The sequence below is a fragment of the Prionailurus viverrinus genome, chromosome B1, assembly GCF_022837055.1.
Source record: "Prionailurus viverrinus isolate Anna chromosome B1, UM_Priviv_1.0, whole genome shotgun sequence".
Lineage (NCBI taxonomy): Eukaryota > Metazoa > Chordata > Mammalia > Carnivora > Felidae > Prionailurus > Prionailurus viverrinus.
This window is the reverse complement of record NC_062564.1, coordinates 186251835-186323531: the sequence shown is the minus strand read 5'-3', so window position 1 is coordinate 186323531 and position 71697 is coordinate 186251835. Positions and strand designations below refer to the sequence as shown.

Below are 71697 nucleotides of genomic sequence, written 5' to 3'. Positions count from 1 at the left end.
ACCAGAAACTAGGGAGAGACAAGGAAGGATTCTTCCTTGGAGCCTTCCGAATGGGCACCGTCCTGCCAAAGCCTCCATTTCAGACTTGTGTTTTTTAAGCCACCTCGGTCGGTGGTAATCCATCATGGCAGCTCTGGAAAACCAATGCACTGGTGGTGCTATTCTAGAAGAAAGGGGAAAAGGCCATTTGAGGATCACTCTTCTAGAAAAAAAACAGGGAACGTGTCAAGTACCTTTCCACAGGAAAATACAGGATTTGAGTGATAAAATATTTTTGAGAAAAGGGAAGTACGAACATGTTTTTTTGTTTGTTTGTTTTTCTTTTGTGTTCTGTACCACATGTGCTATTGGGGGGTTGTGCCAAAGCATCTCCTGCCGCTTTTAGGGAATTGCCACTTGAATGGTCATTCCGGGAGACTTTACTCTGAAGTCGGACCCTGTCTGTCCCTGACCGAATACAGGCTGAAGTGGGCACGAGCCCGTGCTTGGCCAATTACCTTCTCTTCTTGGACTGCGGATTGTAAGCAAGAGGTGTAGACACACACACAGAGCACCCACTCTTCCCGGCACAGTGACCAAACCCCCTACGAGGCGGGTGTCAGGGCTTGGTTGTCAGTCCCGCTCCCCAGCCGGCTCTCCAGCCTCCTAGAGCTCCTGTGAGTCCCCAGTATCCTTCCCATAAATCCTCTTTGTTAAATTATCAAGTCAGTTGCCGTTGCTTGCAACCAAAGACCCGAAACGAATACGGAGTATCTGTTGTCTTTTTTGCTTCACTTTTTCTATCATTCCAACCTAACATTTTTTCTATTGAAACATCTTGGTTCTCCCCACCCCCCTCCAGTGTCAAAAGTAACGCAAATGTTGCAAAAAAGACAGAGTGCTTTCTGAAGTTTGGTTTTTTTTCATCTTTCTGCGTGGCTTTCCATTGGTTAAAATGTCATCGTATATCCTTTAATAGACAATGAGAGGATAGAATATCGCCTAGCTGATGGGCTTTCCCCTACGGAGGGAACACATATATTAAATGTCTGTCTAAAAAGACCACAGCACTGTAAATATGCACTCACTTTATCCCAGTAAGGGGTGGGAGAGCTTCCAGTCTGTTGTTTTACTGAGCAAGTTAATATGAACTCCAGCTTCGTCATTACCTAAAGGTTTGTCTTAAAAATCTCATTAGGGGCACCTGGGTGGCTCAGTCGGATAAGCGCCCGACTTCGGCTCAGGTCATGATCTCACGGTTTGTGAGTTCGAGCCCCGCGTCGGGCTCCGTGCTGACAGCTCGGAGCCCAGAGCCTGCTTCGGACTCTGTGTCTCCCTCTCTCTCTGCCCCTCCCCCGCTCAAGCTCTGTCTCTGCCTCAAAAATAAAGAAACATTAAAAAATTTTTGAATCTCATTAAAAAATCTCATGTATGTCAACTCCAGGTGCCCTCTTAGAGTACGGGACTTGGGTTTTTAATGCAGAAATATTTGTGGTGTCTGAGTATTCATCTGCACTCATAGCCTGTCCTCCCCGAACTGTGAATTGTTTCCTCTTTGTGATATCATCTGCTTCCTCCACCTAAGCCATCTTGTAAGCCTCTTCTAAAGTTGGCTTCCATAGCTCTGACCTGGAAATATCTATTTTTGCAACCGTCGGATACATTTAGTGCATCGAAATAACTCCAGCCAGGTTTTCACGCCTGCCCTTTGCTTAAACTCCGTTGCCCTGACCTGCACTAAACCACAGGTGTCCCAATCCAACTGGACTGCCCCGAGCCGTCCCCAAACCCATCCTTTCCTCCCCAGAAATCCAAGCCAAGCTTTTCCAAATCTCCCCAGCAACCTTTCTACAGCACAAAAAACATTCAGAATTTGCCATCACCCATCTTGTGTGTTTTATATAACACATACAAAATGCTACGTCTTAAAAATTAAAACTCCAGTAGTGCACCTTCCAAGGTTCAATTCGAGTTTAGAAAATTCATTATAATGAAAAGAGAAGAAGGGGGATTTTTTTTTTTTTTTTATTGCTGATAGTTAGTGGCATTGATAGATCATGGCAGAACCATCCGCAATATGGCCAAATAATTTCACTGGAGAGGATTTTATATAGCTACAGCTAAAATTCAATGAACTGATTCAGAAGACTCGGTATAAAATATAACAGTGACTTCGAGTGCCAAATCAATTTGGGGGCTTGAAGGGATGGGGAGAGTTCTTCCTTCCCTCCCCCTTCACGGACGTGACTTTAACTGGAACTGTAAATTCAGAGGCCTCGGAGTGGCCAGGCAGTGGGTTACAGTGGGTGATTTAAGGGGCCTCTCATGAAAAATCAGCAAGTGCTTGGGAACACCAATGCTTAAAGGAGTGTATGTCTCTGAAGTATGACCACAAGAAAAAGTTAGAAGGATATTCCTGAGGACAAATCAGGGATTTGTACTCAGTTGACTAGGGTTTGAGGTTTGCAAGTTTGGATCAGTTCAAGACACTATTTTCCACCTCTGTTTCCTCACTTGTGAAATCCTGGGATTGGACCAGAGGAACGGTTTCCAAAGTTTTGCTTTGTTTTCTCTTGAAAAAAAAATTTTTTTTAATGTTTATTTTTGAGACAAAGAAAGACAAGAGGGCAAGCAGGGAAGGAGCCAAAGAGAGACACAGAATTTGAAGCAGCGTCCAGGCAGGCTCTGAGCTGTCAGCACAGAGCCCGAGGAGGGGCTGGAATTCATGAGCTGTGAGATCATGGTCATGACCGGAGCCGAAGTCGGACGCTTAACCAGCTGGGCCACCCAGGTGGCCCTGTTTTGTCTTTTCAATGATAGAAGGCTTTTTTAAGTAATGAATTTATCTTACTGTGCTGAATGTCTGGTTTGCCCCTCCAGCCCCACATTCCCGCCACCATAACTGTAACGTGCACCCCCCCCCCAAGGCTCACATGTTGAATCTACTCCCCAGTGTGATGGTGTTAGGAGGTGACGTCTTTGGGAGGTGAGAACGTCGTGAGGGTTGAGCCCGCAGGAATGGGGTCAGCGTCCTGATAAAGAAACCCTTGTTCCTCTCCTACGATGGGAGGACACAGCGAGAAGATGGCCATCTGAGAGCCAAGAATCGGGCTCTCACCAGATACCGAATCTGCCAGCCCCCCTGATCTTGGACTCACCAGCCTCCCGAACCACGAACAATAAATATTTGCCGTTTAAGCCACCTGTCTGTAGATATTTTAGTTTAGCAGCCTGTATGGATTACAACGCCAGCCTTCCTCACCCTGCCCTGAGCTCCAGGAGGCTGAGGAGACCCGCTTGCTTCCACTGGGGTTCAGCCAGTAGGAGGAGCCACCCCCGGGGCTGGTGGTAGGGAAAAGGAATCCAGGTGTTTATTTCCCCGGATTATTTCCCTCACTGCTGGGCCGCAGGACTCTCGCCTGGTGTCTCTCCCTTTTAACTTCCTCTCCCTCTGGGTTCCAGAACCATCCTCTGACCTTACCCTTTCCGATGTGGGTCGCAACCGCTGTTGTTCAAGTCAAGTCCTTAATCATCCCTCACGGGCGGGCTTCCTTTAACCCCCACCCACACTTTTGTAAATCATCTCTTGATTAAATTCTCCTCAATTGACCGTGGGAACGTGGCATCTCTTCCCTGCCGGGGCGATGCTGGCATGGCCCTGACACTCCTCAGACCCACCAGGCGTCAGAGGGAAAAAACAAGAATATTCAGGAACACGTGCCCCTCTATCGCAATCGACAGCACAAAGCTCGTGAGCATGAACTCAGGAACCAACGTGTCCAGCCTGGAATCTAGTCTTTCCCACTTGCAGGCATCGATATATCCGTCTTCGTTGTCCTCGCGTGTAAAGGCAGGTTCTCACCTTACTTCATAGGAGGGTTGTGAAGATTTAGTTAATTAATACACACAAAGCGCTTAGAACGGTGCCTGGTGCGGAGTAAGTGCTATGTAAGCGTTAAGTTATTATTATCTACGTCACTTGACTACTTTCATACACTGGCGGCCAAGCCGTAAAAAACCTTCAAGATGGTCCCCAAACCGAGTGGACTTAGAGGCGGGAATTCGGCTGACGGGCATGAGCACAAAGTCAGAGGAGGAGAAGAATCTCAGGCTCTGGAATGAGACAACGATTCGAATCTTAGCTCTGTCACGAGCCAGCTCCGTGATCTTGGCAAGGGCTTACCTTCTCTGATCCGTAGTTTTCTCATCTATAGGATGGGGATAATGATAGTGTCTACCTCTTAGGGTTGTGCTGGGGCTTAACACGAATCATCTCTGTATCCTTCACTTACTCGTTCATTCATTTACTCAGTAAACAGCTTTTGTTCCACCGAGCAAGCTGAGTGCATTAAGGGAGCAAACTTGTTTCCCGGCTTGGGGGTGTGTGTGTGTGGGGGTGCTCTAAGGCACACGCACTGGTCCTTCAAGGCCTCTGAAGGCAGGCCCAGGCCCAAAAGAGGTGAGCTGACGTAAGTCTCACTTCTAAGTTGGATGCTGACCAGGCTCGACAAATTCAGCCTTCAGATTCCCTCGACACCCCGGCTCAGCATCTGTGCACCCTTGGGGAACCCCTTCTGGAGGAAAAGGGGCTGTTCCCCTGCTGGGGAGGTGGGAGGGGGCCGAGGGTAGGAGTGTGCGGGAAAATGGCTGCCCTCGGTGGGTGCCCCCGCACGTGTGGGGACCGCTTGCACCTGGGCTGTTCCCAGGACTGTGGACAGCAAGTGGCAGATGAGACACACGCCTGCTCATTTCGATGCGCCCCATGCTCCAGATGCGCCTGTTCCCACAGAGGTTTCGGGGCAAGCTGTTCCGGACGTTTCCATTCAGAAGGACGCGGCCCCACTCATTTTTGGAAGCTTTTAAACTTCAGGGTAGACAGCGTGGCCCTTGGGGATGTGCTTTCATGCATTAGGAGTTGATTTTAAACAGCAAATATGCCACCGTCAGTCATAGAGGGAAATAATAATACCACTTCAAAAGAGCAGAGCCCAAAAGAAAGGGTATTATTAATGGGAAAAAATTTTAAAGTCATATTAAAGAGCCTCAAGTCTAGTGGAAAAAGCCAGGAAATGGGAACAAAATTAGCATTATTATAGCTTTTCATGGTAACTTACTCTGGGTTTTTATGGTGGCTTAAAAAGGGAGAAAACTAGGGAAAGCCTAGCTGATAACAATTTATCCGACCAAATACATTTCCCATCCAAAATGCACCTGCGATAGTGACTGTGTTTAAAATGTTTTCTTTTTATATCGGTTTTGTGGCCATTTATCCCTCACAGTGTTACTGGAGAAAGCAGCATTTTGTGTGGAACAGTAAATAGTAAAGCTCTTTGAGATCTTTCAGGAAGAGGTGCCGATAAGGGGCCCAGGAATTATGATTATTAATTTGCATCTTAATAATCCACATCTTCACAAAAGCCCACACTGCAGATGCGTCCTCCAAAACTGCACAGAGGGTCAGCGCTATACGTGAATGTGGCTCCTCTGCTCCTAGAGGACAAGAAGCTTCCATGAAGAGCAAGGCCTCTCCTCTCTCCCTTTGTAATTGGCTTCTGGTGGGTTCTCATTTCCCTCTGTTCCAGTCGCCCCAGCTCAACTAGAGCTCACCCTCCCTTCTCTCAGGGCCTCCGCCTTCCTTTTTGTTTTTAAATGTTTATTTTTGAGAGACAGAGAGAGAGAGAGAGAGAGCAGGCTCTGTGCTGACAGCGGAGAGCTGTGGGGCTCGAACTCACCAACCGTGAGATCATGACCCAAGCCGAAGTCGGACATTCAACCGACTGAGCCACCCAGGAGCTCCAGGGCCTCCTTCTTCTCTCTTGGAAATAGGAGCACAGATTTCCGGTGCCCCAAACAATTTTTCTCCATTTGGCTTTGGGACGCTCAGAACACCCGTCTCCTGAAAGTATTACGCAGCCTGAGTATACACATTCACGTGTGGAACGTGTAAACGGACATGCCTTGAACACCCGGCCTTGTTTATACATATGCGTGTTCTATTGTTAACCCTTTGGGGCCACCTGGGTTTGCAGTAGGTGAGGATTCAATGACTTCTAAAGATATCTTTTATTCTGTAGAAAACCATATTCACTGACACCTGTCAGTCTACGTCTGTCCAGAAGCACAGAGTGCACACCACCAATTGTGAACACGATGTGATCCGTGCCCTTGGGGCGATCATGATGTGTCCGGGGAAGTTCATCGGTCGTAACCAAGGTACCACTCTGCTGGGGGTGGGTACAGTGCGGGGAGGCTGTGCGTGGAAAAACACATAACTTAAAAGTTACCATCCTGGGGCACCCGGGGGGCTCAGTTGGTTAAGCATCCGACTCTTAGATTTCAGCTCAGGTCATAATCTCACGGTCACGAGATCGAGCCCACCAGGAGGCTCTGGGCTGACAGCGTGGAACCTGCTTGGGATCCCCTCTCTCCCTCTCTCTCTGCCCCTCTCCCACGTGTGCTCCTTCTTTCTCAAAATAAATAAATAAACTGAAAGGAAATCTTTCACTGTGACCATTCAAACTTAAAACAAAACATTTACCATCTTAACCATCTTTAAGAGCTCAGTAGTCTTAAGCATATCGATACACTGTCATGAAACGGATCTCCAGAACTCTTAAGACTTTTTTACAGAGAGAGACAGAGCGTGAACAGGGGAGGGGCAGAGAGAGAGGGAGACACAGAATCGGAAACAGGCTCCGGGCTCTGAGCTGTCAGCACGGAGCCCGACGGGGGGCTCGAACCCACAGACCGCGAGATCATGACCTGAGCCGAAGTCGGACGCTTAACCGACTGCACCACCCAGGCGCCCCAAGACTTTATTTTTTAAACCACTTTCAGGTTCACAGTAAAAGTCAGGGGCTGACACAGAGATTTCCACGTACCCCCGCCCTTGCACACGCACACCTCCCCCACTCATCCACACCCCCCAGCAGAGTGGTACCTTGGTTACAACTGACGAACTTCCCCTGACACATCATAATGGCCCCAAGGGCACAGATCACACCGTGCTCACAATTGGTGGTGCACACTCTGTGGGTCTGGACAGACGTAGAATGACGTGTATCCATTAATGTGGTTTTCTGCAGAATGTTCTCACCGCCCCCAATCCCTGTTTGTTTCACCTCTTCATTCCCCCCCCCACCCCACCCCCTCCGGCGCTGTTCATCTTGTAAAACTGAAACTCTACATCCCTCCCCACCTCCCCTCCCCCCAACCCCAGCAACCACCGTTGTTCTTTCTTTCTACGAATCTGACTTTTTTGGATCCCTCATATACGTGGAATCATGGAGTGTTTGTCTTTCTGGAAATAACTTTTTATCAGAAGTTTGGATTTGAGAATTTCCGCTGTGCTGCTCTGTGAGAGCCACCTGCCCCTCCGGGAAAAGACTCAGTGACAGAAGTCATGCTCTTTCCCATTGTCGCCCATTGTCCACCGTCTGTTTGGTCTGGAAGGGACTGGCTAGTGGGTGATGGCTGGGGAAGGGACAAAGAGCCCTTCATAGGGTCTGGTGGGGAGCAGAGCGGATGCTGTGGGGCACGGCTCACTCCAGCGTCCTCTCCCGCTGTCTGGATTCCTAAAGGCACCGACCCAGTTATCAGCAGCCTTGGAAGGCCCCAGGGCTCCGCGGTGGCCAGGGCAAGTCCCTCCAGGCCCGAGAGGCCATGAGACCGACTTCCTCGGGTGGGAAGAAAAGGAGTGGCATACCTAGGTTTCATTTGAAAGCAACTTTTTGAAGAAACAAAGATAAAATTCTTCTGGAACTTCAGTCAAACACCCCCTCCACACACCTTCCCTCCACCTCCCCACAAAACAGAGGAAAACAATCTTTGCTTTAATCTTCCCCCAAGAAGGTGGCAGGAAGCTTAATATACACTCCAGAGGTGGTTCTGAAAAGATTTTAGCACAACTGTCAGACTATTAAGAGGCAAAAACACAAACCTCAGGGTTTTCATGTAGCTCCTAGCAAATTAATTGGATGTACGCTGAGTCATTTCTCCCTTTGCTGAGGTAGAAGCTGAAATAGTTCTGGGGAGATGACGGAAAACCTAGTTAACCTAACTCGACCCCATAACAAGGATTTCTCTGAACTTGCCCCAGGCCTGATGGTCCCAACGCACCCTCTTGGTGACCCTCTATTAACATATGTAAAGACTTTCAAAGTGACTTCTAAAGCTGTCCTGTTTTGTTTAAAGTCTGCAGACAGCCTCCTGACTCCATTCTCCAGCCCGAACTTGCGGATTTACAGCACTGCCAGCCTGTGAGGACTGAGTCAGATCTAGGCAATCTCAGGCTATTAGTGTGAATTATTTGAGCGACCCGTTGCCTCAGTTACGCCAGGCCTTCACCTCCACTGTTTGGCCCACAGAACATCGTGTTTCTAGGGGCGAGATGGATGCACAGCCAATAAGGGTGTTGTTTAGTATGTGTGATCAAAGACCAAGGTCAGCTGCCTTGGTGGAAAGTCATGATCCTTTGCCCAGTTTCCGGACCAGAGCCGCATCTCAGACCCAGAACCTCACTGACTGAACGAGCAGCCAAGTGCTCGTGAAGACAGAGCCTACAATCAGAGTAGATGTCAGTCCTTCCTGAAAGCATCTATGTCGGTTAATGCAGGTAACTTGGGGAAAGGCGAACCCAGAGATTTCAAGGGCTTTTGGGCACAAGGTCTAGATTGACCCTGATACCCAGAGTCATAAATCAACACTATTAGAGAAGACATATGACGTCGGTAATAAACGGAATCTCGGGGCAGGTCGGTTCCACAGTGGGTCCACTGGGCAATTTCTCTGGTCAAATGTACGTAATGTGAATGGACGTACTTAGCAATTGTCAGAGACTTCACATTGGCTTCTTGATCTATAAACACCAAGTGGAAGCTCCTGAAATTTCAGCAACCCCTCTCTCCTGCCACGACATCATGGTAAAGAATATATACATATTTGGCATAAATTTTTATAAACATAAATATCAACCTATTTGCCTGTCTGTCTGTCTAATCTTGTGAGAGGGGAATGGCTAAGATTAGTGCCATCTTCAAAGGCCTAGGTGTAGGTGATGTAGGTGACGGTCCCTATCATCCCTCAGTTCACTTCCCCAGTCTAGCCCCTGCAACAATCAGACGGATCTAGGTGGATGAAAAGGGACCATCGCAAACTTGACAAGGTAATAGCCTCAATTTCAGCTAATATACCATATATGATATATTTACTAGAGCAAACTTACATGACCTTGGGAATATGGTAGGTGGCTGTTATTACGGTGGATGTGGTTTTTTCCACACCCATCAAGATGGACGGTCAGAAGCGGTGTGCTTTTGCACAAGATGGACGATGGCATAGTCACAATTTTGCTCTGGAATTATACTCACGGTTTGCCCCCAGACTATCCTGCTTTCTGTCCTCATATAGTCCGAAGGGACCTGGGCTATGAGGACGACCTCAAGAACAACCCATTGGTTTGTTGCATCAGTGATATCATACAAATTGGGCCCAATGAACAAGAAGAATGCTACCGGGAATGGGAGATAAGACCCATAAAGGATCTGGGGTCTGTCACATTGGCGAACTTTACAGACGTTCAGTGGTTTGAGGCAGGATGGGGACCTCCTACCGCTAAGAAGGAAACGCAAACTTGTTAGGCGTTTGGGTCCCGGAGGCAGCGCGTTTCACACTTGAGAAAAGTGATGCGATCCAATTCATCAGGTGCGCTGGAAAGCTTCTAGCTTTGAGCGGGGCCCAGAGGACGGAAGGGTTCTGAAGAAGGACTACGCCATAGCCTAAGCATCCTTGTTGTTCATGCTATGTGACCAAGAAGTCCCATGTCACTAGAGGTATTTGTGCAAGAGAAAGATCTTTGTGGAATCGCTCGTCCTGATAGTAGGGACACGACACAAACCCCTAGAGTTTAGGAAGGAGGCCATGAAGGCAACCACAGAGAACTATAGGCCATTCAAAACACAGCCGCTGGCATATAACTGGGCTTTGGTGGAAACTGAGTTGTGACCACGGGACATCAAGGGACTATATGACTGGAACTGCCTGTCCTAACTGGGAGGTGTCAACCAAGCGATAAAATGAGCAGACCTAGTGACCACCCATGGCAAGACAGCAACGGACCTTGGGGGTCAGACACAAGTGAGGTCAGAGGGTACACGCTTCACAAACGAGTAGCCCAGATCTCAACTCACCTACCAGTGTTTCATCGATTCTTCTCCTGCGGCGCCCAGCTCGAACCTCGTGGGAAGTTACCTACAGCTCTCTGAAAGAGGAGGAATTAGCCCAAGCCCAGGCCACTGCTTCTCTGACTTGATATGCACACGCGGGCCTAAAACGGACGCCTGCTGCAAGACAGGTCCACTTGGCAGTGGCCCTGAAAATGGCGAGAGGAAATCTTCCTTCGGGCAACGTAGCCACTCATCCACTTTTGCACGGAACAGTTAAGAGAGGGAGTCCAGGGAATGCATCTTTTCTTTTCTTTTTTTTTTAAATTTTTTTTATGTGTATTTCTGAGACAGAGAGAGACAGAGCATGAGGAGGGGGAGGGACAGAGAGAGAGGGAGACACAGAATCTGGAGGGGCTCCAGGCTCCGAGCTGTCAGCACAGAGCCCGACGCGGGGCTCGAACTCACGAACCACAAGATCATGACCTGAGCCGAAGTCGAAGTCGGACGCTCAAATGACTGAGCCACCCAGGCGCCCCAAAGAGGGAGTCAAGGGAATGCATCCTTTCATGGGCAATGGTGAGTGCCTTAGATCACGGCTGGCCAACTCTGGCACGGGTTGGGGGGTGGGGGCACCAAACCCAGCCCCGTGCCTGTTTTATAACAAAGTTTTATTGGAACACGGCCACACCCATTCATTTTCATATTGTTTGTTAGCACCTCTGTACTACAAGGGTAGAGTTGAGTGCGACAGAGACCATATGTATGGCCTGCAAAGTCTAAAATACATACTCTCTGGCCCTTTAGAGAAAAGGTCGGCTGACTCCCGACTTAGGCAGTTGAGAAGAGCATTGGAAGGAGCAGGATTGGAAGGCAGGGAACAGGAGGGTCTGGGGAAGAAGCATGTGAATGGAGCCCGGAGAGCGGACATAAAGTGCAGTATCTTTGAACAGTTCCTTAAATGTACGGTGGACATTAAACAGCCCCGGGGACCAATGGCTCAGCCATCAGACTGCCAAACTCTGTCCTTGGTCAGACTTCTAGGGATATTGTAATACCTTCAACAGCCCCTTAAAAAAATCCTATAAGAAGATTCAAGTCGAATCAAGTACGTGCTCTGACCACAGTGGAGACAATTTGAAATCAACAGCAGAAGTATCTCTGGAAAATTCCCAAACGTTTGAAACTAAATTACACACTTCTAAATAGCATGGGTCAGAGAAGAAATTAACAATTACGTCAGAGAAGATTCCGAAGGGAAGGGAACTGAAAACACAACACAGGATTTGTGACGTGTGACTAAAGCAGCTCTCGGGAAGAGATTTCTAGCACTAAGCACAGACGTCAGACAGAAGACAGGGCTCAGATCAACGGTATCAATTTCTACCTTAGGGAACTTGAGAAGCAGGAGCCGATTAAACTCGGAGTAACCCAGGACTCCTCCTTCCCCCAAGGGATACATACTGTGTGATTCCATTTATAGAAAACTCTAGAATAGGCAAACTCATCTGAAGTGACAAAAAGCAGATCAGTAGTGACTTGGGGGTGGGGAAAAAGGAAGACGAAGGGGAAATCACGAAGGGGCACAAGGAAACTTTTGGGGGCCGTAGATCTACTTGCTACCTTGATTGTGGTGCTTGGTTTCATGGGTGTGCGTACCTGTGAAAATTTATCAAATTGTGCACTGTAAATATTTGCAGTTTATGCACATGAACTATGCCTCAACAAAACTGTTGAAAAAATTATCAGAGAAAAAAAGCCCTCTTTTGGTTGAGCTTGGAGCTGTGAATATGTAAGCCTGAGCCTACTGGCAGCCCGAGGGGACATCTTGCTTGAGAGTGAAACCAACCCCGAAGAGAGTAGAACTGAAAGAAGGCCAGAGAAAGATGGATTCCGGTGATCTGTTGAGCACCTGGATCCAGCTGCACCTGAAGCTACCCCTGGAATCTTTGTTCATTGAGACAGTACGTGTGTGTGTGTGCACGTGTGTGTGTGTGTGTGAGACTAACTCAGTCTGAGCTGAATTTACTCTTTTGCAACTGACGAGTCCGCACAAAACGGTCCACAGTCAGCCAGAGAGGCCCTTCCTAATGGACACACATCTTAGGAGGGATTTGTCTGGGGTTTGGGAGTGACCGGTGCTGCCTGTCTTAAGGCTGGAAGGCCTCACCCGTCCTCCTGCGGTCCCTGAACCCAGAGGCCCTGGGAGAGGCTTCCATGCCTGTTCGCTGGGCTGTTTCACGGAGAGTCACGGTCAGTTGTGCCTCTGCTCCGGAGGAGTATTTTTAGCGACAAATAGAGTGGTTTGCAAATAAACAAACGCCTGGAACAAATCCTGAAGAGGACAGCGACTGTGTGCAGCCCACTGCCAAACTAGGTCAGCCTCAGGCACAACTACTTCTGACAGTCTGTTCCCGAAGGTGACCCCCAGGTGCCGGCTCCTTGGCCCACCAGTCAGCCATCTGTGGTTTGCGACTCGGACCTGGGAGAGGCCTGGGACGCCGTCCATGGCGGGGGGTGTACTCCCAGCCACCCCAGAACCCAGGGGGATGAAAATCCCTTGAATTCCACCAAGGGTCCCCACGCTGCTTTGCTCTGTCAGCAATTCCAGCAGGTGTCATGTGTTTTTAAGTGGCAGATGTGTGGGGTCCAGAGGGCCGAGCGACCACTTTGGAGCCAGGCAGACCCGAGAAGACCTCCCCGCTCCTTGGCTACACCGGGAGATGAGTGGCGTCTCTACCTCTTCCTGGCTGACTCATCCTAAGGACTCAGTGCCGTAATTCCCCAGGACTTAGGACGCGCTCGAGCACTGTGACTTTCCCTTTCCTCCTCACTAGATTCTGAGCGTCTCTTGTGTGTGTGAGGGGGGATCATGTCCAGCTCGTTGTAGGCCACCACACCGATGCCTGCACACAGCAAGTGCTCAATAAATGCGTGCTGAATGAGTGTATGACTGAATCACATCTTCTCGTATCGGCCGCATGGCCTCCAGCGGTGCAGTTCTGTGGGGCTCAGGGCCTCCCTGATCCTGAGGGTGTCTACGTCAGCGGTTCCACCCAAAGCTGCCGCGAAGCTTCTCTGAGTCTATGGGGACCTCCATTTGTGTTCCCTGCACCGAGGCCTCCTTGGGGTCAGAGCTGATACCTCAAAACAGAGACATCGGGGATACCTCGGGAGGTAGGTGTACTCTGATCACAGCACTCCCCTGCTTGGAACCTTCCAGTAGCTTTCCCTGGCACTTAGAAGAAACTTCAGACTCCTCAGCAGGATCTTCAGAGCCCTCGTGACCGGACCTCATCTCGCAAATGCCACCGCCTTCAGCGCTGCCTGCCTCAGCGTGTCTCAGATACAGTTCTGTCTCCTGCTCTTTCCTCAGTCTAGAATGTTCTGCCGCTGGCTTTGTGTGAAGCTGGCTCCTGCTCTCACTCAGGGCTCAGCTCAGCTACCGCCTCCTCAGAGAGGCCTCCCTGGTGCCCACTGCCCAAGGGGGACCCTCCCTCCATCTCTGACCTCATTAAATATGCCACCCTCTGAAATTATCTTGTTCCCTTTTGTGTACTTCTTCTTTTTTTAATGTTTATTTTTGAGAGAGACAGAGAGAGACAGAGCGTGAGTGGGGGAGGGGCAGAGAGAGAGGGAGACACAGAATCCGAGGCAGGCTCCAGGCTCCGAGCCATCAGCACAGAGCCCGATGCGGGGCTCCAACACAGGAACCGTGAGATCATGACCTGAGCCAAAGTCGCACCCTTAACCGTGGGCCACCCGGGCGCCCTTCCTGTTGTGCCCTTCTTGCCTGTCCCTCTCTCCCAAACACAAATGCTTGTCCGTTTTACGAGGGGAGGGAAGAGATCCAGTGACAATCCCCCGAGCCCTCTCTGTTCAGCCGGGGCTTCCCTTGGGCTTTTCAGTTATACGAGCAATCAATTACCTTTTCCCTAAAGTCATTTTCGGGTTTTGCAACAGTACCTAGTACGCGAAGGGATCCTGACGGACATGTCTGGGCCCCTCGGGGTCAGGCCAGGGCTCACTGAGCCATCAAAGCAACACGGGGAGTGGGGTGCAGCCACCTGGCTGGGGCGGTCTGCTGGGCCTGTGTGGAGAGACCTGCGTGTGGAAGATGTGAGTCTAAGAAGGGGGAGGGGAAGGCTGGGGGAGGGGGGTCATCAGGACACAGTTACCCAAACTGTGCCATCATCTGGCCCACGCTGGTCCTGTGTCCCGCCCAAAAGGATGTCACCAGAAGCATCCCCAACTGTGCTACGCGATTCCCCTGGGCGCTGGGCCGCGGGGGGATTGGGAAGTGATGCCTCATTGTGGGGACATCTGGCCTCCGAAGAAATATCTTCGGATCACCCCCGAGCAGAGGCCCTGCGCTTCCGGTGACTGCTTTGCAGGCTTCAGTTGACTGAGGACGCTGACCAGAAAAATCTCATTCTTGATCACAGAAACCTCAAGATAGGCACGCAAGGTCCACGGGACAGTTATCTGTGCCTTCTGCCTGCAGAGCATTCATTATTTCCTTGGTCTTTGGGGGAACTCCTGTGCTCCTGTCTTGCTCTCATGATGCCAGGGGTAGACACGTGACTTAGTACCTGTACGTAGAGATACCGGGTCAACGATGTGCATCGGCCCACACCAGACTGAGGCCATCCCTCTGCACAAGACTTTTGGCATAACTACCAGGAAAGAGGTAGACCTTCTTCTTCCACCGAGAAGGTCCAGCTGGCAGGACAGTGATCCTCTTTGCCATCTTGTGGGGAGATCCTGCCTGCGAATGATACCGAGCATAGACGAAAGCGGAGTGATGAGATGGAAAACATCAGTTTTTACACTCTGATCCAACCATTCCTGAAACCACACGCGTTCATTTCATAAACCGAAACTCTCTCCCCTCCCCCACTCTCTCTCTCTCTCTCTGCATTTAAGCCCATTTGCATTGAGTTTCTGCCATTTGTGGCCAAATAAATTCTGAACGGTATCATCCATTAGTCAAAAAACATCTGTAGCGACTACTTGATATTGAAGAAGATAAAAAAAGATGATATGAACCCAGATGAAATACTTGTGTGTGTTGAAAGGGCACACAACACTGGAGTGTGGCTCATGTGCCAGTCTCATCATCCCCAAGGGGTAGAAAATAGCTGAACCACTCCTGATAATACCTGTCCCTAAGGTATCATCGACCTGGGGAGGACTCTTAGGGAGGGTCTGCCGCTCAGCAATATTGACCAAGTGGTAATATGCATACGAAAGCCTTTTGGAATGTTAAGCCCAATGCAAACACAGCAACAAATTATGTTCTAAATCGGTTCTGTCCAACACAGTAGCCACTAGCCACATGAAGCTATCACGCGCTCAAAAGAGGGCGAGTTTAGATTGAAATGTGCCAGAAGTGTAAAATGCACACCAGCTTTCGAAGGCTCAGTATTTTTTTAAATAACGTGGCTCTCACATCAGCAATTTCTGTAATGATTTCCTGCTGAAAGGATGATATTTGTGATATATTGGGTTAAATATAATACATTACCAAAATTAATTTTACCTATTATTTTCCCCTTATTTCAAGTCGATACTAGAAAAATTTGAATCGCACATACGACTCGAATTTGGGCTCATGCCATACATTCATTGGGCACCACTAGTCTACATTGTGAGGGTTGGCAGGTTGGTGTGGGAGGTCAGTGAGGTCTAGAGCAGTCAGGAAAATCAGACAAACCTCACATCAGGCGATTGGGTTGGGGGTGGGATGCCATTTTGAAATGACCTTTTTTGGTTGCCTCGAATTTGCCCTGTGAATAAAATGGACCGTCTCCCCGTTTCCCATCACGCATGCCCCCCACTCTCCACCCACTGCCCTCCACTGGCTAAACGGGTTCAGCCTTCTATGCGCTGTTCACCATGGAAATACTGGCAATCTTTCTGTAAGGTTCTGTTCTCACTGTTTCCTTCCCTGAAATGCCCCACATCCTGAACCATGGAAATACTGGCAATCTTTCTGTAAGGTTCTGTTCTCACTGTTTCCTTCCCTGAAATGCCCCACATCCTGAAGGGAGGTCCCCTGGCTTCTCCGACGTAGGCATGTCTTCAGGATTTCTCGATAGGGTGACTTTTGTGGTCTCCTGGCCCAACATCCATGCTCCTCCTTCCGAAAATCGTGAGTTTTGTCCTTAGCCTGGGTTACCCCCCCAAAAAAGATCCTGAGACAAGGATTTGGGTGCAGGTGATTTGGGGGAAAAGGGATGCCAAAAAGCACCGTGTGGGAGTAGGGGAGGAGATAAAGAAAAGATGGGTGCCCCTAAAGGATAGATTGATAAGACCACTGTAGGCAACAGGGCTCAGTCCCTTGGGGGACACTTGGAGAAAGGGTGTGGAGCACATCTCAATAGTTCCACTGGGGGTGAGTGAGCCGGGATATTTAGTCATTAACTTTTATTTCTTGAAGATGAGGATCAGTCTTGAGAAACTAACTCTCTGGTGTGTCCAGCTTGTCGATTACACTACTGAGGACGGAGAATGTCCTCAGGCAGAAAGCTACAAGGAAACTTAAGGAGAGTATACAGGAAACGTCTGCCAGTGACCTTCAGGAAAGGCTGAAACGAGCAAAATGGGCAGAGCGCAGAAGGTGGGTGCGACAAAGAAGACAGAGATGAGAGATGGAAGGAAGGGAGGTCTTAGGTGATATTTCTGATCTGCTGGATCAAGACTTACCTGAAGCCTATCTCTAGACTTCTTATTTACCTGTACCTAGAAATTTCACATACCGTTTAATCTGGTTTGAGTTTTCTGTTATTTATAACATAATTATTCCTAACTCATTTCTTTCCTGGCTTTGTTCCTATAACTGGGAATACTGCCTGTGGCTTCAAAACCAAGAAACAGTGCTGACGGGTAAGTCACGCTATCTCGTCCTTCCTGAAACAAGAATGCAATGCTAAGAGAATGAGAGTTACATGAGTTGGTGGCCAAGTTCTTTTTGCGATCCACTGGCCATTCCAGTGAAGGGGATCTTACAAGGGAACACGTCCAGCTCTCTCTAAACACAGCCCCTGTTCCAAACCACGTTCTATGTCCAATGCATTGATGTTTATTCCAGAAAACTAAATTCGTACCAAAAATCTTCCCATGGAAACACAAAGGTTTACATTTTTCTTTGACACGCCACAGATACTTACAGAGCAATAAATAAAAAATAAGGAAGTTATTTTTCTATGCAGTATAAGATAATTATTTCCACAAATAATTTATGAAAAACAACCAAGGAGAAAAGAAAGGAAGAAATTTCTCCTGACATTCACATCATTTCACAAAGCTTCATGGATTTGGGAGGACACCCAGGCTCCAGGTAGATTCAGTGTAATATCTGACACACCCCCAAAGCCTGCCTCTCTAGTATCCACTTTCAGACCCACCAGCTTGGGTCATTTGGGACAGCTCTGTTTTGCATTTGGGGGTGAGAGGGGAGGCGGGCAGAGATACGTACACTTCCATACCTGACATGGCCACAAGAGGGAGCTCCCAGTGGTTGGCTGTACCTGAAAAGGAACTGTAGTCCAGGCCATGGAAACTGACAAAGAAAACTTGATTTAAAAGGTGTCTTGTGATAAACCTCAGCATTTTCTTGCTAACATGCCAAGAACAATCACCGAACACTTTCAGTCTGTTCTATCCATCCTCCTGGGATCTGAGCGGCACTGTCCTATTAAATCTAGGTCATTTGATTTCGGGCATCCTTTTATCTTGGGAGCTGCTCCTACATTTTACAAGGTGAATTTTGGAGCAACAATATTAAAGATTCAGAAAGTGGGTAAGGTTAACACGGAGCCCTTGGGCCTGGTAAATTGACAATCGAGCCAGAATAACTATTTACCATTCTAAAGCTCGGATCTTCACTTCACAATTGTTTCTGAAGAATGCCACTATCACCTCCCTTCCCCACACTCGTCTGCGTCTTTTCAACTCCTATCTGAATTGATTCTCTCTCTTTCCCTCGTTCTCTCTCTCTTTTTTATTATTACCATTTTGCCAGGGACTTTGGATCATTACAAGATTGCGGGTAATGACAGAGTATAATTAAGCTTAAAACAGATTTTTCTTTTAGGAGGAGAGAAGAATCCGCTCGAGCTGAGACTCCAGATTGCCTCGGCTGTAATTTGCGTTGCTGTCACAAAGGGGTCCTTTTTCCGCGTGGTGCACCGTGATGATGAGCGAGGAGCCCAAGTTGAGGGGTGGGTGCCTCTCCCGGCACTCTCTCTGGAGCCGGCAGAATGGACGCCTAAATAGCTGAGTATAGCTCCAGGCTGATTACAGGCCACATCCTGCTATTGTGCCTCATCAGTTGTCATTGTGGAGGCTGCAGTTGCGCTGGGATATTTCTCTTTGTCGCCTGCTCCACGCTCATTTCTAGGACAGGAGTGAGCCCGAGGCCCAAGGTGGGGAGAATTGTTCTGCCCGGGGTGTCAGTGCCTCGCCCCGGGTAGGGCCGGGCAGATCTTTGGAAATGGAAAACGCACTGGCCCAGGCCACATGCCTGGAGTCTTGGCATCGGTACGACTCCCAGGCTAACGGACAACCTTGAACGAAGAAGGCTGAAGTCACACTCACTGGCTGTGCAAACTTAAGCAACCAGCTTAACTTCTCTGGCCTCAGTTTTCTCATCTGTACAATGGGACTAATGCTTACCTATTCCCAAGGCAGAGTTGAGGACCAATGAAATGAAATATGAAGAGCCTGGAGATAGTTACACATATACACATACATGTATATTGACACACATATGTATACACACATCTATATATACATACCCATGTGTAATACAGTAGCTTATGTGTGTGTATAGTTTCTTATAAGCCAGGAGATAACACCTGGACTTGACCGTTACTAAATAACAATAAACTTGCATCCAGTGCTCACTATGGGCCAGGCACTGTTCTGAGCACGTTGTGGGTGTTAAAGCAGTGACGGTCCATAGTGGCCCTACCAGCATTCGGCAGAACAGCTCTTCACCCTCTTTGGGACTGTCCCGACCTCGAATGATCATCAAGGGACTTGCAGGGCCCCCAGCATCTCTACTCACGGAGCACAGCCAGTGCACCCTCACTTAGGACTTTGGACTCTCCTGCACTTTTAAAAACGCCCAGCTGGGAACCAGGTGGGTGGTGTGGACAGAAGCTGGCCACATTGTGGCCGTGGAGTGCTTGGAACGAAGCTCGTCCAAACTGAGACGTGCCATAGGTTTCATAATAACACCCACCGGACCCTGAAGCCTCGGCATGAAAGAAAACCCTGAAGCATCTCATGAACGTTTTTAAGTATTGATTACACGATGAAGTGATGACACCTTGAATACATTGTGTTAACGAAGATCTTTAAATTCATTTCACCTGTTTCTTTTTTTTTTTTTTTTTTGAGAGAGAGCATGCACGAGTGGGGGGGGGGTGGAGAGAGAGAGGGAGAGAGAGAGAATCCCAAGCAGGCTCCACCTCCAGCGCAGAGCTCGATGCAGGGGTCCATCTCGCCACCGCGAGATCACGACCTGAGGCGAAATCAAGAGTCGGATGCTTAACTGACTGAGCCACACCAGGCGCCCCACTTTTTACTTTCTGTAACGTGGCTATGGGAAAATGTCAAAGTCCACCTGAAGCTTGCATCTGTGGTTTCTGTTATATTCCTCTCTGGACGGTGCTGGTGGACAGTGGGGTATTGTCGGAGAGTTTGAAGCCTACTGGTGTTGGAGCTGCTGTGGCCAACACAGCTAGACCTGCCCCGCTGATACCTGTGTCTGTTCCTTCCATACTAACAAAACCCTGACTTGTGTTTTGAACGGCCTTGTGTTAGCACGCCTTTTCCTTGGCTTCCCACGGAAGCCAGTTCTTGCCAAAAGGGTACACGTGGGAGTCTACTGGATGGGCCCTCTGGGAAAGCCATCGTTAATGTGAGAAAAAATGGGGACTTGGCTGGCATGTGCCTATTGGCCGTGGCTCTTCCCCCACTTTTTGTACCTGGAATGCAGACACAATGTCTGGAGATAGAGCAACCTCCTTGGGACCGGAAGGGCTTACAGCCACGCTCTCCGGATGGCTGGGTGGAGGAAAGAGACTGTTGCTCGAGCAGTGTCACCAGCCCGCCCTGCCCACCCGCCGACTCCCCAGGAGTGAGCAGAAGGAACACCCCTTTGGGCTCAGGTCCCCGCGGTTGGGTTTCTGTTACGTGAGTTGAATATGGGCCCGACTGGTCATCATCATTACATTTTGGAGTCAGTGCAGTGGATATTTAGTGCCCTTTCAGTCTGTCCCAGACACGGGAGCATCCTTGCTGTGTTGGGGGAAATGCCAACAGTGAGAGTTGGGCCTCCCCAGCGCAAAACTCAGAAAACACCAATGCCGGGGCCCTCCCAGCACGAGGCTCTGCCGATCCGACTGACGGAAGGGAGAGTTCACTTCGGAGAAACCCGAGAAGGGGATCATGTGGGGCACCCAACAGCCTTTTAATGCGCACCTCGTCTCGTTGGCCAGCCCACGTCGGCGGTGTCCGTGGCCTGTGACCCACAGGACTGAAGCGTGAGCCTGCGACTTGGTGACCGTCCCGTGACTCCACTGTCTCCTGTTAAATTCCAGTCCCCAAGGAAAGACCCTGGGCCTGTAGCTCCTCAGCAGGAGGGGCCCATCTGAGATTAGGCACATCCTTACATTAAGCCCCCGTGACCCGGGCAAAATGCAAGAGAGCCCCTGTGCTCTCCACCCATCTCATTTTCAGAGGCCACCCCGGGGCTGGGCTTTGGGGGTTGAAATTACCGATGAGGAAAGTAGACAGAGACCAGACCTCTGCAGGGAAACATAACGAGTGAGGGGTTGCTCAAATGTGAGTTTCCCGACTCAGACGAAGTATGCTTTCCAGCTCAGCCGTCGGCCTCAGCCTGAGGCCATGCACGTAGAGTCAGAGAGCCCGGATTCAAATCACTGTCCCAACACTTCCTCGCTTAGGCAGGTCACCTAACCTCTGAGACCTTTGGTTTCCTCCTCAGGGCTGGCTTCGTGCTCATGAGACCGGTGTGGTCACATAGGATCCCCCCTGACTTAGAGGGTCCTGGGACTTAGTTTCATGCTTTACTGTTGCCATTTGGAAATTCTCAACTTTTGACCAAGGGGCCCTGCACGTGCCCCTTGAAAACTCACTCTGCCCCGGGCCTCGCACTTTATGTAGCCAGTCCCGCTCCTCTATAAAATGGGACTAATATTTACCCCAGGGGTTTGTGGCGAGAATTAACTGAGAAAACGGCTCTTACGAGCTTAGCCCAGTGTCTGGAAATAGTATGTTCCCAGCAAATGACAGCTGTTATCTCTCAGTGCAGGTGCATTCTCTGGCGCGTCTTCCCCGGCAGGCTAAGCTTCCTCTGCCTCACTCACCTCCACACCTTCGGAGCCCGTGTGGGGACAAATCTGACACCCACTGCGGCATCGAGGTGGTTGGAAATCTTAGGCACCAAGGACTCCCAGAAGTGGGATTTTGTTTCCACTCTTTCCAAATATAAAGGCACATTGAACTTCTCTATGACTTTGACGCTGCAGACGGAATTTCCTAGAGGACTTGATGGTGACGAATCCAGGCCATGTGATCAGCCAGAAATACCACGGGCTCACAGAAGCCCTGGGCTGCCTGCCCCTGCTGAGTGACTGACACCTGCCTGCACCGGACAGCACTGAGGTTTGGAGATCAGACAGAGCTCTCCTGAACGCCCCTTAAGGGCCCCAGGGCCTCACCTCTTAGCCCAGCTGCTTCCTTGCAGACCCTGAACAGCTTCACACGTGTGCGACCGGGCACTTTGGGATTCGCCCCGCACCTCCGTCCTCCTGTGTTGGGGGCGGGGGGGCAGACATCCTGATGCCATCCTACAGGATGCCCCCCAGAGGCTATGCAACCCAGACGTGGGCAGCAGTGAATGCCTGCAAGGCCACCCTTGGCTAATGAGGCATGAGAGTCAAAGCATAAATGCTTGCCTTTCATCCCCTTGACGGGCGGCTCTGAAATACACTTCATGGGGCCACTTGGAAGGACCTGGTGGGACGGGGCACAGCCCCCCGCGCATCAGCAAACTTGTTTCCTCCCCCTGTTCCTCACTCCTGCCCCGATAGCAACCCCATGCAAGGAAGGTTTTGTCTGAGGCCCTGGGAAGCCAAGGGAGCCCAGACTGAGACAGTACCCCCTGACCCTCCTGAAATTCATTTATTCATAACAACCTACCTCTACATGTAGTGAGAGCAATCTAATGCTCTAACTGTATTAAAAAAATTTTTTTTAATGTTTATTCATTTTGAGAGAGACAGAGAGAGACAGAGACAGAGAGAGAGCATGAGCAGGGGAGGGGCAGAGAGAGAGAGGGAGACACAGAATCCAAAGCAGGCTCCAGGCTCTGAGCTGTCAGCACAGAGCCCGACGCGGGGCTCGAACCCACCAACCATGAGATCACGACCTGAGACAAAGTCGGACGCTTAACCAGCCGTGCCACCCAGGCGCCCCTGCCCTAATTGTATTTTAATGGCGAAATTAAAGGAAGCGATCCATATAAAAAATTAAGTATCTTTCACTTTGTATACGTTCAGGCAAAGTCTTACCAGAAGACCCAGGGGGCGGTGTAGATACGGCACCTTTATGTAGATTCACCATGACTGGGACCTGGCACTGAAAACCCGTAGAAGCAGGGTCAGGGGACTTGGCTCTCTGAGTCAGCCCTGCCATTAACCTCCCGTGTCACTCGGGTCCTTTTCTCTGGGCGGCTGTTGTCTCAAGGATAAAATGTGTCATTGAACTGTAGGCTCAGTAAGGACCCGTCCTGCTCTATTTCTCTACGGTTTTCTGATCTGACCTTTTCTGGACACTTGTCTTCTTGTTCTGGCCGCCCCCCACCCCCTTCCCAGCTGTTAGACCGGCCATCGGCAGCTGAAATAGTAAACTTGGCATTGAGCATCCGTGCCTGCCAGGCACTGACGGAAAGGACAAGGTCTTGTCATTATGGAGTGCACATCCGGGGAGGAGGTGGGGGAGGGGAAGAGACAGCAAGGAGACAACTGAACGTAGCGTGTGCCAGACCAGTAAGAGCAATGGAGAGGTGTGGAACAGGCACGGGGTTGAGAAATATGGGTGGTAGGAAGCTGGGGAGGGTTGCTAAATAAACACATTCCTTCTGACCTGCATCGGGTAGCACCATCTATAAAGGGCAGCGCTTTCGGAACTGGCTCCCGCTTGGAATGCCTGCTGCTTCGGTTGTTCAAGGGCTCGTGGCAGGAAACAGTTATTTTATCATCCTGCATTGTTTCTGCCGGCCAGGAGTTTGGGGAAGGGCTCCGCCAGGTGGTTTTGACTTGGCATCTCTCCAGCAGTACAGCCAGACAGGGTCTGGAACCGCAGGAGTTGGAGGCTGGGGCGGCTGGGGGCCGCGGGGCCTCTCTCTCTCTCGACTGTAGGCTCAGGGTTTCTCCGGGGGGTTTCTGTCCGTGGGAGACTCTGAGATCCCTCACGGCACAGAAGCCTCAGTGCGGTCAGACCGCTAACACACAGACACCGAGCTGCAGGTGAGTGTCCCCAAGCAAACCAGATCGAAGTGGAGACACCTTTTGTTTTGTTTTTAACCTTTATTTATTTTTGAGAGAGAGACAGAGACAGAGAGCGAGTGGAGGAGGAACAGAGAGAGAGGGAGACCCAGAATCCGAAGCAGGCTCCAGGCTCCGAGCTGTCAGCACAGAGCCGGACGTGGGGCCAGAACTCAGGAACCGTGAGATCACGACCTGAGCCAAAGTCGGAAGTTTAACCGACTGAGCCGCCCAGGCTCCCCATGGAGACACCTTTTGTGATGCTCCTTCCCTAGGGAGGCCCCCCAGTTCTTGTCTCCTGACGTTTACACCCTGAGGAATCCCCCCCGCCCCAACCCCCGACTCGAGGTTGGCAAGAGCTGTGATCGGATTCCAACCAACAGAATATGACAAGACAAGGGGCCGTCATTCCCATGATTATGTTAACACTGTATGGCAGAGTGTAGGACATTTTCAGATGCGGTGAAGGTCCTTAACCACTTGCCTTTGAGTTAATCCAAAGGGAGGTGATCCTGAACGGCCCTGACCAAACCATGTGAATCACTTAAGAGAAGGCCTAGACCTTCCCTGATGTGAGAGACCCTGAGACACAGAGACGCTCTGTCCATTGCTTGCCGTTACGGGCTGAGCTGTGTCCCCTACTGATACAAATTCACGTGTTGGAGTCCTAACCCCTAATACCTCAGAATGTCACTGTTTGGAGACAGGGCCTTTAAAGAGACAATTTATGACAAAAGGAGACCATCAGAGTGGTCCCTAAATCTATTTAACCGTTGGTCTTATAAAAAGAGGAAATAAGGACACCCAGCGAGACGCCAGGAGCACCTGTGCGGCGAGAGGACCGTCGGGGGACACACGGCAAGGGAAAGAGAATGGCCAAACCTCAGAAGAAACCAAAGCTATCAACACCTCGATCTCAGCTTCCCAGCTTTGAAGACTGTGGGAAAATGCATTTCTGTCGGATACGCTACCTGGTGTGTGGTGTTTTGTTACGGCAGCCTTAGCAGATGCAAATACTTGCCTTGGAGAAGCCGGCTGCCGTAAACGCTACCGGCGCAAGGAAATGAATTCTGCCGAGAACCTGAGGAGGCGTGGAAGTGCCTCCTTCCCTAGCTGAGCCTCCGGATGAGACCGCCACCCAGCCGTCACCCTGATTCCATTCCGGAGGGACCCTGAGCCGAGAATTCTGCCGGGCTGTGCGCCCGGACTTCTGATCCACAAAACCTGTGAGGTAGTAATAAGTGTTGTGGGAAGCCACTAAGTCTGTGGTCATCCATTAGGCAACATGGCATCCAAACCCACCTTTTATGATCCAGCCTTGAAAGTCACAGCACACTCTCTGTTGTCTTTTAGTTGGGTGCCAGGGAGCCATAAGCCCACCCGGGTTCAAATACTGGGACTGGGGGTATGGCTTGCTGTGGCCAAGTTTGGAAAATACACCCTGTGGCACCTGCGTAATTGAATTTTAATTCATGGCTCATGCGTTGAAACCGTAGCTTGCTTTCTGCATCTCTGCCATCTTACTTTACACTACACGTCTTCTCCAGTGGGTCCTCACAGGGGCTTCTACTGAGGCTGCTTGAACCCCGCTGAATGATGTCTGTCTGTCCCTTCAAGGAGACACGACACCAACTGGTATCGGAATACCTGTGTATATCGTACAACGGGCTTTTCCAAACACGCTGCCCGCGCTTGATGACTTGATGACATTTTCTCGTGATGCTTGATAGATAGAAGCAGTTTCTCATCTGTGTAGATTTTCCTTCACTCCACCTTGGCTGCTCCTAGCGGCTGGATCCATTGGCACAGCCCGGGAAAGCTCGAGCAGAGCGAGCAGACTGGAAGGGTGCGCCCCGGCACCGAGTGCGGTGGTCTCCAGAGTAGGCTTTCCATGAGCTAGCGCCCCGTCTCAGGTGCTCCCGGTGAGAAAGGGCCTTGGAGGACATTCAGGCCAACCAGACATCTGGGGCTCAGTTCCCTTCTACAACATCCCCACCTAGTGGACCTGCCAGGGTGCTTCTCCAGTGGGGATAATAATAACTTCCAGTTGCCCCAGGGAAGGAAAGGGCAGGTTCTAGCCCCAAGAAAGAGGCCATTCATCAGCTTGAGCCTCTAAGCTGCTTTCCTTGACCTCTTTAGCAAGACAATAGCCTGGACAGCCAGACGCGGTCAGAAGAAAAGGATTCTCTAAGTTCCTCCGGTGTCATTATGATGTTAGAGTTTGGCTGACTAGATCCTAGAGTGTCATCTACAGACAGAGGAGAAAGAAGCCATGGTCTGAGTCCCGGGCGATGAGAAATCCATTCCTTGTACTTTGGGAGATTATGGGAGGAAGAGGAGAGAGGCAGGGGAAGTGGAGGAGCTGGCCAAGGTCCTGGGGGCTGGGGTGTGCTGCGGAGGTCAAAGGGAGGGCCAGGGACTCCGCAGAGCCATGATACATTGCCCCATGCATCCAAGCAGAGGCTGACAGGATCTAGGAGAAGCCCACCCAGTGGCCTCTTCCAAAATGGCGCCAGGTGCCAGACAGTGAGTCTGACAGAGCAGTACTTCCAGCCCCAGGAGGTCTCAGTGTTTATGTGCCCTAGTGAGGACACCAGGGGACGCTGAGAGGGCTGGCAGAGTGGCCTGCGGGGGGTGGGGTGGGGGGAAGAGGCCACTGCAGGTAGGCACCCGCGACTGGGGCAAATGGCCAAGACCCAGTGACGGGCCTGGCCAACACCATCTGATGTATACCGACCGCTCAGTGAATGTGAGGCTTTACTCTGAGCCCTTTCTGTTTGTTATCTCATTTAATCTTTGAATTCGTCTCGTGAGGTAGGTACTGTTGTGATCTGAATTTTGCCGATGAGGAAACCACTCAGCAAGATTAGATAGACTCGGTCAGAACTTAGTAGTCCCAAGGCCAGGGAGCAAACCAGGGCAGGGCAGAGGCTGGGGAGTATCTAGAAAATTCTGCATGCATGTGAGGACCCTTCCTGAACCCAACTCCCACTGTCACAAAGACCCTAAAAGTTTTCCTGAAGGGGAAGCCAAGAGGGAAGAAATCTGGAACACTGCGTTTTACTTGCCACAGCCTGAGTGATCTAACGAGACTATTTGAATTGTTGGATTACACTGAAGTTACGGGATTGGCCTACATTTAGTTCACTCATTACCCACCCAGTGGGGTGCGGTCCATAAAAAAATATTAGGTCAATTAGAGACAAACTGCAGAAGCTTAATGTTTTGCATGTTTGAGTGGAATGCAAGTGAATGTATGACTTGAATTCATTTCTTAGCCTGGATTATATCTAAGGACCTATTTAGTCCGAACTTAAGGGTCAGAAAGTCCTGGGTTTAAATTCCAGCTGAGCTACTCACTTGCTGTTTGACTCTGAACAACCTAACCCTCTAGGGCTTCGTCTTCACATGTAAAATGATGACCACAAACATATATGGTTTAAAGCAAAGACCAGGAAACATTTTCTATTAAGAGGCCAGAGAATGACTTTGCAGGTCATAGAATGTCTATGGCAACTATTCACTTCTGCTCCTAACGCACAAAAGCAGCCACAGACAATACATAAGTGGGTAAGCATGGCTGTGTTCCAATAAAACTGTATTTACAAAAACAGAGTGCCAGATTTGACCCAAGAGGCTTGGTGTACTGACCCCTGGGTTAGAGTATAGGCTGCACGATAGCAAGCAGATCCCCAAATACAGTGTCTTCGTTGGGACAAAAGCTTTTTTCTCACCTCTGTCAGCCGTCTGGAGGTGAGCCACCTTCGGGATCCGGGTGCTTTCCATCCTTTGCTCCTCCCATACCTAAGGAATATTTCAGGAGTGGCAAGGACAAGGCTGGAGGGGCTGGAGCTGAGCAAGCGAGGGGAATAGGGTAGGCGACGAAGTCGGAGAGGTTGTGTGTGTAGGTGTGTGAGAGAGAGACACAGACAGACGGGGCGGCGAGAGTAGCTTAGGGTCTTGTAGGCTGCTACTGGGGCGTGATGATGGCATCCCGGACTTTTCCTGGAGCCACCTGATCTGAGCTACATTTTAACAGGATCCCTTCAGCACTTTGTGGAGAACAGACTGGGGGTAGTCAAGGAGGCAGTAGGAGACCAGTGAGGTCTTTGAATTATTGAGGCAAGAGACAACGGTGACAAGGAATGGTTACATTCTGAACATATTTTTTTTTTTTCATGTTTATTTTTTTTTTAAGAGAGAGAGAGAGAGTGCAAGCAGGGCAGGGGCAGAGAGAGGGGGAGACACAGAATTGAAGCAGGCTCCAGCCTCTGAGCTGTCAGCACAGAGTCCAACGTGGGGCTCCAACTCACGAAGGGTGAGATCATGACCTGAGCCGAAGTCGGACGCTTAACCGACTGAGCCACCTAGGCGCCCTCTGAACATATTTTTTAAATGGAAATGTGCTTCTTTTTTCCCCTCTGGGAAGATTCATTTGTTTATTCAGCTTATCCAAAAGACTCAGACTAGAATTTGGACCACTGGCTTTCCTGATTCTCCCCAGATCTTTGGATTACGGACCTGGGGAGTCCTCAGCCTCCATAATTGCATGAACCAATTTCCTATAATAAATCTATCATCTCTCTCTCTCTCTCTCTCTCTCTCTCTCTTTTTCCAATTGCTTCCGTTTCTCTGGAGAACCATGGCTAATACATATGCCATTTCTGGAACGTGGCTTCCCACCTAAAACACAGTGATGTTAGAAGAGGCCTCTAAAGGATTTCGGGCCCACAGGCACCATGTGTCTGGACCCAGGCCTGGTCTCATGTGTCCTGGACAGAAAGTGAGTAGCTGGCTGGTGGTGGGGGACAAGGGGTCCCGATCGGCGGCTACTGATGGATAAGCAACATAGAGAACATGGAGGCCAAAAAACCCACCAGGTCTGGGGAGCCCTCACTGCAGTGAATCACGGAGGACCTGTCCAGCCTCTCATAGTACCTGCCCAGCAAAACAGACGGCCTCGCCCCTCTTGTGTTTGCACGCCTGTACTACATACATATGCTTCACCTTGAATTACGGAAAAAACATGGGCTTGGGAGTCAAACACGTCAGGATCAGCACCTGGCACCTACAAAGCTGTGTTGTGTTGTGTTGTTTTGTTTTGTTTTTGCGTTTGTGAATTAGAGAGGGAGAGCAGCGCAGCGGGTGAGCATACACTCTCCAGTGCGAGACTGTCCCAGGTTTGAAGCCAGGCTCTTCCACCTACTGGCTGTGTGACTCCAGACGAGTTCCTTAACCTCTCTGTGCCTCTGTTGCTTCATCTGTGAAAGAGGGATAACGATCGGACCTACCTCGCAGAATCGGAGAGGATAAGATGAAAACGAACCAAATAGGCATAAAACCCTCAGAAAGTACCCGGCACTCAGCAAGTGCCGCCTGAAGGTTAGATATGATTAGTATTTTCGGTGTAACCTTGGCCAAGTCACGTGAGCTGAGTCCCAGCTTCTTCATCTGTAAGAGGATGATAACATTGGCCCTGCCCATTGGTCATGAGGGTAAGATGTAACAATGCATAAGTGATGTAACCTATGCAGGCATAGAAACTAAAGTGACAATGGGGGTCATTCTCCCCAACCGCACTTTGTGCGGACAGTACAGTTCAGTGGTTAAAAGTGTGGGTTCTGGGTTGGGGTGGCCAGATTTGGCCAATAAAAATACAGGATGCTCTGTTAAATTTGAATTTCAGGAAAACAAAGGGTAAGTTTTTTTAGCATATGTTCCACGCAATATTTGAAACATTCTTCTTTTTTTTTTAATTTTTTTTTAACGTTTATTTATTTTTGAGATAGAGAGAGACAGAGCATGAACAGGGGAGGAGCAGAGAGAGAGGGAGACACAGAATCGGAAACAGGCTCCAGGCTCTGAGCTGTCAGCACAGAGCCCGACGCGGGGCTCGAACTCACGGACCGTGAGATCATGACCTGAGCTGAAGTCGGACGCTTAACCGACCGCGCCACCCAGGCGCCCCAATATTTGCAACATTCTTATACTTAAAAAAAATGCTTGTTGTTTATCTGAAATTCTAATTTAACTGGGCAGCCTGCATTTGGAACCCCATTCTGAAGGCAAACTTCATTGTGTTTCTATCCCAAGTCTTATTTGCTGTATAAAGTTGAGCAAGTGCCCTACCCGCTCTCGACCATAGTTTCCTGACTTTGCCGGTCTTTAGCTGTGCCTCCCAGGGAAGCCCTCAGCCTCTCTGTGCCTCCATTTTTTCATCTGTAAAATTGGGAGATGAATGTGCCTGCCTCATAGAAGAATAACGAGAGGAGGGAGTTAAGCCATATGACACTGCCCAGCATGCAACAGATGCTGGCCATCGCGCCATCAGTATTATTTCAGTGAAAACGAATTGAGAACTCTTTTAGGGTAGGCGACACGCTGGGTGTTGGGGAAATAGTGGTGACCCGCACAGACCCAGTCTCTAAATTGAAGGCTTTCTCCTGCCATGGCCTCCACGACTTTAATGGTTATAGAAATTTCCTATCTTGGGGCGCCTGGGTGGCTCAGTCGGTTAAGCCGCTGACTTCGGCTCACGTCGTGATCTCGCACTCCGTGAGGTCGAGCCCTACATCGGGCTCTGTGCTGACAGCTCGGAGCCTGGAGCCCGCTTCGGATTCTGTGTCTCCTTCTCTCTCTGCCCCTCTGCCTCTCATGCTCTCTCTCTGTCTCTCTCAAAAATAAATAAACATTCAAAAAAAATCTAAAAAAAAAATTTTTCCTATCTTTAATTTCCTAACAGCCACCAAGCGTTGGTTTGAATTCACTTGTGATTCCCTTGCAAATGTCCACTTTTCCATTCCCCTGGGCCATCACGACTATAAATCATTGTCTTGTGATTCCATGCTTAGAAAGAGCCAGGGCTAGAACCTGCTCGTTGGAGGGTTTTACTGGGTTATTTATTGTGACAGAAAATGCAAATGGGTTGGCAGTAAACATAAGGGGAAAAAAGCCACCTCAGCAGTACAGGCAGAACGTAAATGCAGATGGAAACGGTGGGGAGACAGTGGCATTTTTAGTAAGTAGAGCAGATACTCCACTTTGCTGAAGATATGAAATGCCAGAAAATTCTCCTGACTGCCTACGTTACTGAAAGACACTTCAAGTTGACCTGCTTCTTCTTTCGGGACCCCAGAATGACATTACGTTTCGCTGTATTTGGTGCAAAACAGGCTGATGGCAAAAAGGCCGATGGAGTGGCAAATCACACCCTAGAAGGGGATCGTAGGGGAGAACAGAGCTTTGCTGAACTCCATCAACTTCCAGCACCCGCAGACGGGATCCTCTCTTGGGGCTGACAAGTTTCCCTCCTCTACTGGTCTATCTCATACCAGAAAGATCTTTTCCAAGTGGCTGGAAATACATTCCCCTGGTCTCTATGGACGACTTACAAAGAGAGTAAGAAAACAGGGAGCCCTTGTCACCCAGCTCGGCTCATGAATACAGACACATCGCCACGTCCCGAGTTGTCGATGTTAGCAGGGAGAAGACTTCTTTCCTACTCCGGATGTTTCCTGCCACGGAGAGGGAGCCCCAGGAACACAATCATTCTGGCACCAACTCGCACGTTTCCTTCTCTCCGCCCGAGACCAGGCGGGATGTCCTAATGGGACTGGTGAGCCAGAAGGAGAGACGCGCGTGCTGAAGTGAACCTCATCCTCTCCCTCCTGCTCAGCCTGCAAAGAGCAAACGTGTCCCTTGCTCCTCCATTCCATGCACCTGTGGCCAGGTATGTGTGTCTGTTGCAGGGTTCAGTGTTAGCAAATCCACCTGCGTGCACAGAACGAGTCCCCGTCTCCGACGTAAACCTCATCGACACTAAAGGCGCTATTCTGGCATTTTATGATTTTTCAATGGGGACAGTTTCCAGACAGAGAAGAGGTCTATTCGAGCTGATGTAACAGAATACCAGAGACTGGGTGGCTTAACAATATTTATTGCTCATGGTTCTGGAGGCTGGGAGTCCAAGATCAAGGTGCTGGCAGGTTCGGTGTCTGGTGGGACCTTCGTCCTAGCTCGCAGGTGGGCACCTACTCCTACGTTCTCACATGGCTGAGAACCAAGAAGGAGGCCCTATGTCTCCCCCTCTTTTACAGGGGCTCCTAATCTCATTCATGAGGGCTTCAGCCTCATAACCTAATCACCTCCCAAACGCTCCACCTCCAGATACCCCCACGCTGGGGATTAGGCTGCAACATAGGAATTCTGGGAGAAACAAACATTCAGCCCACAGCAGCTAGGGACAGAGTCATGTCCGATCCTGGGAGTTCACAAAGCTATCTCTGAGGTATCGTGAATGGTCTTCAGTCATCAACATCCTTCTCTAGGTCGGCCACGACCCACAAAACACAGGCCAAAGCCTCACTGTCACGAAGAAAACTTCCTGGGAGTGGTTAAGGACAATTACATTCCTCTTCCGTATTCCATTCCTAGTCAAGACTCTGCTCAGATGCCTTCCACCTAGAAGGCCGTAGAAATGGCACCTGCCCCTTAAACAGTGTGTGAAGGGGGAGAAATGGTGTTGTGTGTGTGTGGTAGGGGGCTATGGTGGGGATGTGTGTGGGGAGGTGTGTGGGGGGGGAAGAGAGTGCACTGGGGTATGGTGTAGTGTGGGGTATGTGTTTATAGCAAGGGGTGCATTGGGGGGTGCGTTGTGTGTGGGGGTACGGGGGTGTGTGTGTGGTGTGTGTATACGTGTATGTGTAGCTTGTGCTTATGATGTGAGTCATGGGGGGCGGTGGTATTTGTGTATGTTGGTTCCTAAACTTTCTCAGATCAAGGGCTCATCAGCAATCGTGGGGCTACAAGCCATTAAAAATGGGGTACGGGTCATCAACCACCCAACAAATTATTCCCAAACTAAGCAGCTTAAAGCAACAAACACTCGTGATCTCAGCCTCTACGGGTCGGGAATCCGTGAGGGCCTTAGCGGCACAGGGTTTCTCATGAAGATGTAGTCAGGACGGTGGCCGGGTCTGCAGTCATCTGAAGGCCTGACTGGGGTTGACGTATCTACCTCCACGGTGGTTTGCTCATGTGGTGCTGGCTGCTGGCAAGAGGCCTCAGGTCCTTCCGTGTAGGCCTCTTAACAGGCTTCTTGAACGTCCTCACAACATGATGCTGGCCTCCCATGGGGAGCTAAGAGAGAGCGAGAAGGAAGCTTCACTGCCTTCTAAGACCTATTCTTGGGAGTTACACACCGACACTTCTGCCACATTCTATTCCTTGGAAACAAGTCCGGAAGTACGGCGTGCGTTCATGGGAGGGAAGTCAGTCTCCACCTCCCAAAGGGGGGGGGGCACCAAAGAATTTGTGAACCTGGGTAACACGGTGCAGAAAAAGAGAAGCAAAGGCAGAAGAATCTTAAAATCTATTGGATGCACTATGGCCAGAATAAAATATATTAATGTTTGAGCATTTAGACCTTTTTTCCCTCCACCCTCTTCCTGGGAAAACCCATGTGGAGAGATGAGACGGAGGCCAGGCAGCGGATGGAGTGGTGGCATATGGGAGGGGTTTTGGAAGACTGGAGAATCAGGAGGGGCCGCCGTGGAATGTGAGCTGCTAGAAAACATCTCCACTGGGGGAGACCGGCCTGAAGCAGCAGCATGGGGAGGGTGATGACCAGGCTTTCCTCTTCGTTCAGGGAAACGAGGAGAGACCAGAACTACTTGTAATAATTATTCCCTGGTTTGGGGGTTGCTTCATTAAATTCTACATTGCGGTGAGACTGGACCACCTGGGTCTTCTTACTTTCTCAAGCTACATTCACATTCCCCGAGCATTTCCACCGCTACTGTAAAAGGGTGAGGAAGCACGATGTTTAGAGCTGCTTAAGTGCTTCTGCATCTTTCTTAAGACGTTTGTATTCTCGGGACCTAGCACAGCACTGTTCACATAAGTGTCAGGACTCCAATTTTCTCTAACCTTCCTTTCACATGCCCTTCGGCACACAGCACCCTTGAAAGCAAACAGGGAGATGATAGAACTAACTGGGTTGGCGACACAAACTGGCGACCATTGGCGATGCCAATCGGGGCTCTGGGTCAGTTCTGGGGATGATGCATGGGCTGGGGTGGGGCATGGAGAACCGGGCAGGCTTCTTGCAAGATGAAAGAACCTGGCTGTATTTTTTCTCTTGGTTTCTAGTAGACATCTGGGGACATACACAGGAGAATGCTCTTCAGGGCTCACCTACAGATTTCCGAAAGTGCTGGGAATTTCGGGGTAGCACTTAAATTACTGTACGCCTCTTCCTGTGTTGCCTTGGCTTGTCGTCTGGCTGAAGGCAGAAGCTGAGATTTAGCAAAACGCCGCCTGGAGCAGAGGCCAAGAGGTGGGGCTCACCTAAGGCCCTTAGTCTCGCCTCTGCTACCCAATTTGCTGGAAAAAGTCATTTGTGCCAATTAGGCCCTGGTTAGTAAGGGGTTGTCCTGTCTGGGAGGCAGGTAGAGAAGCCAATTGTAAGAACAGGTGATCAATGAAAGTGACACATTGCTCACGCCTCCAATTCTTCTTAGACAGTTAGTCCTCAATTAGCTCTCTGAGAAATAGAGAAAGTGAGTGTACTTGCCTTGCTAATGACTGCATGGTCAGGACTGAGCAATTTACACAGCATTTTAGTTCCAAGATTAAATGCACTGAAATATTGGGATTAATGAGCTTCTGACTTGCAGGTTTGGAAAAATTCAGTTCTTTTCTGTACTTCTCCACAAACACAAAACAATGATTCAGTGGTCAAGCAATAGTGAAAAGGCCATTCTCCTCTCTATCCTGGTCAGGGGTACTTGCTCCGGCCTGAAGCAGCCCTTCCTCCTATGAATTTATTATCTGTATTCACAGTACATATTTCACTGGAATGCACTGGGCCTAGGTCAATGGCTTTTTATGGTTAGATACCTATCAGGTAGATACCTGATCACCTGGGTATCCATTTTCTTTGGTTGGTGCTTGTGATGGACACACTCTAAGGTGACCCCCAACCCCATGAGTCCTTTATAATCTCCTTCCTTTGAGGAGTGACTGCAGGACCTATGAACTGCTTCCAACTAATAGAATAGGGCAAAGGTGATGGGATCTCACACCTATTGCTCCTGATGACCTTACAGAAGCTCACAGTTATGTCATGAGAGGATCTATGGGGAAGACCACTGGCATGGAGCTGTGTGTGACTCCCTAGGAGTTGAAAGAGGTCCCCAAGTCGAGAGCCTGAAAAAATATGGGGTCCAGAGACCCGAATGAGCCTGAAACGAGATGCTTCCCCGGTTGAGCCTCCAGATGAGACCACAGTCTGCCTGACACCTTGATGGCAGCCTCCCGAGACCTGAGCAGGGCATCGAGTTCAGCTGTGCCAGGACTCCTGACCCATGGGGACTGTAAGCTAATGACCATGTTCTGTTTTAAGCCACTATATTTGTGGTCATTTGTTGCATAGCAATAGAAAATTAATGCAACCCACATGCCATACCAGTAGTTAAATAATTGGTAATCACTACTAACTGTTTCTTTCATTGCACAATTAGCCACACACTGCTTTGTGATGCAGAAACACTAGCCCCGGTGTTGTCACTATAGCTTCCCATGATGATCACTTTTCCTCTTAACTAGCTTTAAGCTCCCTGAGGGCAAGAACTCTGCCCTTGTACTTTTTAAAAAGCCCCACAGTGTATCAAAGTAATTGACCCACAATAAGTACACAGTCATACGTGATTCGAGGTTTTGACCCTTCATTTGTCCAATGAAACCAAATGGGTCTAAAGACACAGACACGTGAGGCAAACTTTCGCTGCTCACTTGCTGTGTACCGGGTTAGAGCCCAGACATGCAGAGAACAAGACAAAAGTCTTGCCCTCAATTTGTTCATGGTTCCACCCAATCAATGGGATCCCATCTTGTCACCATGCAGAATCAGAGGATGCCCAAAGATCCCCAGAGTGCTTTGTCAATCCGTCAAGATTATGATCGTGCAGATCAGGTAGAGGTGTAGCTGTGAAGTCCTTCAGTGACTTTGTAGTGACTTTTTAGTTTGCAAGTAGAAGCAAAAGTCCCCCTGCAGTACCCATCTTCCATTTAAACAGGGAGTAAGCCACAAAGATAAATGGGCATACTCCGCCCTTCCACAATAGCCCATCATGCCCTCAAATCTGTGACTCAAGTGGGCATATCCATATTCAAGCAGACCAGAGATCAAAGCCATATTAGGCATGAGCTACTTTTTATTCATAGACTTGCAGAATATATCGATTTAGGAGGCATGTTGTTTGTTAACTGTATTTACCGAAAAGAGTTAAATATATATTTAGCCTTAAAATGCATCCATTGTAGCTTGCATACTGCAAAATATGCTTTCATATACATATAAACTATTCTTATTTTACCTAAGTTATGCATCTAAGATACATAAAAATGGTACCGAATGGCATATTGGCTTATTTTATCAACAGTTCTTATACATTCCTGATAGTCAAAGGGATTGATTGGGAATGCATAGTCTCCTACCGGAAAAAAAGGTAGATTCTGAAACAAGTAATGGAATAATGTAAGGATAAGAGTGCCTCGCTAGGTTTAGATCTCAGTAGCTTTACAATTCAATTCTTATTTCGATTAGCATTACAACTGGCTCTCTTCATTAAAAATTGGCTGTTACTTTGCCTGGTAGTCCCACCCTCTACTTGCCTGGCTGAGGCAAAGAAAACCGTGATGACCTTTTTCCTTCCATCTTATTTCTACTTTCCCCAAAGAGTTTCCTCCACAGACATCAGCCCTGCTTTTCTGCCCATTCCCTTTAGATTGTCCCAAGTCCGGACCACCTTACTCACTGCGTCAACAATTAGACTTCCGCACTCCACTCCAGGGCTCTCTCTTTAACGGAATCTTTGGCCAGTGCCTAATGAAAGAACTCTCTTCCAAAACTACGAGTGAGAGGCTGATACCTCTGTAGAAGAATCAGGAAGCCTGCTAAAGGCATATGCAAATAGACTCCCCTCCTGCAGACCTTCATCTCTCTTTCATTCTACCCCCGGTCAGAGAAATTTCCATCGTGAGTGTTCCTGGCAACCAAACCTCCAGCATCCCACGCTGATTTCTTTCCTAAAAATACACAGCCTCTCACTCCACGGGGAAGAAAAATGCAACACCGGCATTTCCAGCATGCTCCCCGAAGGCTGATTATGACCCGGAGCAATTCATCATCACTCGTGCCTTTGAGTTTTTAGTTTTTCCCTCATAGAATTCTTCTTGTGTATCTTGTGGACATTGTGACAAGAACCAAATGTGTCTCGACCTCAACATCCCCACCGGAGCCGTGGAGGGAGGGGAAGAGAGGGTAGAGAAGCAGCCGTGCCAGCTAGAAACCCTCTTGAGAAGGGACAATTATCGGAAACTTCTGGAAGACTTTCAAGAGTGGGGCCTTGCATGTAATAGCAGTTCCGTAGCGTTGAATTGTTAAATGGACCAGTTGATTAAATGGTGTCTATTCAGCATTATTCTCCTTCTGGCTGTGCATATTTTGCTATATTTTTAAAATGTTATCTCAAGGTGCTGCTATATTCTGAATCACGATAAAAAGTCTTTATTTGGAAGGCATGTCAGACTGTCACAAAGAAAACACAAAGCCTGCTGTTGAGGGGGGAACCTCCGCCTCGGCCACTCACTACTGGATAACCTTGAGCAGGCAACTGACTTTGATTTTTGCACCTACTTCCTTCCCTCTGAAATGAGCATCCTGCCCGCCAATGAGCTGAAGAACTATTTATTAAACAAATGAGCTGGACACAGATGCACACTGAAAACATATAAAGCTTTGCTGAAATGCAGGGCGGTCTTATTATCCTCTGCCCGAGGACACAGAGCCATTCGCACCTAAGGCTTGTTTTTAGTCTTCATGAGAGATCTGTTCCTGATCCCATGCTTTAAGGCTGTGTGGCGTGGTCACTTGGCCACCTGGAGGGACTCAGCCTAGCCACAGAGACTGTAAAGAAGAAACAAGCTGACAAGATGGGAACCAATGGGGGATGGGAAGGCATGGACAAGAACAGCCCCGCCTAGAACGATCTTCACAGGGGACGGTCCCACGTATCTCTCTGCTTTGGGTTTCTGGTGTTGTTGGTTTGTTTTTCTCGTCTTACGTTATTACTGAGGGAAAAAAAAGCTTCTTGCAGAAATTGTTTAAAACTCAAGGGATGCCTGAGAGGGAGCAGTGGGATTAATGAAGCAAAGCTTCCACCGACTTGCACCAAGAACATCTATGCTCCTTCAGCAAGTCGGCCAGAACAAATAGCTGCTCCCTCAGCACGGAGACTCTTGTAGGCTGCAGACTCTGATCTGGTCTCATTTTGTCAGAAGGAAAAGAGAAGAGAAGCTGGTTGTGGCTGCGGGGATTGCCCACCCTCTCGCCTTCACCCAGCCCCCAGTTCCCTCAACCTGCCTTCCACCCGCCAGCGTCTCACCTGGACTCAGCAAGAGCCCCTCTCCCCGCCCCGTAGCTGGGAAGCTGGTGCCTTGCTCGGGAGAGGCAGCCCTGGGAAGAGGTGTCCCGACTGCCTTCTCCACAAGCGGCGGCAATCGGGAGCGTCATCTCGACCTGGCACAAACGCGGGGACCGTCTGTCTGAATGTCCCCTACGTTGTTTGCCAAGTGCCTGTGTTTCCGCCTGGGCTTGTCGGAAGGTTCCATGTGCCAGAAAGAATTGTTTGCCCCTCCTCACCGCCGGAGAAATGCCAGAGCTGCCCCACTTTCGGCCTCCGATGTGGGGATCGGGGCATCTGTAGTCAATTCGAGTAAACCAGGAAGGCAAAAGAACGCATGCGGAAGAGTGACTTTGCACTTAAAAAGAATGAAAACAAACCACTTTTCTCCTGTGGGGTTGGTGCTTAGTAGGAAAGTTTCAAGCAGCAATCTGCCGTGTGCGGCTGACCTCCTTCATTAAAACCCCCGGTGTCCTAGGCTGAAAGCCCTCAGCCTGCAGTCCCAGAATGGACCCAGGAGTGCTGTTGCAACACCGATGCTATTTATTGCCTTCATCTGCATTGCTTAAACACCAGAAACAACAACGCATTCACATTTGTAGCAAAACATCTACCTACTCGTGACTTGGCAAACAATCGTGAAAAAATAACACTGCAGTACAGTATGATTGTGCTGACTTCAGGGCGACAAGAGACGTGGTCGAGTTGCTCTTTCAGAGCCACTCCCCAAATCCACTTCACATCCTCTGAAGAGAACCAAGCTAATCGGGCAGCGCATGCTCTGGGAACCTTCCACAAAACCAGGGCCCATGGGCTTCCCAGTAATCCACACCAGAGAAGCCCATTTTGACATAGGTGCTCCGGCCCCCTGGGTGCAGACCTGGTGTGTGGGGCTCCGTGTGTCTGGCTGCAAAGCCGGTCCCTGCTGATCGGCCTGAGACCCTCAGCCTACTGGGGATGAGCCCCTGCCAGTACATGGCCCCATGTCAGCGTCTGAGCCCCAGGGGGCTTTCCTGTGCTACGCTCCCGGGACAGGAAGGGGCATTAGCGTCATGAGCACCCTGGGTGCTGCCATCTGGTGCCTCAGCCTCTCTGGGAGGGCTGTACTTGCAGCAGCAACATTAGCAAATCAACAAAGCGGGACATCGTATGAGTAGGGAGGTGGGCAGCTGGCAGGTTGGTACTCAGTGATTTCTAAGAGTAAGTTGCCCAGAGGGCAAAGCCAGGCACAGATCAAAGGGCCACCTCTAGGTTTTCAAAGTCCATCGAGACTTGTGAAAAGTCCTCTTTTGATTCCATAAAATCTTGCTTCAGAAATTCTACCAAATGCTCATCAGGCGGAAATACCTGTTCTATTGCTTTGAAGGATGGGATGAAAAGCACCATTCAGTCTTTGGCCTGTCTGCTGGTTACCCACAAACTCAAAAGAATGGGTTCAGGGAAGCAGCTGGGTCACGGAGAGCATCTAACAAGCGGTATTGCTCTGGCCGCCCCGGGGGCCGGCTTTGAACCACAAGGAAGAGGGGAAATGCCTTTGTCTCACTCACGGGCCTACAGCCCGCGCTGGGCCTAGATATGCATCAGCAGAGTATTCTCTTTGTGGTAAAGGAAGCAACGTCCAACATTATTTTGTTAACACACCCATGATGTGCGTCTACGCGAGCCAATGAAATAGCCAACGTTCTGCTATTAAGGGGGATTCAGGAAACTGAAATGGCTCAAAATAGCATTGCTGAGTGTTACCAGATTTTTAAACGAATCATCAGCAAATCTTTTCAGCTGACTTTGCCTTTAAGAGTTCTTACCAAAAGGATTGCTAAAATGGAATGAGAAGGGCCCATAGTTTGGTCTTTGTTTGTTTGTTTGTTTATTTCGTTATAAGAGCTATCCCATCTTATCCATTAATCCTTCCTCATTAAAAAAAAAAAAAAAAAAAAGCACATTACTGTCCTAGATGGTTAAGAGCTAATGCTGTACTGTTTTCTCAGTGACAACAGGCTTTAAGATGTCTTTTTAAATGGGAGAACGGACACGTCATGCAATTAGCCAATAAACGCAATCCCTGATTAAAATGTGAGTTCTAAAATTTTGAAAACTTCTAACTATTCCCCCAGTGCGGTTTTAATTTCAGAGCTCTGAACTTGGCTTCTTTTTGTATTTGCTTCTTGGTCGCTCTCCTGTGAGAGCCAGGGCTACGTGTCTTTCAAATTCGCCAATCACACCTTCACAAACTTAAGTCAACGACTATATGTTCAAAAATCTTTGTTTTCCCTTTGAAACTGGATGCAAAAAAGAAATCTCTCCTGTCGGTGGAGACAGCCGTGAAGGAACGAGGCGCTTGCACATAAATCTCCTTAAATTTTGTGAATAGCTGCTTTTCCTTATCCCACTGGTATATCTGGGAGAACGTATAGTCACTCCCCAGGGCCAGGTAGTGGTTATCTTTAAAAGAAAAGGGCTGCAGGGTCATGGCCCCCCGGGATGGAAGAGCCTGGATCTCCACAAACCGCTTACTATTCCACTTCATGACCCTGGAGTCCCCGATGAAGCGGGTGAGGGAAAGGTAGAGGGCATTCTGCATTCTAAAGCTTTTCACGGCCAGTACGTCCTCCATGTTGGGGATATCACTGTGGGGGACAAACTTCTTAGAGCTTTTATTCCACTGGAGGATGATGGGGACCTGGGAGCGGCTGGACAGAATCAGATGCGATTTCCCGTCTATGTCCACAAACTCCGCATCCGTGTCCCTGAACCACTCGTGCAGAGACTGGTAGGAGTAGAATCCTTTGCTGTTCCATTTATACACTGTGGACAGCCCAGCTTTCGAGCTGTCTGCGATGACGAAGAACGTCTCGTCCTCGATCTGAAACAACTCGATGTCGTTGGGCTTGGAAATGCGGGAGACTTCGATGTCTTGGAATTTGACAAACTTGGTCCAGCTCTCGTCGTATTTGTAAATGTGGGAGCCGCCGAAGAGCTGGGCCACCACCACGAAAACCTGGTCGTCAATGAGGATGGCCTTGCAGCCCACAATGGACTGACCTGTGCCCCGAGAGAAACGAGAGGGGATTAGGGCAGCGCGGTTAAAAACGCTCCTCCGCAGCGAAAATGGGGCCCTTGTGAACTGCAAAATGGGGGGAGAGATGTAAAGAAATGGAAGGAACGGAAAACCGGACAGCCGACGTGGAGAACGGTGTGGCGGTTTCTCAAAACACTGAACACAGAATTACCATGGGACCCAGCAATTTCACTTCTGGGTCCAGAGCGAGGTCCCTAAGAGATTTGCACAACCGTGTTCATAGCCGCGTTATTCACAACAGCCAAAAGCCAGAAGCAACCCAAGCGTCCACTGATGGATGAATGGATAACCAAATTGTAGTACGTACACACAATAGAACACTGTTCCACCTTAAAAAGGAAGGAAATTCTGACACACGACACATGACAATATGGATGACTGTTGAGGGCATTATCCTAAGTGAAATAAAGACAGTCACAAAAAGATAAATAACCTATGATTCTACTTATATGAGATCCCTAAAGTAGTCAGACTCCTAGAGACAGAAAATAGGACGGTGGCGGCCAGGGGCTGAGAAAGAGGGGAGAGAGGGGGGTTAGTGTTTAATGGACACAGAGTTTTAGTTTTTTCAAGATGGAAAGAGTTCCAGAGATTGTCTAACCAGCATGGTGAGCGGCACTTAATGCTACTGAACGATACACGTAAAAGTGGTTAAGATGGTCAGTTTTATGTTAATGCATATTTTCCCACAGTTAAAAAAATTAAAAAAAAAATTTTTTTAACGTTTATTTATTTTTGAGACAGAGAGAGAGACAGAGCATGAACGGGGGAGGGTCAGAGAGAGAGGGAGACACAGATCTGAAACAGGCTCCAGGCTCTGAGCTGTCAGCACAGAGCCCGACGCGGGGCTCGAACTCACGACCGCAAAATCATGACCTGAGCCAAAGTCAGACGCTTAACCGACTGAGCCACCCAGGCGCTTCCAGTTAAAAAAATTTTTTAGACTTAAAAAAATATATATGTGTCTCCACAGAAATAAGTGCTGATCACCTGGTGTCTTTCGAGGCAGGAGTTCGATTCAGGAAAACCACAAACACCAAATGAACTGTCTTCGTGCTATTCAAAAAACGTACTCCCCAACTCCATAGAGCAGGATGAAACAAATGGGGAGTTGGGGAGGGAGGATAAAAAGGTAGGAGTCAGGTCTCAGAGACACGAGGAAAGGACTGTCACGAGAACTCTTTAAAGACACTTGGCCTCTTCTGATTTCTAGAGCCAAAGGAAGCTGAATGCTGGCGGAACAGTGTTAAACCCGGTGGCTCTAAGCAGGTGGCCCAGGATGTGAAATGCAGCACGTGTAAGCTTTCTGACCTTGTGCCCGTTGACTCTCTGTGCTCAGGCTCCTCGTCTGGAAAATGAGGATGCTATTACCCCTGACCCGACAGGGTTAGTAAAGACTAAATGAGAAATTCATGGTTGGTGTTGTTAGAACAGAGCACCCATAAACAGGAAGTGGCCAGTGATTAGTAGCTATCGTTACTGGATTATTGAATACAGGGTCTCGATAATCAAAAGATGTAACCCCTTTAAAGTCGCCCATAGCAGGCACTGCAAAAACACCTGCAGAATGATCACTGACCTGAATGATCTAGCTCAGGCAGCACAAAGCCAGAACTCTGCTGCAAAAGGGGACCTCTCCTGTCCGGACCACCTCCTACCATTTTCTCCCCCACCCAGACCCCCGAGCCTTCTCCCAAGCTCCTCCCTCCAGCCAGCAAGCCATAGGACCACTCACATCCATCTAGGTCATCTGATTAAAAGTCATTTCTTTCCCCTAATTTTCTAGGCAATTTGGGCCAAAGTGAATTTGGTCTGTAAATTACAAGGATAATTATCCAATTTCTGTCCTTAGTATCCACTTTGGGGGCAGACGGTGGGTGGATTTTTGAGGGATATTTACTTTTCCTGGTCCCTTTCCTCCGTTTCAAACTAATTATTCCTTTTTCCCCCTGAGTATAAAAGTTTTCAATGTTCATCAAAGCAAATTTTGAAAATAACAGGTAACTATTAAAAAGTGTGTACTATTGAGCAGGCACTATACTAAGTACTTTACATGTATTTATTCATTTCATGCTTACAACAACCTTATGAGACCAGTATTATCATCATCATCATCCCCATTTTATAAGGGGAAAAGTGAGGCACAGAGAAGTTAAGTAACTTATACAAGGCCACACAGCGAGTATGTGATAGAGCCGGGGACCTAAATCCAGGTAGTCTGGCTCGAGTCTACACTCAACTACCACTACCACTACCAACATACCAAAAGCACAAAGAGGAAAACCAACATCACTCGTACTGCAAATGCTGAAATAACACTTCGTATCTTGATAAATTTCTTTAATCGTTAATCTATGCACATACCCAAATTCAAATTTAAAAATAAATTTCGGCTCCGGGGCACCTGGGTGGCTCAGTCGGTTGAGCAACTGACTCTTGATCTCAGCTCAGGTCATGACCTCACAGTTGATGGGTTTGAGCCCCGCACCAGGCTCTGCACTTACAGGGCAGAACCTGCTTGGATTCTCTCTCTCTCCCTCTCGCTCTGCCCCTCCCCAACTCACACTCCCTCTCTCTCTCACTCAAAATAAATAAATAAACTTAAAAACATAAATGTGGGTTCAAACATTTTTTTTTTAATTAAAACTAAAAATGAATTTGGGCTTATAGGATACGTGGGCTTTTTATAGTCTACTTTTTTTCCACTCGACCGCTATGATGTAAACGTTTTCCCCTGTTATTGCACCTTCTAGAACTTGAAGCTTTAATATTATATGGTATTCCATCGCATGGGTGTATCCTATTTTTAACAAATCCCCTATTGTTGGACATTGCAGTTATTTCTAGTTTTTCATTACTGTACGTAACATGCTTCCTTGTAGTCTTTTTTGAAAACCATCTGGCAGTATTCTTAAACGCAGGCATTGCCGTGCTAAACGTTGGGCACGCTTTTTTTTTTTTTTAATTTTTTTTTTCAACGTTTATTTATTTTGGGGACAGAGAGAGACAGAGCATGAACGGGGGAGGGGCAGAGAGACAGGGAGACACAGAATCGGAAACAGGCTCCAGGCTCCGAGCCATCAGCCCAGAGCCCGACGCGGGGCTCGAACTCACGGACCGCGAGATCGTGACCTGGCTGAAGTCGGACGCTTAACCGACTGAGCCACCCAGGCGCCCCAACGTTGGGCACGCTTTCAAGGCTTCTGGATTTAAACAACTGAACTGCTCTTCGGAAGCCGCCTGACTCCACCCTGACAACACCAACAGAGTGCGTACTCCTGCTCCCCTTCCTGAGAGGCCTACCTATGGAGGTCCCTGCGACCCAGAAGTGTCCCACAGGCCTGCCAGTCTGTCTCAGCTGCGGGGCGCTGTGAGAGAGACAGAAAGAATTCCTTTCTTGGAGATGTTCCAGAACACCTCTGTCCAGGCGAACACTTTTAGCCTATAGAACTGTGAGTAGAGGCAGAAATCACCGTGCGTGTGTGTGTGTGTGTGTGTGTGTGTGTGTTAGCGTAGGGGAGAGAGTAGAGCCTAGAAATCAAAAGGCAAACAAAATAAACCAGACAGGAGAGCTGAGAAGAGATGTAGAGAAAAAAAGGAGACGTAAAGTGTGAAATCTTGGGGTGAGCGTTACAGTGGGTTTCCTTTTCCTCCCAGCAGCAGCAGATCCATGGCTGAAGCCATCCCTCCCGCGCATGCTCATCACGATCTGCACAGGGGGACGCAGGTGCCCCTCCCAGTCCTCAGGGCCCCCATCTGGCCAGGCATGGATTGAGGAGACCGTGCCCAGCCCTCGCAGACTCTGGGATCACTCCGTGATCAAACAAGATGATAAATGACACGCATGGCCCGTGAGGGGAAAACGGGCCTGTGTTTCCCTTGGTCTCGTTCAAGGCAAGCGGCTGCAGGGTGGTGGGAGGAAGCATTCCAGAGGCCACAGCAAGTATATTTGTCATGTGCCCGGCGCATGAGCACTTAGGGCTCTCCTTCACGCCAGGCCGTGCTCAGGGAACCACACTCCTTCCTGCACCGAGGGATCCAGGCTGTTTCTGGAATCACCCTCTTCCCCTGCTCCCTCGGTCATTCTACGCTGGCCCCTCCTTTCCTATGCTGATGAAAGTTATGGAGGAGTTTTAGCTGAAGTGAAAGAATTAGGCTCTGGAAGGGGGGAGGAGGGCTGCCCCTTTTTTTATCCCCAGGTGACAAAACCAATATTCGCTGAGGACCTACTACGTGCCCGTCTGCCCCGGGCCCCAGTCAATTCTCGCGGGTCCAATCCGACGATGAAAGGGGCTCTTGGAACGAAACTAACTTTGCCAAGGTCACTAGCTGGAAAGATCTGGAGCCAGTTTCTTCGAAAACCTGCCTGATGTTGGAGCTCACAAGTTTAACTACCTCACTGTTGTAACCCGTTTCTCAGGCTTGGCTGTGAAGAGGCTGTAGGTGGGCTTTGTGTGCGGCTGCCCACCGCTCATTAGATTGAGAGCGAGGGGCTGAGGAGTCCCCAGAAACTAAAAAGGCCCCACCTTGGCTCTCACCTTGGCCACACCCACTCCGACCTCACTGAATGCTTCCCACCCACCGCTGCCCCAACCCACGCCCCGACCCAGGCCATCAGCACCTGCTCGGATTCCTGCAACAGCTTCTCAACCAGTCTCTCTGCTTCTACCTTGGTCCCCTGTCCCTGCCACAGGCCACTCACAGCCCAGCCCCCTGTGCCGGGCACCTGCCTCATCCTGGACAGCCCTGCCGACCTCTGCACGAAGCTGTGCACTCAGATTAAAAACCCAAGTCCTTCCTCTGACCTGTTAGGTTCCTCTGACCTGTCCTTGTCTGCGGCAGCTTTCCCTCTGGATCATTTTGTTCAGGCCAGAATGGCCCCCCGGATGACCCCAGCAGGAAAGGTACCCTCCTGCCTCCGGACCTTTGCACTTGCTGTGGCCTCTGGAATGCTTCCTCCCCACACTGTCCACATGGACCAACCCCTCATGTCCCACCCATCTTCTCCACGAGGCTTTTACCAGTCTAAAACGTCAACCCTCCCATGGCCGGTTCTTCAAAACTTCCATCCCCACCTTCCTTTCCCTTCTCAGTGTGTTGCCATCTGCTGTGTTATCTGCATCATAATTATTTGCTTTTCTTTTTATCTCTCGCTCCCATTACAGTACAAACCCGTTGGGGGTGGAGGTATAAATCTGGCCTGTTCACTGCTGTGGCCCCAGCACCTACATCATGCCCAGCTCAGAGTAAGTGCTCAAGAAATCATTGCGGACAAATGAATGAATGAATGAATGAACGAATAACTTGACGATTGTCGGGATGCAACCAGCTGCAGACTGTCAGCAGGGCAAGTGGAGGGCCGTGCTGTCCCTTCTTACCCAGGTCAACCTGAGAGAGGAAAGGGGTGAGATGCATCATTGACAGGCCCTGAGCTCTGCCCCCAACGTGATTCAACATGCCTGAGCCCTGCTCTCTTTGTCTGCAAAGGTGTGAGAAGGAAGCTGGCACTGAGAGCTGCTTGCTCTGTGCCTGGCACTCTTTGAATCCGCACAAACATCCGTGTAAAGTATCTGTGTTGCCCGTTTTACAGATGAGGAAACTGAGCCTCAGAAGCCACAGCCACTTCTTAGTACCTGGCGGGGTCAGGAGTACAAGCCACGTGCATCCGTTTTCAAAACCTGAGCTCTTTATCATCTGTCCACCGCCTCTCTATTGAAAGGGGCTTTGGTCCTCCCCCTGCGGGCAGGCAACCCGCACTAATACCTCAAGGGGCTGCAGCCAGCTTCCAATGAGATACACCAGCGCCTGGCACCTCACGGGCCCGCGACCAGCCTTGGCAACAAGCCCTGGTGTGGAACCCCCTGCACAAAGCACGGGGCCAGCTCTCATCCCTCACCTATCCTCCAAGTCTGCAAAAAGAGGGAAGCAAAAAGCATGTGGATAGCAGCCCCCACCCCTCCACCTCCTTTTTGCCTCGAACATGGACTCTGGGTTCCTCGGTTCACCTGCAGTGCTCTGTGCTGAGTGTGCACTTGAAGCCAGAGGGGCTGTTCTCGGGATTGTGAACTCAGCACTAGGAAGCCAGGTGGCCCAACAGCAGAGGCTCATCTGACGTGGCATCTTGTGAGCTTACGGAGGTGCTCGCGTGTCTCACAGACCTCTCAGTGCTGCAGAAATTAGGCTCATTAGCGTCTCTGTTCTTGGAGGGGGGAAACGGCACTCTCTCCGCCTCCCTACACCCCCTGCACCTGCTGCAAAACCTCGCTGCACCCGAGAGATTCCTAGGAGTCTCCTAATCTGGAATTTCTACCTGATACGCTTCTCTGGCTGCAGCAGCAAAACACTGCTCTAACTCCAAATCGGGAACCACTAAGGGCAAGCCTCTCACAGGGTAACAGGCCACCGTGGTGCTGTTTATAAAGTCAGTGTTATTATCAGATTGCACTTGATAAACAAGACGTCTCTAAAAGATGATTTTGACTTTACCCACTATTTACAAAGCAAGTAGCCCGTTTTTAGCAGCGCTAAGACAATGGGTTCCTGACAGCGTTGAAAGAGGCATTAACTAGGTCTCAACCCAAAGGCACGAATTTAGACAGCCATTTATTCTTACTGTGTTTGTATTTGTGAGAAGGAAGCAGTGGCCACCAGGATCTGGCAAGTGTGGGCATGCGTGTGCATGCACGGATGTGCACGGATGTGAGAACGTGCGTGTTAGCATATTCGTTAACGATCAGCTTAACCAAAGTCAAAGGTATCACTGGGCTGCTGAAAAGCTGTTGAAGTCTTAGGCTGCCACAAGTGATCAGGATTAAGGGATTCTCTGGTGACTTCTCACCACGACCGGAAAATCCCTCCCGCAACACGCGACCCATCACCTCTCCCTTTGGAAAGAATCAGCAGCAATAAATAAGACCACCACCCTAAGTTTCTGTTCTCACCAATAACTGACCAAGTCGAGAAAGAATCAGAGAGACGAGGGCGGGCTGGAATGTGTTCCCCGACTCTCACCAAGTCAGAGAGCCCAGCTTTTCCTTCCTGGGGAGGACAGAATGCTTCTTCGCCCACCAGCCACAACGAAACCAGGGCGATACATTGACCAAAGCCACAACATACCTGTGATATTGTCATAGCTCCGGAAGTTCATTTCGATATGGTCCCACTCCAGCACCATGCAGTTCTCCATGCTGGGCTGAGCGATGGCCACGTACACGTCGTTCTTGGAGTTGAATGTATCCACTGAAACCGACTGGTAAGGCAAAGTCTGATGAACGACAAAATCTGGGAATGGGTAGTTAAAAAAAAAAAGTCTCTATGAGATCCCTTGTGGGAATTATCATCCACCATCACCCTTCTACCCTTTTCCATCATTGGACGTGAAGAGGACCAGGAAGGAGGGAGGACCGCAGAGAAGCAACACACACATCACAGCGTGCTTCATTCTGGGAGATTCCAGAAGGCTTCTCTGCCTTGTACAGGATGACGAATGCACAGCTTCTACATTCTCTTCTCTGAGACAAATAGCTCACCGTTTGGCTACAGGATCTCAAAGTTTTACACAAATTTCGGTGAGACCTGGCTTTCAAAACCACAAAAGACCCACCCCCCCCCCCCCCATAGCAACATTCCAGAAATGATCATGCAAATTACTCCGGGAAGAGAGCTGCAGTGGTCACACCGGTTTGGGAAATGCTGTCTTTCTAAGCCTTCTTGGACCTGCCTGGTAGCAAAAAACCAGTTTCATTTTGTTTGTGTGGAGTTTTTCAAGCTTACCTGCCAAGGCGATTGTGTATAACCCTGTTATATTCCCACGCTCTGCCTTACTCCTGGGGGGAAACACCCCCACTCCAGGTTCAAAACCAAAAGTAAACTCCCCAGGGCCTCCTGGGCGGCTCAGTCGGTTAAGTGTCTGACTTCTGCTCAGTCATGATCTCATGGTTCATGAGTTCGAGCCCCGCAGTGGGTTGTGCTGACAGCTCAGAGCCTGGAGCCTGCTTCAGATTCTGTGTCTCCCTCTCTCTATGCCCCTCCCCTGCTCATGCTCTGTTGCTCTCTCTCAAAAATAAAATAAACATTAAAAAAATTTTTTTTAAAGTAAACTGCCCAAAGGGCACACTGCAGTTTCGGAAACCACACCAAAGGCTCTGATACAGTGTCAGAAATTTACAAAGCCCACAGTGCAGGGAAGTTAAGCAGTGTGTTCACCAGTTACTGGACTCGGCGCCGTAAGAAGTGGCCATGCCTGAGATCCGGACAGTGTTCTGCAGCTCAACGAGCAATTACTACAGATCTGTTAGATTTTCAAGCCACACGGAACTGTCCTCTTTGACCACGTGTTCTATTCTTACATTTAGCGCTAACACTCCTCATCCCTTCTGCTCCCCTGAGCTACCACTGACTCATTGTGTTATCTTGGTAAGGATGTACAAGTTTCCCAAGGAACGGGGTGAGTTTGCCCCAGGACACAAGGACAGTGAGCGTGTGGGGAAGCCAGAGAAGAAACGAAGAAGAAATTTAAAAACAAACAAACACCAAAACACTAATAAAGTTTAAGGTAAGTGATTTCTTCTGCTAGAGATGTTTCAATGTGCGCTGCTTCCTGGCAGGCTAAATGCACCCTGGTAAAAAGATGGTGGACGTCTGGCTAAGGGAAGTCTTTCCTATGAGAAAACCCTGGCGTTGACCATCTCCTCCCCACCCATCCTTAGCCCCGCCTGCACAAGCCCCAACTCTTCTGCAAAGCCTTCCTGGCGCCAATACCCAGGACTCTTTCCTAACTCACTGGATTCATATTAGGCACTGCCGTTTAAATCTTATTCTCCACGATGACTGAATCTCCAGCATAGCGACTTCGGCGTTGGATGTGGAGAAATGGGGAAGATCTTACAGCCCCGGGCCATTTTACAAGGCCAGACGCTGAAGCTCAGAGAGGGCAGGCGCCTGGCCGTGGCCACACAGCCAGTGTCCTGTGCCTCCTGAGCCAAGGGCTTTGTGAGGTCAGGCCTGGGACCGACCCTCCCGGGAACCTCCCACGGCACAAGCCTACGGCAGCCACTTCAGAAATAACTCTGACTCGGAAGCCTCTTGAAAGAGGTCAAATGAGAAAGGCTGTAAGGGGGTAGGCCACTCAACAGTGAGCAAAGGCAGGAAGTGCAGACGGGGCAGAGGCAGGAGAGGAAGGGAGAGACGCTGAGCTGAGCGAGTGTTGAGGTGGGAAGAGTGGAGCAGGGCTGAGAAGAGCAGGTAACAGGGGCGGGGGAGACGGGGGCAGGGCTGAGGCAGCGAGGGCAGCAGGAGGCACAGGGACGAGGGCTTGGAGTCAGACCCCCTGAATCCACTTCCCGCATTTGAGACTCTGGGCTGTGTGCTTGCCCCTACAAGGCCTCAGTTTCCTTATGTGCAATACGGGGGCAGGGATTCTTACCTGCCAAGCTTGATGGCAGGGACACACTGATAGTGTCGGTAGAAAGGCCCATCTCAGGGCTCGGCACATAGTAGGTGCTTCGTCAACACGGAATCGAGGTCTGGGAAAGGACAGTCTACCTCCTCTGTCCTAGCCCCCACTGGGCTGTATCTTGAGGAAGTGTCCATTTTAATGGCGTCTAAGATAACATGGCAGAGCTGTGACTCCACGGCCTTGCTGAGTGACCTTGGGGAAGTTATTTAACCTCCTCATTGTATGTTATCATTCATACTCACTTAGAGTTCTGCGTACCACAAAGTGAGTGCGCAATACCTATTAACTTTTGGAGGTGTCCTTATCCCCATTCTGAGTGAAGGGAGGTGCATAATAAATGCTTCCCTGGCTTAGAAGTGTGGGAGGGCTGGCCTTGCCCGCCCCATGGCCTGTTCTGAAAACTGTGTGGGGAAGAAGTCGGGGGTCATCGTGTGATGCACACAGGTGCAGGGAGAAGGGGCAGAATCAGAAAGGAGGCCGCCTTTGCACCCTGACGGCAAGAAGCGGCCGACGGAGAGTGGGGACAAGTGTCAGCAGTGGATGCCCTCATCCGGAGTGGAGCATCCGGACGAACTGAGGCTTTAGGTTCTTGCCTGTCTTTGTAGCTCTGTGACCTGGAGCAAGAAACCTGAGCCTCAGGGTCCGCATCAGTAAAAGGAGGGTAACACCTATTTCATGAAGTTGCTGTAGAGACTAAGAGAGCCTAAGTGTGAGCACGGAGCCTCCTACAGAGTGAGCCCTGGGGAGTTTTACATAGTAGCTGTGGGCGCGCCTCATATACTGTGTAACAGTGACCCTGGAACCCGCAGGAAGAATGACAATGGCTGCTAGCCCCACCCCCCCACCCCCCCACCCCCCACCCCCGCCCCAGATAGCAGCATCGCTGCAGCAAACAGGAAAGGCACACAAAACTCAACCTGTAGATGACTGGAAAAAGGGAAGTGGCAGCAGTTACCATCTGCTCCAGAAAAGGGCTCCAAGAATACCGTGCCATGCTCTCCATTACGAGGCAGACACATCCAGCTTCTCGGCCGCCTTCTGCTAACGTAAGCCCCGAAGGCTCCAAACACTCCTGCCCTGCCCGTAACCCGCGTCCCCCACCTGCACCCCCGAGTCTCAGAAACACCAGCATTCGCTGAAAAACGCAGGCTGTTCAAAGGGCAGACCCAAAAGTTTCCGTTTTTCATTAAAAAAATCCCAGAGAGAAAGAGAGCTGCCAAAATTAGACAGCATTTTACAAATCTAGCTTTTTAACGGTTCTATTTTCATTTGTTTTCCCAAAACATTGGTTTCATAATATTTTCTATATGCTGACTATCTGGCACCACACAGACTGTTAAATCATTGCAATTATAAATCTAATTCTTAATAGGAGAGCCCTTCTCCCCCTTACCTACGCAACACCCCCCCCCCAAAAAAAAGGAGGAGGAGGCAGAAGAGGAGGAGGAAGGAAAAGGAAGAAATGTCTGAAAGAAAATGATTGATGACTATGTGTAGGGGTGGAGGACGGGCTCGAGGAATTTTAAGATCTTCTCCCATCCCCATTTTAATTCGTCTTTCATGAACGGCAAAAGCACATTCGTCATGCAAAGCTCTCCAACAATACACATACTGATATGACATCAATTTGCTGGTGTTAAAGTCTTGATGGCATTCTCCGCAAAACGTGCTGCCACTCCCATTCACATTGGATTGAGTTCATGATGTCAGTGGGATTCTCACAATTTAGGCCTTGCTCCCACTGGAATCAACAGATTTTTACGTAGCTATTTATAGCCCTTGCAGAAAATAAATTATACATGATGCTGATCCTATTGGGAGAGAAACTGCACATTAATGCATTATTTCTCTTTGCTTTTCATCAGCCCAGAAATAGGGAAGCTAACAGGACAATTAGGATGCAAAATTCACTCCAAGGAATTTAGTGAATTCTCCTCCTAACATGGGGAATCATGAATAGGTAACAGGGATTTTTGAGGCGGTTAAAAATAGACTTGAAGCAGAGGGTTATGGAAAGACCGTGATTAATCTAGAAGCTGAAACAGCCCGGTGGTGGTTCTGCCATGTTCATTACACCCAGGTGCCAGAACACAATGGTAACAGTATCTTCCTCTCCTTCCTCCCCTGAAGAATTTACTCCTTTCCTGAAAATCTGAGCTAAGAGAAAAAGCAATGCCCTCAGACGATGTGCTTCTTCCCTAAAATGCAGTGAGGATGCCATAATAGTACCAGGACTCTCAGATTTGGCTTTCCATCTGCCATCATCCTTGTACATTTCCCTTCCAGCCTTGAATAAAGCACCAAAGAATGAGCCTTGATATGAGCAGGAGATAGGAACCAAAGAAACCCCAAACAAAACAAAACAAAACACCTCAGAATGTATTGACTTAGTTCTTACAAGGCGCAAGGCAGGGACTATCCCTGGGGGTGGCCACAACTTGGTTCCGCCATTTTTTCTTGATGGAGAAAACTATGAGCAAAAGCTAATTTGTTCATGAGTCTCAAAGGGATAAGACAGTAGCAAAGATAGAATCATCACTTCCCTGTTACCAGGGAGGACTGCCGACTATCTAAATCTTAGTAGGAAGCTTCTTAGCAAAGGCAAATATATATATGAGAGAGGATGCCCTAAAATGTGTTAGGGGGCTCATGCTGCATCATGGGTTCTGGGTTTAGGACCAGTTCCCAGACCTGGATACCTTGGTTCCAAGCCCCGTCTATTCCTATGACAATTCTCAGAGCCCAGATCATTTCCATAACCGTCCCCAAGGCTCTAAGGTCAGAAATGATGTTCTCTCATATAAATTATTCCCTGTCCCCAGATCCTCGATACCCATGTCATTCCTCCCAGAGACTGGCAGAGTTTTCAGGCAGGTGTGAAGAGAACAATGGGAAAGCTGCTCACTTCACCTGGGCGTTCAGAGAACTCACCAGAAAAACTGGAGAAGAGGCAAAAAGGAGCCCCGGTGAGCTGCAGTTTGGCATTTCACACCAAATGGCCTTGAATGCCACCTTTTGGTGCAAATGTCATTGACTATGACCTCTGATTTATTGCACTGCTCTACGATATAATAAATAACCTGCTAGTGGCCTCAGCTGGCAAAGGGCACCTGCCAATTACACAGCTGAATAGGCTCCTGTTCAACGACGGAAGACAAGGGCATCCCACAAGACTTGGGGTTTTCTTTCAAAAACACGTGAACTTGTAAAGTTCCTTATTTACAGAGATATCTGGAAACAGTTTTTACTTTAGGAGTTCTTGTTTGTTTATTTGTTTGGAGGGCAGCAGTAGGGCTGGCCTAAATGTCACATTTTGTTCTTGGAGGGTTTTTTTTTTGCCTCTGAGTTTCTGTAACTATTTTCTGAGTTCTCATTCCTGCTGTTCCCACTGACATGCCTCGAGGCTTTGTAGATATCAACTCTCAGCCTAAATGTTTATTTTTATAAGTTTGGTAAGCAGGTTTCATACTGTGGATTGATCTGTTTTCCTTTATAATCTGGCTTCAGAAGCTGGAGAAAACTCCACCTAAGCCTTTCATACGGAGGCACTCACCTGCTCTCTACAAGGTGTGACACTGGAGGCAGTTAGTATTTTAATTTTATCTCATAACCTGTAAAATGTATAAATGGAAACCCCGAGGCAGGTCCTGGAAAAATGCAAAATCAAACTTCCTTTACATTTTTCCTCAATGTGAGTTTTTTCTTTAGATAACTACTTGTTCACTTCTATTTCCATTTTGCCATTGGTTATAACTCAGCCAGTTACCTCTTTTTTACAGGGAACTACGAAAGCAATGTATGGACTGTAAAGTCTCATATTTATTAGCTGCACGTTCAGTAAACTTCCTATTATTCAATCAAGGGAACAGTGAAAACAGTCAATCAAGACAGCAGGAACGTGGCCCTCTCTGCACGGACTTTCCGTGAAACCTCATTTGCAAATGTTCTTATGCCCAACTTGCCAGTTCATACTTTGGCCCTTAAAAAAAAAAAAACCTTCAGAGAAATTTGAATTTTGTAAAGAATCACAATTCAAGCCAGGGCACTTAACAAAAAATCCTCCTGAACTGTTGAGATGTTTTCCTGACCCCATCAGTTCATTTCCTTTAGAACGCTTAAATGTCACCTAAAATAATTTGGATAGAAAACGTTTACACCCGCTTTTCTCTGGTTCCTGTGGATGATAGAAACGAAACACAAAGGGATTCCTCTCAGTAAGTCTTTCACGAGAGCGGTTCTGAATACCTGTGGTTGTGCATTCGTAGTCGAAGCTCGGCACATCATTTAGCGTTTTTTCCTGATATTCGGGGGGACCGATGCACAGGACGTCAGACACCGTGGAATTCGTCATCTTCAACCACAGATACAACCACTTGGCTTTGCAGTCACATTCAAATTTATTGCCCCTTAAGTCTCTAAAAACCAAACCAAAACACAAACACATACCTGGAGAAATGGACATGCCTGAAATGCTTCAGCAGGAATACGATGATTTAACATCCTGATCTATTTCATACAGCCCCCCCAAAAAAAGAGAAATTAAAAGAATGTTGTATTTAATGCATCCTATTTCTTGTGCGCATCACTGACTTTACTTAATGATCTTCAGTGCCCATGATTTTAACTGTAGCTTACAGAGAGCTCTCGGAGCTGACATACCACTATTTCTCCAAACTCTCCTGAAACGGTCACCATGCCAGGCTGGAAATAGGGGAGGGTAGACAGAAGAACGTTCCCCCCTCCCCCCACAGATGCAGATTCTCACAAAGCCAGGACATTACAGGAAGGTAGCGTTCACGAACACAATCGAAACATTAAGATCTTGTGGAATAATGTCCGGTAAGAAGTGTCAAACACTAGAAGATACAGCAGAGGGATACGCTACCTTGAAAAAGGAAACCTCAAGCCTGGCGAGCTTAATTTGCCAATGACCTAACGATACTAAGTGTATTCCAACATGGCAAGACCTAACACAATACCAACTATATATTGTTTCCCATCATGCACTCTTTGTCACTGATTTCTTTTTTTTAAATGTTTATTTATTTTGAGAGAGAGACAGAGACACAGACAGGGGGAAAATGCATGGGGGAGGGACAGAGAGACAGAGGAAGAGAGAATCCCAAGTGGACTCCACGCTCCTTTCAGGGGCTTGAGCTCATGACCACATGCAGGACGTGAGCCTCTATGAAGAGTCAAATGCTCAACTGACGGAGCCACCTGGGCGCCCCTGTCATGAATTTCTGACTGCAACATGAAAGAAATGCAGTGAGGGGGAGAGGGGGCATTAAAGACATGATTAACTTGGACACAATGACACGTGATTAACTTGGACACAAGCATTTTCCTTACTTACAGTTCAATCAGAGAGTCTAAATCACTGAAGACATCCCTTGGGAGTGCTTTTATGTGGTTATTGGCCAGAGAACTAGAATAAGAAAATCATATGTTAATGTGGTTATTATCCTCAGGCCCTGTCACTCCAAAGCCCCTTAAACAAAGCTAATGCTTTAAAACAGAGCTCTCTCTAAACCTCTTCAGCACAACATGGCTCAATTTCTGGCTTTGCTCATTGATACTGAGATAAAGAAATAAGTTTTGTGAGACAAAGACAGCATGATAGATGCTGGAGTACAATGTACTTTTTGCTTTGTTTTTAAAAGAAGCTCTTTATATACATTTGTCAAACGCTGGATGGCATCTTATATTTCTCAGAATAAAAGCCAAAGTCCCTTTGATGTCATGCAAGACTATTGTCTATAGTTACCCCCACTCCCACTTAACTATGAGACTGGATCTCTGACTACTCGAACACCCACGCTGGCCCCTTTGCTATTCAAATGGATAAGGCACTCTCCCACCCCAAGGCCCCTGAACTTGTGATTCATCTGCCTGAACGATCTTCCTGTGGGTACCCACACAGATCACGCCATCATCTCTTTTAGGTCTGTCCTCACTGATCACCACTTCCCTGACCTCTACCAGCTCCCTTCCCTGCTCGGTTGACCTTCACCGCACGACTGTCGCTTCGCATACCACGTATTTTAATTCTCTGTTTATTGGCTGTGTATCCTCCCCAGACATAAGCAACACGAGGGCAGAGATTGTGTTTGTCCACATCTGTATCACGGCATCCAAGCAGTGCCTGGCACATAGTAGGTACTCAGGAAGCCTTTACTGAGTGAGTGAGTGAATGAATGAACGAAGCACTGAGGTGAGAATGATCAAAGAAAAGATGTACAGTCTTGTCCAAGAAGTTTCCTTGCAGTCCATCTACGCAAATTCTATTACTCGTGAGTCTAAGAAAGGATTCAGTAAATACTCTTTTGCACAAAGACTCTCAGCTCTAACCCCATGATAATATAAAATTTCAATGGACCACAGTGTTTAGGGAGCAACCGATTGTGATCAGTTTCTTTTCTCATTAGCGAAGGGTGACCAGAAAGCATTTTGCATTGCTCTTAGTTTTGAAGATCTAAAATGTCCTAGTCTGTTCCTCATCTCCAGGAAGAACGACTACCATCAACGCTTTTTCTGATGATTCAGGATCATGCAGTGCCCTGTCATCATCCTGCTGAAGATGAATGTCCGTGGTGCTGGGCTGTTGACGTAGAAAGATGCTGGGTGTTGAAAAGATGTACATCGAGCCTGCGCTTCTCCCCAGGGCATCGTGCTCTAACGTGAGTCAGCCAAGAGACTGATGCCTTCTTTTGTTTTCTTTTATTCACGTGAGTGCAAACAGCAAGACATATACATGATAAACACGTACGCGATTCAGCACCAACCCCTTTAAAACATATATATGAAATTAGCCTTGTGTGCATCACAGTGACCCAGCGGCTCGCAGAGAAAGCTTCGAGCCCATGTGTAACCCAAACATTCTTGCTGCAATATACCAAGAGAATATGGGGAAACCTGAACATTTCACAATTATGTCCCTTCCTGCCTACGTAACCACAAATGGATTAAAATGCAATTTCATGTATTATTTTACCTTTCTTTCCTACATGATTTAGGGGTACATTTCTAAAGATGTTGGAAAATAGGCTGAATAGGTAATCAGGCTGAACATTGTCGGGCAGTAGCTTTCTGAAATTAAAAAAAAAAAAAAAGGTGCTTGTTTTGCTTTTTTACTGGCTGATGGTCACTTTTTCTGGAAAGCCCCAAAAATTCTTTTAGCTAATTAAAGGTGAATTATTTAGCTAGACATTTTTAGCTAATTGAAATGTACTGTACCCAAGTGATAAGAATATATGGCAAGTTCGAAGCCCAAAAATGTAGAATGTTTAGCAACCTTTCCAAGCATTCCATTTCAGAAAGCCAAATTATTTAGATGGACTATCCACTCCACTCACACTAAGTGCATACCATCTCCCTTTCCATTTCATTTTGCCTACAAATTTATGGCACTTACTTCATCTCTGAAACTACTTAACAGCAACCTGTCCCCTGGGCTTTGCAGGACTGCTGGAAAATAAATGTCCTAGATCTTAGTTACAGATTGATACTGCTTCTTCAATGCTTTGAAACCTGATCTATGTTTCTTGAGAACAAGAATGTGAGTCTGTAGGTGCTGGAAAAACTCATAAAAAGATACAAACCAGATACTTAAGCAAATTCCATCTAGTGACTTCCTTGAGCATAGGAGTGAGCTTTGGAGAAGCGGTGTGCAAACCTCCTTGCTTGGAAGTTGACAAAAACTGGGGGCAGGTGGGAGGACTGGTCCATTCTTTCAATAATGTATTAAATGCTTTAACTCCTATCTACGTCTCCAACCTACGGAGTCAGCTTCAGAAGTCACCTGACTTGCCCAGAAGCAGAGTATACGTGGAAAATCCAGCTCAGTAAGGAAACCATTGATCAACCAGGGAATCACACGGGATGTGCTGCTAGCTTTCAGCCCTGTGCTAGACGCTGGGGGAAGAGCAGGGCTAAGGAAAGATCTGGGTGGGCCCTGTCCTCAGGGAGCTTTCGATGCAGCTGGGGAGATAAAACTGACATCACGAAACAGTACCAACCAGTACGGCCAAGGCTACTTACAGGGTTGGGTGTGTGCGACCAAGAGGTTACAGAGGGGAGATCAAGAACGGCTCCATGGGGGAGAGAGAACTTAATCTGGACTCTGAAGGAAGAGCAGATTACAGGAGGTCTAAGGTAGAAAATACAACATCCTAGGCAATGGACAGGATGTGAGCAAAAGCCCAGGAATGGGATGGGTTGGGTGTACACCGGGGTCCACGGAGAGATCAGTGTTCTGAGGACATTTAAGGACATGAGGTTGGAGAGCTGGGGAGTGCCAGGCTCCATACGCTTGACTATAGAATGGCAGCATGCACTGGGACGGGCACCTGAATGCATCAGAAGTATGCCGGACCCAAGCAAAGGGCTCTTCGTCACACAGAATAGAAGGTGCCTCTCAACACACATGCACACATTATATACACATGTGGTTGCGTGCACAAATAACCAGTGCGTGTGCACAGTTACGTGCACATGCAGCATGTACACCCATCTACCCGCACAGAAGTCCGTGCATCTCTGAGCAAACCTGTGCCAAGATCTGCAAATACACGTGCACATTGCTGCATGGTCACGCCTGTTTTCAGACCAAGGACCCGTAGTCAATGGGTCAAAGGAAAGCTGACACCTGGGCTAACTCAGTCACGTGGCTTTTGGCTTACGTTCATGATCTGGCCAGAGCTTCTGCTCGAAAGCAAAGCCTCTCATTCCTGACTTCTGGGAACCAGATCAATGTGGTCACAGCTGTTCCTCTCCAGACACCCACAGCTGTCTTCTTAGCAGACCCTGTCTGGCCACTCAAACTGCCAAGGGTACTCAGCAGTCCATGGAGAAAATGGAGACTTCTTAATGAGTGGAGGGGGGCCGTGCTGTTGCTGTTGACCATGATAATGACGGCAGCTCCAAGCATACTTTGCACGTTTCCTACGGCTAATGGGCTGGATGCTTTGCAAGCGAGCATTAACCCACTCTATGCAGCAATCCCGTGGGGTCAGTATAATCACCCCCACCTCCAGGATGAAGAAACTGTGGTCCACAAAGGCTAGGCAACGTTAATAAATGGTGGCCTTGAGATTTGGACCCAAGTCTATGTGACTCCAAGTCCATGACCTGAACCTCTACAGGAATGTGGGGATTTGGTGTCTGGGTTCCATCTGAAAACAAAACAAAACAACAGCAACAACAACAAAATGAGGCTTTTACAGAAAGAAGGAAAACCTGGGGCAATAGTGACAACATGAGGCTGACACTCTCCAGGATCGGTGGTGCCGATCCAGACGTTTGGACCTCCCGTGCTCCTCCCTTATCTGCTTACTTTAGGAGCTTTATTTAACTCAGACAGGGCTTCTGCTTGGTAGGGTTCCAGAATCAAGTGCCCGTCGAGCCTGCTGACTGACACCTTTGCCTGTATCAGGGCCTGATGTAAATGATTATCTCTTTCGATGTGTTTCAGTCAGGGTTGCACCTGCTGAAGGCACTATCACCCCTGCCCAACACCCCTATTCAGAATCTTCCTATTCTCCCAATTTTCTTTTTATCACAGAGATGAGACATGTTATCTTACTCAATCACAAAGTATCTATCATGCACACAGGACCTGATTCCTGGCCAATAAATGGTTCTTACCAAGAAAATGACTATTTTTACATTTTCATGAACACAGCTGCAATTTTCTTCCAGTTTTCTAAATATGCCAAGTATGTGTACTTGCCTCATTCTGATATGGCAATTCAAATCAATTTGTGTTTAACTTTTTTTCCTCCAGAAAGCTATTAAAGAAGCCAGAGAGCTTAGCTTAAGCTGCAGATTAACCCAACATAAAAGAAAAAGCTATTTGCATTCAAATTAGAGGAACCACAAAAACGTCTCTATTCCGTTTCGTCCAAATTTTGATCCTGCATTCAACATTCTTCAATGAGTTAACTGAAGCCTCAGTTCCCAAATCTGTAAAATGGAGATTCACAAAGGTAACGAAGAGAAGGCTCACTAGGCACGCAGGCACACAGCAGGTGTGTTATACGTGATAGTGCCCTTCCTACCTTCTTCATCACTGGACAGAGGGCCCTCGCGGTTCCTTGTTTCACATGCTGTCATGTGGCCCATAACGGCAATTCGGGGTAACGGAAAAGATAATCAAGCTGAGTGCATGAGTAACCACACCGGACTGCTGTCTGATCAACAATACAAAACACTTCGGGCAACCTGGAACTTAGTTTCCTTGAGAGAATGTTACCATATGGACAAAACAGTCAAGAAAGAACAAGCATCTCGCAACACGTTTCATAGGACTTACAGGTGAGTCAGGTCACGAAGGCCACGAAAGGCATTTCTTGAAATGGTTTCTATCTTGTTCCCTTCAATGAACCTAAAGAGAACAGCAGTATCATTCCACCAAATTTTCTCCACTTAATATCTCTAAACGACATTCAAAATGAATTAAGTGGAGTGCGCTCACTTTTATTACTTTTTTAATGTTTATTTATTCTAGAGTGAGAAAGAATGTGTGAGTGGGGAGGGGGGAGGGGCGGAGAGAGAGGGAGACACAGAATCTGAAGCAGGCTCCAGGCTAGCAGCACAGAGCTGGACGTGGGGCTCGAACTCGTGAACCAAGAGAGCGTGACCTGAGCCGAAGTCGGATGCTTAACTGACTGCACCACCCAGCTGCCCCCAAAACAAATTCTAAAAGCACTCATGAATTTAAAACATTCATCTCTGAAAAACACAAATAAATAAATAAAAGTAAATAAAACATTCATGTTTTATAAATAAATAAATAGATAGATAGATAGATAGATAGATAGATAAATAAATAAAGCAATCCTTCTCTGAAGGATTAGGTCAGCTACACCAGATTCCAAGTGGGAGCCAGGTTTGTGTGCAAGAATGCGTCCACACAAGTGTGTGTCCTGAGCTCGTTCCAGAAGCAGCATGGAAGTCCTCACATTCAGAGCTGGCAACACGGCTGGGGGGGTGGGGGGAGACATCTCGGGGGGAAAAGGCGAGAAAAAAGCCCAATACAAAGGCGAGGAATTCTTCCATCTCTGCAAGGCTGGCAAGCGTCCAGACATTCTCCCCACTCAAACCCTCTTAGAGTTTACAGCGCCTGGCTATTAACACTCTTGTTAATATCGCTGTCTCCTGAGGGGAGCCCATTGTCTTACGTCTCTGCGTTAAAATTTTTGCTGGGGGAGAATTCCAGTAAGCTCGGCTTCCGGCAAACTCGAGTTCAGCATGTCCCATACAGCCTAATCTCTGAACAAATGGGTAGCAAGGCAGGAATTCTCTCAAGATCTCTAAGCCACTAGGAAATAGGAAACATAATGAAGTTGAGGATGGGCCAAACTTCTTGCTCTGTGCTAAAATGGCTTAGGGCTTGCACACAGGCCCTTGCAATAATAACCCTGACTGTGCTTTGAAGTCTTCATGGGTAATACATAAAGCGAATGCACTGTGACTATTCCCTAGGACCACAGAGAACTAAATTTCAGTTTATGGCATCCCATTACATCAAATCTAAGAGGGTCTTTGATGAGATGGTCCAAGGGAGAGGCTTTGCAACACGATGCCATTAGTTGGTAAAATAGTTCTTGATTCTTATACTGACCTTTATTTGATGTCTTATTTGTTTTAAATCAGGGGTCTCTTGAGTACGAGAATTCGGTATAGGCTGATAAGCGGACTTCCCCCTCAGTAACCTTGGCAGTAAGATGAACTGCTCACAAGAGAAAACTGATAGCTTTACATGTGCTACCCCCATCAGCTGTTCAAGTGCTTTGACAGAACGTAGTTAGGCTTAGCACTTCAGTCATAACCCGCTTTCCATATTCTGTATACGATCAGGCTGCTATGAAAGTTTACATATCATGTGTATTCTGGAGAAAGAATTCCTTCAGAGACACCTTTCCTAAGGACATAAAATCAGCAGAGTTTTCTCAGACCCACGATGCGTTTAGAATTCAAACATCTACCTGTTAACCTCAGATAAGAAAGCGGAGACCAGCCTTTAAGAATCCCTCTGAATGCTAAATAAGGAAATCCCATCTGATAGCAGGACTAATATTATTACAAAGTTACAAAAGGCAAGGACGGAAGCATTTAAAAGGCGAAAAGACATGAAAGGGGGGAAAGGCAAATCAGAAAAGAAACCGGGAAACAAAATCGCAACAAGGGCAAAGCTCTCTGCTAGGGGGAACAACCTGCACGTCCAAAAAGAAAACAAAACCTCTTCTTTTAAAGAAGAAAAAAATACAATTAGACTCTCATCAGCAGCTCATGGGAGATACTGCGAAAGGGAAATAGGATAGCCAAATTCAAAACGTGAAGTTACATCCCCATATAGGGAGACTTTATTTAAAAATAAGTAACCCTCAGAAGCCTTCAGCTTTATTTCTGGCCGATCAGCAAATCCATGCCTAGTTATGAGAGGTAAAAATATCCAACGCAATTTCCAATTGTGCTTAGTCCATGCCAAATTAAATGTCAGCAGAGAATGAGTGAATATCTTTCCTCCTTTGTTTGCTTTCACCCGCTTTGTCTCCAACCTCCTCCTGTCCCAGCATGTTTATACACAAGTAAACTATAAAAGGTCAGGGCTGAAAAGAGAGTGGGGTGTCCTCCATTTTGTCCGCCCCTAAGCTCTCTAAGAGATGCTGTTCCTGCTTGGACAGCAATAGAATGATTCGATGGGCATACCCAACGCTCAGCAAACAGACAAAGCTCAACACTTACAGGTATTCGAGATGAAACAGTCCAGCAAAAGCATCATCCCGGATGGCTGTAAATGAGTTAGAATTCAGCAATCTGAAAACACAGGACAGATTTCAATGCAGAGATTTATACCTGGAACCACACAAGTGAAGCCCCTTTCTGTTTTCTTTCACGACATTCTGATCCACGGCAAAAACGGGCTCTTTGCAGCCCAAGCCTGGCTCCGTAGGTGCACAGCCCGACTCGCAGATGCCGGCAGGCAATTTTGGCTAGATTTTTGGGTCACCCCACTGCTCCACCCCCCCTCCCCTGTGGGTCTCAGTAAATTCTCTCAAAACATGCCAACGCTCAGCACAACTAAACGGCCAGCCAATGCTTTGCCATGCCCGAGCCACCATGGAATCAGAGATCTAAAAGGACCTAACCCAACTCTGTTTTCAGAGAAATGTGTGCCCAGAGAAGTGACTTGACCAAAGTCACACAGCTGAGACCACAAAAATTAAAACTGAAAAAACTAAAACTCCTTTCTACCATATTATACATTCCCATGAGAAATGATAAAAAAAAAAGTTTAAGAAATCTTCAGAAGTCTCTTTATCAGCACATAGTTTCCTATTAGTCACCACGTAAGCTTCTTTGGTAAAAGTTCATAGACTCTATATCGTCACCACTTGAGTCTATTTGGTGAAATGCCTGAAATTGTGTCTCCCGCATATGGAAAGTATATTTTAATGGAACCACAATTTCCAAGAAGTGACAGCTTTTAAAATGTTAAGTACGAGGTCAGAAGCAGGTCCATAATATTTCAAGAACAGAACTATCCACGTTAACTTTATTTAGGATGAGAAGTGATCCATCCCTCACATGTTTTCTGGAATACGTTGCTTGATTTTAACATCCTCTCAAATTTAAGAAACAGAATAAACAGAACGAGCTATGTGCTCATGACTTTGCCTATCACTGACTTGCTTTTGAAAACTGCTTTTTGGACATTTCTTTTCATCAGCAAACAATAACGGGACTGGGATGCCAGGCATGACATGAGCTCTCGCCAAGAGTGGCTGGATACAGAGCAGTTAACGAGTGTGGGTTAGAAAGCGGCTGGGATTTTGGACAAGTTACTTAACTCCTCTGAGCCTTAATTTCCTCGTCTGTCAAATGGGGAGCTAAAAATACTCTCTTTGTAGGGCTGATCAGATGATCAGATAACATTTTCCATATAAATGGGTAGTATGCTGCCTGATAGTTTATATCCTCAGTCAATGAAAAATACTTCTATTTCCAGAGCCAACAGCGAGAGTGTAAAAGGCAGGTTTTCTTTTAAAGTGAGGTGTTTGGAAAACGCTTCATTTAGGTGAAATTTGGGTCATCATTCAATGTCATCACGTCTCCTGTTGCCAAACACGGGTGTTGGGATCTATGATAAGTCCTGGAGGAAAACATGGGCCAAAAGGAGACACTGAGCAAAGAGCCTGAGATTCAGTCAGGTGGGGACACCACAGGGGAAGCTAACACTGAGAGTTTATTGGGGGTATTTAAGGAAGGACTGATACCAAAGGGGCAGGGATGGTTCCTCCCAGGTCTATACCTCCGGGGGCCCCATTTTCAGAGAGAACATCCCATACTCACAGCAGCTGCAGGGAAGGCAGGTGGGAAAACATTCGGTCCTTGATTTCGGAAAACGTTCCATTTACCAGGCTCCTGCGGGCAAGAGAGAAGCAAAACAAGGCCTAGGTCTCTTTCAGAAGTGATCGCAGGATGGGCAACCGGCCATATTCTCCACCTGTATTTCAAACTCCTCCACTCAAAAATGAGGCTTAAAATCGTCAACGGGGGGGGCGGGGGGGGCTTCTCAGGGGTAGAAACGAGAAGAGTCAAGCCACTTTCCAACGAACTGGATCAATATGAAAACTAGTCTGAATAATAGAAGCCTTTACCATCAGTCTAGCTCCTTCCACAGACATTATCTCAGCAAGTTTAAATCAATCCCCTCCCTTCCTTCTCTGAACTACAGGAGGCCCTGGCTGAAAATGGATAATTACTTCACCTCTGCCCAGGATTCTGTTTGTGTAGACACAGCATTAATGTTGGCCGGGGAAACTCCGGGGAAGGTTTAAGCATTCCCCTTGGGAACACATCTCTGAAAGACACTCAGAGCACCTCTGGTTAAATGCACTGTGAAAGCCTTGGGGGAAAAACCCAAGAGACACCTGAACTGGAATGTGCGGTAGGAGGCAATGCCATCTGCCAGACATAATGGTCAAGGCGGGGGCAAGCGGCTTGACTGTTTGTGCCACCAGGTCCCCTATCCTTTCTGGCCACAGCAGGACCTCAATACATTATTTCAACATTACTTCAGTTAACATGCAGAGCAATTAAGCAGCTGCCGTTCTAAAGCATTTAACAAGGGGAATTCTAATTTCTGGAATCCTCCCTGTCACTCGACTCAGCAACATTAGGAATCAAAAAGGCTCTCGGTTCCTGCTGGCCAGACCCTCCGGGAGTTTCTGTAAATGCAAATGGGAATCCCTCCGGCCCTGCACCTTGCCTGGGGTGGGAGGCAGGGGAGTGTAGTAAGGAGGACATGAAGAACTTCACCCCCGGGACTCCCTGCCTTTTGTGTTTGGGTGGGCATCACCCCAGCACCTTGGCCTGGAAGGAGGAAGTTCTTTCCGCAGGAAACCTTTCCCAGCAGTAAAGATACAGCCCAACAGCCCCTTCCACTGTCAATGGGACCTGGCTGCGGGGCTTGTGGGGCTGTGTGAGGGCAGGTTGGAGGCATCACTTAGCAGGTGAAGAAATAAGGTGGGGCCCTTCCCGTTAATTCCTCCAACGCTGAAAAAGCGGCCAACTTAATGTGTGCTAGGGAGAGGGGGCAAGAAGCCCTTGTGAACTCAGGGCAAGAAATCTTCCGGCACTTGGCCACTGGCCTGGGCGCCCTAGGCTCTGCCCAGCGCAGTGCTCCCCTCTTCCAGGCCTCATGAGGTGGCCCCCACTTCCTGAGGCTGCATGCCTTTGCTCGGGTCCCTCCGGACCTGCGGTGTGGACTGGTCGGGAGGAGGCCACGGTGTAAACCACCGCCCCAGGCGCGAGGTGGGACAGTGAGGCCTCATCGCTCCCCTGTTTACACTCACTCCAGTCAGGCTCGGGGGCACATTCCTGCCCCTACACAACCACCCCTCCCCCCTCCACATGCTCTCAAACTTTAACGCACCCCAGAATCACCTGGGACGCCACATGCAGACTCCAAGTGGAGCCAAGGCTCCACTCCTGAGACCCTGCTTCATTCAACGCGGGCCCGGAAATCTGCATTGGCACGAGCTCCCCCAGGTGGGTCTGATGCGGCTGGCCCGCGGGCCACACTTTAAGAAACACTGCCACAGGGGGCTGGGCTGGGCTCCCAGGCTCCGGGTCTCGGGCTCCCTCCACCCTCCCCTGGGCCCGAGACTCCACCCACGTCCCACAGCGCGCCCCCACCCAAGCGCGGAGAAAGAGGCCGGGAAGCGGGGTCGGGGTCGCGCTGTCCCAGCGCCGGAGGCAACTCCCCGGCGGCGGCGGGCGCAGGGTGGGGCGGGGACTGGAGGGGTCCCACTCACTCACAGGGAGCTGATGTCGCCCGGCACGATCCTGGGCACCCAGGAAGAGCCCACGCAGATGATGGACTCCTTGGTACAGCTGCAAGTGGCGGGGCAGCGCGCCAGCCGCCTCACCTGCGCGCCCGGCGGGATCAGGCACGCGGCGCTCAGCAGCAGCAGCAGCCCCGGCGCCCCGCCGCCGCCGCCGCCGCCCCGCCGCAGCGCCATGCCGGGTCCCCGCCGCCCGCTCCCCGCCCCGGCGCCCACCGCCGCCGCCGCCGCCGCCGCCGCGCCGCGCGCTCGGACCCCGCGCCGCTGCAGACGCGGGCGCCGCTCGCTGCTCCGCCGCCGCCGCTGCTGGCGAGGACGAGGGCGCCGCGGGTGTGGGAGGCCGAGCCGCAGCCGAGCAGCATGCTGGCCGCCACCCCCACTCGCGCCCCCCCACCCGAGCCCGGGCTCGCTGGGCGGCCGCCGCCGCTGCGCCCGCCGCACTCGCGCCCGCCTGACATCAGCACTCGCGCCCGCAGCCCGCTCTGGCCAATGAATAATGCGGGGCGGGTGCCCGCCCCCGCCGCGCCCCGCCCGGACCCTCCCGACCCTCCCCGGGAGCCGCGGGCCCGGGGAAAAGTTGGGTGACCTTGGGGGAGGGGCCGCCCTGGCCGGAGACGGCCCCCCCTCTCCTCCCCCGGGGGCCCGACTGAGCGGCGGGGGCTCACATCCCCCCCCCACCCCCCGCTGCTGTCCCTCCTAGGGCTCCAAATGATTTGGGGGAGGCACTGGGCTTCTTTCAGCTGGGACAAAGTGTGAGGCCAAAAAAAAAAAAAAAAAAAAAAACCCTAGGACCTGGGGAACTGGCTTCTGCTGGGTGCTTTGAAGAGCACAGAATTTTGAGCAGCCTTTATTAATTTTTAAGAGAAGAAATGAAGTGAATGCTACCATGGAGTTCGGCCGGGATGATTTTGCTCGTCTTTCGCGGCGGGGGCACTGGGGTCGGGCGCGCGTTCCCGCAGCATCCGGGGGGGGGGGGGGGCGGGGGGGACTGAAGCCCGCCACCTTTCCCTGGGGAAGGCACGTAGAGCAGAAAAGCTGCTACAGCAGTGCACGCCCCTTGCTGCTCGGCGGCCTGCCTCCTGCTTGCTGCACAGATACATGCCTCCCAAAGTTTTCCCTCGCTCAGCGTGCTTGCTCACTGGCACCGCAACCACCCCAATTAAAGGACAGAGATGAGTAGAGATTGGGGGCCTGACACATCCTAGGCACTGTGCATTTCATCCCCTGTTTGAGGCTGGTCCCATTCATATCCCCAATTCACTGATGAGGAAACTGAGACCCGGGAAACATCAGTAAATGGCTGGTGGTGGAGTAAATGGCTGGGCAGGGATGGGATTCAGAGCCAGGATGGGGACTGGGACCCAGGCTCTACTGAGCCCCTCTTCTACTCAGCACGTTTGATACGCTGAGCTTGAATCTTACCACAAGGTGATGTGACCTGGGGAGATAAAATGGCTAAAGCAGAACCAAAATAATGGTTCAAAATAATCGCCCAAACTGCTCAGGGTAGGGAATCAAGGGCACCATCACCAGGCTACTAACCAAGGAACATAGTTTCGTATGTTCAGATATATCCACAAAAGGCAGCACCCAATGCAAAAGGTTATTACTGTTGGAATCGTCAGTTATTGATTCCTCAGCAAACATTTTGAGCACAAACTGGACTGGCCACTGTGGAAGGGGACAAGAGGACAGGCCGTAGGGATCCTCAGGGAGCTTGAAGTCATGCTGGGTGGATAGCCCTAAAGAAGTAACTCCACATGGAACACGGGGGTTACAGACTCACCAAAAGAGGTTCAGGAATTGAAAGCAAGTTTGTTATAGATAACTTCATGGAAGGAGCTGGACATTCCATTGAAGGGCACTATCCAGCACCAGCATCCATGTCAATCAGTCTACATTCATCATCACTGAATTCCCACATCTACTCTGAGAAGTGGGTCTTTCCCACTTACAGATGGGAAAACCGAGTTCAGAGATGTTCTTCTCTTGTTCAAGGTCACACAGGACCCAGCCAGGAGGATCCTCCTCCAGAAAGGGCTGCTGCGTCAGGCCCTCGTTGCCATATTGGAAGGCATTACAGATGCTTTGCTCAGCAAGGCCCAGTGCTAGGGGCTGAGGACACAGACCTCTAGGGAAGGCAACAGGCACATGGACCCACAACCATGGACGTGTGTCCTGCATACCTGCAAGACGTCAGCCCTGGGAGGCACGGACTACTGCTTTATGGAGAGGAGTGGGGAGGCTTTTGTAGTGCAGTGCCTTCCTGCTGCCCCAGGAAAAGAAACTTTGGTTCTCAGCTGTGTGGAGTGGAGGGAGGAGGAAGGGTAGAGAAGGTCAACCCTCTGTTCCCAGAACTAGACAGGTTTGGGTTAGCGTCCCAGCCTGCCACTCTCCAACTGTATAACCGTGGGCAACTTACACTTTCTCTAAGCCTCGATTTCTTCACCTGTAAATTGGGAGCTGGTTGTATCCACTTGGGGGAGTTAATTGTGATCAAGAATGTGAAGCACCCTATGCCACACAGAAGGTCCTGGGTGTTTGTTCAGAGGTCAATGTGATACTGTGGGCAGGGCAAATCTCAGCGAAACCCTGGGACTGGAGGGGAGAGATGGGAGCACAGAGGGCCTGTAAAAGGAGGTGAATTTTCCTAACTTTCGTGCCTCTGTTTTAGTGAACACAGTCTAGCACAGGGGTTCTCAACCAGCGGTGACACTTGGCAATGTCTGGAGACATTTTGGGTTGTCACAGTGGGGTGGATATGTAATGAGCGGAGGCCAGAGATACTACTAAACATCCTGCAATGCACAACAAAGAATGATTCAGACCAAACTGCTGCTGGTGCCAAGGTGGAGACACCCTTCCCTAATGTCCTGGAAAGACTCTGGGCACGAGCAAGTCCCGAAATACAGATTCTAGGCCTGCTTCACCACTCGTAAGCGAGCCTTTTGGTCATGTCGCTCCCGTCTCCAGCCTCTATTTCTTCATCTACAAAATGGGGGCAGTGAGACCTTCCCCTCTCTTTCCTAAGTGAATGTGACATATCATCATTATTACTGTCCTTCCTCTCCCCTCACCTGGAAAACTAGAAAGTTCCTGGTAAGAAGAGTGCAGAGAGAAGATTCGGGTAGCATAGCTGGCAGGATTGGAATTTGTTTCAGCTCTGTTAGAGACACCAAGTGAGAGCCTGTATATTATAAGGTGCAGTTTATAAATTAAGATATAAAAAAGGAAATGCAGATGACTTTGGTTTCGTTCCAAGATCTTCAGCAGTTAAATAAAAATCTTAATAGACAATCAGAGAGGCACAATCTGTTTCCAGGAAATAGCAAGAGTTTTTCAAAATGTCAAAACCTTTGTTCAGGTGGACACTCACTCCATCCGTGTCTCCACGACGCGAGCAGGCATTCCTACAGCGGCTGAAATGGTGCCGGCTGGAATGTCAAGTGTAGGCCGCTCAGAGCATTGTTCATTCATTCCCCTTCTCATTTGACCACCTGTCCGTTCATTTGGTCAATATCGATTGCGAGCCCACTGGGTGCTGGGTTGGAGTGAGGCATGAAGTGGGAGAAAGGCCAAGAATGCTTCCTAGGTTTTAGCCTAAGCCAGTAGTGGATGGAGGCACCATTTCTTGAGGTGAGAAAGCCGAGAAGAGAGTTTGGCCAGGAGAGTGATGTCAGCAGCTTGGTATTGGAGATGTTGACCCCGAAATGTCCAGGAGGCATTCACATGTGGCTGAGCTGGCAGCTCAGTGACCAGTGGGGATGGCACGGAAATGATGGGGGCGGGGGGGTTGGCGGTGGATGGGATCGAACGTCGATTCTACCTCAGTAAGCCCTCAGTGTAATGTCAGCTGATTGAATGAATGAATGAATGAGTGAATGAGTGACATTTTGGACATACAGACATTAAAGAGAAAATATCCCTCAGGTACGATCAGCAAGGACCACCGGAAAGCCTACAGAAGAGCGTGAATCTAAGAATATTGCAGTTCGGGGATCTATTTTTAGACCCCAGATAATCTTCAAATCCTAAGCCAAACTGTAAATCTTGCGGGAATCTCAGAGACCTCACCACGCTTCTAGTCCCCCTCCCCTATTTCCAACCAAACTTCACCCCCACCCCAGCTGGTCTTCTTACCAGACCTGTAAGCTTTAGGAAGGCTTCACTGATGTCAAACACTTCTGGCTCTGAGGCTTGCTGTGACAACTGAAGGAAAATCATTCATCCAAACCGCAAAAGCACTTGGTTTGAGTGGTTACACATTAGATTCCCTGGAGTAAAAACATGTTTTTAAAGGCTTGTCTATTTTTTTTTTTTAATCAAAGAGTCTGCCAATCCGTCCTTGACCACATCACCCCAATATGCCAATCTTGTGGTTGGCTGCTGGTCAAAACGCACATGCCATTTCTGCCTTCTGTCATATCCCTTCTTCATAAACTCATTGGGTGTTACAAGTCCGGAATTCATTCCAAATTTGCGCCCAGATTGGCCTCTTGAATTCAGTCATGTTCTCGAAGGGCTACCTGTGGGTATCTCATGCTGTTTCCTAAGTCAGCTGGAAGGGCCTCAAGACCCTGGCCGCGGTTTCCGGTGACCCTCGCCACCTCCTCTCCACCACC

The 71697-nt window shown here is 48.9% G+C and overlaps 1 protein-coding gene across 1 annotated transcript; it reads right to left on the bottom strand.

Moving 5' to 3' along the window:
• Nucleotides 1-38319: 38319 nt before the first annotated feature.
• On the bottom strand, nt 38320-67252 carry LGI2 (leucine rich repeat LGI family member 2). The gene is made up of 8 exons (XM_047857650.1): nt 67050-67252; nt 65079-65150; nt 63471-63542; nt 61036-61107; nt 56080-56151; nt 54969-55138; nt 48383-48547; nt 38320-41229 (listed from the first exon to the last, which is right to left on the bottom strand). Exons 1-8 carry the CDS (start codon nt 67250-67252, stop codon nt 40412-40414), a joined length of 1644 nt encoding a protein of 547 aa, XP_047713606.1. The 3' UTR covers nt 38320-40411.
• Nucleotides 67253-71697: the final 4445 nt, after the last annotated feature.

Excerpts from the sequence above, each read along its gene's own strand:
- LGI2 (XM_047857650.1), bottom strand. The coding sequence starts at position 67,252 with ATGGCGCTGCGGCGGGGCGGCGGCGGCGGCGGCGGGGCGCCGGGGCTG. Across the intron at positions 56,152-61,035 it reads CTTCGTGACCTGACTCACCT|TTCTCTGGCCAATAACCACA; the intron begins GTAAGTCCTATG and ends TTCTTATTCTAG. Across the intron at positions 55,139-56,079 it reads TTAGACTCTCTGATTGAACT|AGACTTAAGGGGCAATAAAT; the intron begins GTAAGTAAGGAA and ends TTTGGTTTTTAG.